General features: G+C 33.2%; 4 protein-coding genes and 1 pseudogene across 6 annotated transcripts; 3 read left to right on the top strand and 2 right to left on the bottom strand.

The window, feature by feature from the left end:
• Nucleotides 1–17,568: 17,568 nt before the first annotated feature.
• On the bottom strand, nt 17,569–19,967 carry LOC114383309 (transcription initiation factor TFIID subunit 7-like). 2 transcript variants are annotated; one of them, XM_028342956.1, is made up of 5 exons: nt 19,819–19,967; nt 18,546–18,799; nt 18,342–18,461; nt 18,164–18,233; nt 17,569–17,941 (listed from the first exon to the last, which is right to left on the bottom strand). In XM_028342956.1, exons 2-5 carry the CDS (start codon nt 18,795–18,797, stop codon nt 17,781–17,783), a joined length of 603 nt encoding a protein of 200 aa, XP_028198757.1. In that variant the 5' UTR covers nt 18,798–18,799; nt 19,819–19,967; the 3' UTR covers nt 17,569–17,780. The 2 variants fall into 2 exon arrangements, with proteins under 2 accessions (XP_028198757.1, XP_028198758.1); XM_028342957.1 differs by lacking the exon at nt 19,819–19,967 and adding an exon at nt 19,734–19,793.
• Nucleotides 19,968–28,441: 8,474 nt separating this feature from the next.
• On the top strand, nt 28,442–29,234 carry LOC114383888 (ras-related protein RABC2b-like). Its single transcript, XM_028343601.1, has 3 exons — nt 28,442–28,643; nt 28,847–28,863; nt 29,103–29,234. The coding sequence occupies exons 1-3, from the start codon at nt 28,442–28,444 to the stop codon at nt 29,232–29,234; spliced, it is 351 nt and encodes a 116-aa protein (XP_028199402.1).
• A 68-nt stretch (nt 29,235–29,302) lies between these two features.
• Nucleotides 29,303–31,170, top strand: LOC114383889 (protein MAIN-LIKE 1-like). The gene is made up of 4 exons (XM_028343602.1): nt 29,303–29,413; nt 29,578–30,237; nt 30,387–30,965; nt 31,048–31,170. The coding sequence occupies exons 1-4, from the start codon at nt 29,303–29,305 to the stop codon at nt 31,168–31,170; spliced, it is 1,473 nt and encodes a 490-aa protein (XP_028199403.1).
• A 6,090-nt stretch (nt 31,171–37,260) lies between these two features.
• Nucleotides 37,261–46,829, bottom strand: LOC114383890 (annotated as a pseudogene).
• A 1,184-nt stretch (nt 46,830–48,013) lies between these two features.
• Nucleotides 48,014–54,096, top strand: LOC114385037 (probable E3 ubiquitin-protein ligase RZFP34). 2 transcript variants are annotated; one of them, XM_028344971.1, is made up of 12 exons: nt 48,014–49,899; nt 49,997–50,608; nt 50,693–50,780; nt 51,231–51,290; nt 51,416–51,448; nt 51,878–51,955; nt 52,181–52,224; nt 52,625–52,665; nt 52,797–52,879; nt 52,976–53,067; nt 53,154–53,265; nt 53,577–54,096. In XM_028344971.1, exons 2-12 carry the CDS (start codon nt 50,418–50,420, stop codon nt 53,679–53,681), a joined length of 927 nt encoding a protein of 308 aa, XP_028200772.1. In that variant the 5' UTR covers nt 48,014–49,899; nt 49,997–50,417; the 3' UTR covers nt 53,682–54,096. The 2 variants fall into 2 exon arrangements, with proteins under 2 accessions (XP_028200772.1, XP_028200773.1); XM_028344972.1 differs by having other exon boundaries at nt 48,014–48,195; nt 50,355–50,608.
• The last annotated feature ends 17,993 nt before the right edge of the window (nt 54,097–72,089 follow it).

A 72,089-nucleotide genomic window follows, 5' to 3' on the forward strand; every position in this document is an offset into this window, starting at 1 on the left:
GATATAATATATTTTTAACTTTATTTTGATTGTTTTTTTTTTAAATTGATATGATTTGTTATAATGGGCCTCCATGCATCTCGTCAGTTGGACTAGTGGTTCCTTCATTGCACGCATCTCGCTGCTGGCAAAACCTACATCATGCATGCTGGATGGATGACGCATGGATGGCATATGGATGCATGGGAAGCAAAAGTATCTCGCCAGTGGTATTGCGAAAGCCTTTGGGTGGCTACAAGTGAGTCTCGCCGACGGGAATGACAGAATAAGGGGGAATAAGGGTTTCGCCAATAGGAATGGCGAAACACTTTTAAAAAACAAACACCCCGGGAAATTGTTTGAAAACAGACCCCCTTAGATAGATTATTTGTAAAAGTGACTCCTTTGCGTCATTTTGTCCACCATAGTAAGAAAGAACACACAAAGAGGGAAAAACACCCCTCACCCAATCTCCTTGCTATCGCACCATAGCCTGAAGCCCTGAATGAGGACAGAATATTCTGAGCTCTGAGTCTTCCACAGTACTTATAAGAAACAAAATAGTGGAAATAAAAGAGTGTGGTTTCTATGCATAAGGATGAGTTTAAGGGAGGCAAAGTGTTGTTGCAGCTTAGCGGCAAGTGCGAGCGAAACAAGGTTGATGAGGGATCGAGACTCGCTGGACCAGGGGAGGGTGTCGAGAAGGACGAGGTGAGGATGGAGACAGATCTGAGAAGAGAAATTATGTTTGGTGGGGATCTGGCATTGGGATTGGGAGGATGATGATTGAGGAATAATAAGAGATAACGATGCTATTGCTACAACAAACACCGTCAATAGGGAGGGCTTCATCATTCTCTATCTCTCTCACTTGAAGCTGCTCTGTTCAGTTTGAGTATCACAAGTGTTCGTTGCTATGGCGGTTGAATAAGATGAAGGTTAGGGAAAGTGGGGTTTGAAAATATGTGCCAATTTTTATTTTTATTTTAATTTGTGGGAGTTTTTAACGGGCAGAAATTGTAAGAATAGTAGTAAAAAATTAAGCCAACGAGGAGTGACACATAAGCAAGACATTGACATGGGTATGAACATCTATTGAACTAATTCTTCACCAAAAAATAACATTATAATTTTATGAGGAAGAAAATAGATAAAAAAATTTACATAAATAAAATTCATATTTTGATAATTTTATAAAGACGAAAAATATATTTTAACTTAAAATATTTGATCTTTTAAGTTATTCTTTATTATATGTATTACCTTTTATTAAGTATTTTCTATAAAAAAAAAGTTAAATCGAATCAAATTAAAAATTTAAATTAAATCAATTGAATCAAAACCAAATAATTAAATCGAATAATTTTTATCTTCAAAACTATTCCAACTAATCCACAAATATCCCTATATAATAAAATCATCACATTTTCACAATTCATCATAAGATACTGATCCTGTCTTACATTTGCATTTGCAGAATACAATACTTATTATCACAACACTACAAATTCTTTAACATCAATTAATAATATAAAAATACATCTTATTCACACATAATTAACAATAGACACCAATATACATACTTGCTATATAGATTAATAAAAAAACTAATACGCACTCCTGAACCGTAATTAATTAACTCCAATGTCTCTCCCTATATATATATATATATAATTGAAACAATTCTTCAAAATCCCTAAATGGCACAAAAGGGAACAAATACAAATTCACAATGCGAAAATTAAAAAACCAAAACAGAAATTATCATGCAAGAAAAGGTGTCTACCCTTATTGTGAAAATGCGAAGATGCTACAAAGAGGCACTCATCCCAACTTCGACTCAGTTCCGACGGGAATCCGTATACGTGACAAAGATTCCAAGAATAGAGAAGGAGAAAAGGATTAGGTTTTTACGGAAGAAAATGAGACTCCTATTCTATTTGTTAAGAGTTAAGCTTATCTTAATGAATGTTAAGAAAAAGAAATCCACAAACACCAAAACTCACTTAAACATGCTCAAGACCCCCCCCCCCCCCCCCCTCCTCTCTCTCTCTCTCTCTATATATAACATATATTCGTTTTTTAATAATAAATTAAATTAATATTTATTTAATTAAGAAAACATTTTCGCAATACATAATATATTTATTTAATAAATCTATATACTATCTAATAAAAAAGAAGTACTTGGAAAAATTAAAAATGTCTCTATCTAAGGTTGCGACACATGGTAATTTTGCAGGTTTTTTTTGTCATTATGCCCTTGCTTAATTTGTTGACACATGGCAGTTTTGTTGACGTGTGGCAGCGAGATTTTTCCTCTTTCTTCTTCATCTCTGTAGGAGGGTTCCAGGAACGTGTTCTTCCTTCTCCAAAATCGAAATGGAACTTCTCTCTCTAAAAAATGCAGTTTCAACTTTCTCTCTCATCGCTTCGCCAGAATCTCGCCACCTCCATCGCCGGAAAGGTAAGACTCGGAGCTCGCAAGTCGTGACACCGACTCGAGGTTACTACTCTGTTCTTTTTCGTTTTGTTTTTTATTATCAAAGTGGTGAACCCTTTGCATTGTTAAATTATCTGGAACTTCTCTCTCTAAAAAATGCAGTTTCAACTTTCTCTCTCATTGCTTCGCTGGAATCTTGCCACCGCCGTCGCCGGAAAGGTGAGACTCAGAGCTTGCAAGTCGTGACGCTGACTCGAGGTTACTACTTTGTTCTTTTTTGTTTTGTTTTTCATTATCAAAGTGGTGAACCCTTTGCATGGTTAAATTATCTAGACTTCAAACTGTCAAATTTTATAAGGGTTTTGTTAACTAGAAGAATTTTGATTTGGTAAGAGTTTACAGTGGAGAAAAAAAAGTGGTTCATAGGGTGGAGTTGGTTATCAACGATTCAGCGTGCCTCATGTTTTGCCCTCCAATCTGATGAATGCTACTCTGACTGAAGTTTGGTGATTTGGTCTTTTATTGGTAGTTTGATTTTGAAATGCCTCCTAACTCCTTTTGGTTCATACATTGAACCTGCCTTTACCGGGCAAAATTAGGTTTTCATTTTTCATTTCAATATTACTTCATTTCATTGCATGCTCCTTTTTATTTTTATTGTTGTTATTATTATTATTACTATTACTCACTTTAATTAATATCCAGCAGGCAAGATTTTGTTTTTTGCTTTGTTGTTATGCATGTTTGCTTCCTTTTGGTAGTAACATTGATCCTCTTTTCTTCGTTATTTTGTTGGTTTTGTTGTTCCAAGTTAAAGCAGTTTTCGTTGCTCCGTGGTTTTGCAACGTCACCCGTAAGGAAGTAGCCAATATATTGACATTGACTCATATTTCTGCACAACAACAAAAGTTTGTAACTTTCAAACTTTATGGGTACTTGAGATTCAACATTTTTACCCCTAAAGTTTCTATTTTTTTTGCAACGAGCAAAGAAAAAAACTGAAATAGAAAAATTTTATTATTTCGCAAGGAAGAAAAAATTCCATAACTACAGACCAACAATTTTCGCAACATTTTCACGTTTTTCATCATGGGTGTGTGTTGAGTTCAGCTAATTTATGCTGATTCGGCTGTGAAATTGGCCAATCAGTAATGGGCTTATGTTGTTTCCAATTAATTTTTGTTAAAAACTATTATAGAGAATGTGAGGAATTCAGGTTGGTCACAACCTGATTTGATCATGGAGGTTATGATGATAGTGATTAGGAAGTGTTGGTTGTTATAAGCTTTGAATGATGCCTAAATAGTGGTGTGTGGTGGGGGAGATGGTATTTTTCCTCTGTTTGTAGTTGTGTGTTAATGATTTTGGGTTTTGACTTGTGAGAGCTGTTGTTTTGTGCCTGATGAGTCTTGAACTTATGGAAATGTGGAGATTGTGTTGCTGAATTTATGACTTTATGTTGTCTTTTGTGGTGATAGGAATCAACAATAGGGGCAGCGTTCTTTTCACAAGTACTGGCAGTAAATGACGCGACGGTAAAGTTTGAGATTTGGGACACATCAGGACAAGAGAGGTAACATAGCTTGGCTCCGATGTATTACAGAGGTGTTACTGCTGCTATCATTGTCTATGACATCACTAGCTCGGTATGATATCTTTGCATTTGGATATTGTTGAATACCTATTTAAATGGACAATATTTGGTGTACAAATGACCATAGTAGTCAATAGTTTGCTATAGTTAAGTGGAGCTTCCTTGAACCGCTATAAGATTCGAATGGTTGAGCATTTTTCAATAGCAGCCATTGTATCTGTAGTAATGGCTTTTCACATGTTGTAGCGGTGCTATGATTATATCAGCTTCAGAAAACAATTTTTGCCCCTGAAACATTGTTGTTTGAGTTTTTTTTGGGGGGTAAAATATTCCAACAAAAGTTAACTTTGTTTTGACCTCTGCTTCTTCACACTTTACAGGACTTTTTTTTTTTTGTTCTATTCTTCTTTCTCAAACATTGATTCATATTTCTAGACAGCAGCAAAGATTTGTAACTTTCAATATTCATGGGTACTTGGGATTCAACATTTTACCCCTAAAGTTTCAATTTTTTTGGCAACGAGCAGAGAAAAAAAAAGTGAAATAGATTCATAGGTACTTGAGATCCAAAGTTTTTACCCCTAAATCTCAATTTTTTTTAAAAGTTAGTGCAAAAAATAAATTGTTGCTTTGTTCAGTGGGGCAAAAAAATAAGTTTTGAAACCTCTTTATACTCTCTCTTAATTTGTGTTATTTTGTTGTTTTGTTTGGTTATTATTATTATTATTATTATTATTATTATTATTATTATTATTATTATTATTATTATTATTATTATTATTATTATTATTATGCTGATGTAGGCATGTATGTTTGCTTCCTTAAAAAAATCAAGTTTTGAACAAGCACAAATCTTTTTCTACTCTCTCTTAATTTGTTTTATTTTTGGATTTTATTTAATTATTGTTATTATTATTATTATTATTATTATTATTATTATGTGGGCGGTAGCTTAAGGCCTTTTTTATGTTGTGATGACAGGAGTTAACGTTGACATTTCCTATCTCTTAACTTTTTGCTGTTATCCATGTTTGTTTCGTTACTAATTGTTTCCATTTGCAAGGTCATCCAGGAAGAAGCATGCAACAGCCAAGGTTTTTCTTTTGTTTGAACACAAGTCTTCTTTATACTCTCTTTTAATTTGTGTTATTTTTTTAGTTTAATTATTGTTGTTGTTGTTATTATTATTATTATTATTATTATTATTATTATTATTATTATTATTATTATTATTATTATTATTATTATTATTATTATTATTATTATTATTATTATTATGCCGGCTCTAGTTGAAGCCCCTTTTTGATTATGTAGATATCCAGCAGGCAAGATTCTTCTTTTGTTTGCTGGTATGCATGTTTGTTTCCTCAAAAAAATGAAGTTTTGAAGGCCCTTTTTTACATTGCGGTGACGGGAGTTAACGTTAATATTTCCTATCTCTTAATTGCTTGTCTCGATTTGTTTTTCCCTTTAATGTTATTATATTCTATGGTATGAAATTTTGGGTATTCTTAGTTTACTTTCTTATCTATTGTGATTCTTTTCATCGGAGTTCATGATGTTTGAAGTTAGAAAATTCTTAAAAGATACCAGTGTTTCAATCCTGATGATAAAAACTGCTAGAAAACCACCTAGTTATTTACCTATACTAATTAAATTCATATTGTATTCTATGTAGGTTTGCTTTATTCCGCAGTTCTACGGATCAGAATCAAAAGATGATTACTTCAGTCTACGAAATGGTTTCAAAAGATGCATGATTTAGTTGTCAAGTTGTGTAAATTTATTTTTAATAATGTGTATATTTAAAAATTTATATTGTAAGTATAATAATAGATAAATGAAATATTTAATGTTTTGGATAATTTTTTATTATATATTTTATTATTTATTTAGAGTTGAAAATTGATCCAATTCAAATCCAATTATTAGATTAGCTTAAAATTTGAAAATTTTATTATATTATTATTATTCAATTTTAGACAAACAGGGTAAGTAGTAGATAACCATAATTCAAGTACTTTATGTGTTGCACAATGTTGTTTAGGAAGTTGGCAATGAAGTATTTATCAAAGGAGAATGTGACTAACATATATTGTTTGCCTCAGTTGAAAGTAGCAGATTTCTCATTTAGCTTTTAAGCTGTTAGCATACCCAGATACTTCAAGTATATTCCAAGGTACTTCTATATCATTGGAATAAGTTGCATTCTACTCCTACACTATATTTAGTGAACATATACTATGTCTTCTATACAATGTGGTATGTATTGGTTTTACTATGTCTTCTATAATAAATCTTTGCTTCTCTTCATTTTCAGGTCTTACCTTTCAAATAGGTTATTTTTTATATACAAACTTTTTATGTTAATTCCTATAATAACAATTACTTGATTTGAATTTAATTATTATTACCCTTCTATTGACTAGCTAATTCCAATTAGTGTGAACTCCTATATAGATTGTATTAATTGATCTCAATCTGAATTACCCTATGACAAAGGTTGTTTTGGAAATGTTGGCTTAGGAGAAAAAGATGATGACATGCAAGTGTTTTACTGCTTTGGTAAGTCAAAAAATAATCCTCTTGTGCTTTGGCTAACTGGTGATCCTGCATGCCCTTCATTTTCAGGTCTTGCCTTTCAACTAGGGAATTTTTTAGATACAAACTTTGTATGTTAATTCCTATAATAAATCCTCGCTGCTCTAAATTTTCAGGTCTTGCCTTTAAAATAGTTGATTTTTTAGATACACACTTTCTATGTTAAATCCTATAATAACAATAACTAGATTTGGATTGTGTTACTATTACCCTTCTATTTGACCAACTAATTCCAACACGTGTAAACTCCTATATAGATTGTATTACTCGATCTGAATCCGATATGAATCACTAAAAAAGCAGTTTTGGGAAATAGTTTTATAAAAAAAAAAACTCTTAACTGTGGCCTCAAAAATTCCTTCCCAAACTAAATTTTGTGGACTTAAATATAATTATAAATTGATAAGTGCAATTTATATCCTGATATGAATCTAGAGGGAGTAGTGTAAAAATTCTTGAGGGTTTCCTAGACTATCAATTATAGAAAACCAACAGGATCTTGAAATTTATGGTTCTCACAAACAATCAATAAAGAATAATAGATAATGATGTGTACCTTTCTCCATAGGAACTTCTTTCTGGTGCACTTTGATTTCCTTGAAAATGAGAGAAATAGGATTTCACTTCCTTTGGCCTTTCTTTTCTGTCTCTCTCCATTCGTGATGGCTATGGGTGAGAAAAGAGCACTTTCTGGTCAGGAAGGAGACCTTATTTCACGTTAGTGGGTATTAAGCCCCTTTTATAACCACTACTCCCATCAAGTAGCAGTTAACCTAGAAACTTCTCCTATTAAGCCCAATTACAATTTAGCCCTTAATCGTTAATTATTTATTTATTAGTCCCTACTAAGTCATATGCCTCTCACATGAGACATTAATTCTAACATTCTCCCACTTGGCTCATGTGACATTAATAAACATTATGGACTAAATAAATAAATAGATTAACTAACATAATGCGCATTAAAAATTGACTAAATTGTTTTATACATTGGGTACATCATAATTTCATGATTAAGAATAGGAACCAATTCGAGTCATGGCGGTTGTACATCATCTAATCGACATAGTCCCTTCTATGTACTACAAATTAGTCTTCTCCTTAATATGACCATTAGTTAGGAGTACATAATTGGTCCAACATAATGTCTTCATTCAAGACAAAACCTGTTAACATTACTTTAACACAAAAATGCATGCAAACATAGAGAACAGGTAATCAAAAACATATCATAATTGAGCTCAGAGTGTCAGCAAAATTACATAAGGTAAATTACACTTAATGATCATCAATAACAATAATGCCCATACTTTCAACATGTTCTATAAATGTCTTGGGCGGTAATCCCTTTGTCAAAGGGTCAGCTATCATAAGCTTTGTGCTAATATGTTCTATTGACACTCTTTATTTCTGAACTTCTTCTTTCACGGCAAAGTACTTCAATTCCATATGCTTAGCACCCGTAGAGTACTTGTCGTTCTTAGAAAAGAATATTGCTGCGGAGTTATCACAATACATTTTCAGCGGCCTAGCAATACTGTCGACAATTCCAAGCCCTGAAATAAAGTTCTGCAACCAATTAGCCTAAATTGTAGCCTCAAAACATGCTACAAATTCAGCTTCCATGGTGGATGCAGCAACAACTGATTGTTTTGCACTCTTCCATGATATTTCTCCTCCGGCTAAGAGAAATACAAAGCCAAGAGTGGATTTTCTTGTATCCACACATCCAGCAAAGTCTGAGTCTGAATATCCAATCACCTCTAGGTGATCAGACCTCTTATATGTAAGCATGTGGTCTTTTGTTCCCTGTAAGTATCTCAGAACTTTCTTTGCAGCTTTCCAATGTTCCATTCCTGGATTACTTTGATATCTTCCCAACATTCCGGTTGCAAAGCTTATATCTGGTCGAGTGCAGGTCTGAGCATACATAATACTCCCAACAACTGATGCATACGGAATTGCTTCCATTTGCTTCCGTTCCAGATCATTTTTAGGACATTGTGCGAGACTAAATTTGTCTCCTTTCTGAATTGGAACGGGAGATGCTGAACACTTTTCCATCCTAAATCTCTCTAGTACTTCATTGATATATGCTTTTTGAGACAAGCCTAACAATCCTTGTGATCTATTTCGGAATATTTCTATCCCTATCACATAGCTTGCCTCACCCATATCCTTCATTTCAAAGTTACTAGAAAGAAACTTCTTAGTCTCATGAAGAAGACCAAGATCATTAGTTGCAAGCAATACATCATCAACATACAGGACTAGAAACATAACCTTACTCCCACTGACCTTCAGATATACACACCGATCAACAGTGTTTTCCTTAAATCCAAAGGAAACAATGGTATCATTAAATTTCAAATACCATTGGCGGGAAGCTTGCTTAAGACCGTATATTGATTTCATTAATTTGCACACCATGTGTTCCTTCCCTTCAACTGAGAATCCCATTGGTTGGTCCATATAAACATCCTCCTCTAAATCTCCATTCAAAAAGGTAGTTTTCACATCCATCTGATGTAGCTCTAAGTCATAATGGGCTACTAATGCCATGATAATCCTGAAAGAATCCTTTCGTGAGACTGGTGAAAACTTCTCTTTATAATCAATGTCATCTTTCTGAGTAAATCCCTTAGCAACAAGTGTAGCCTTGTAACGTTCAAGGTTGCCATGAGAGTCACGTTTAGTCTTGAAGACCCACTTACAACCAACTCTCTTACAACCCTTTGGTAATTCTACAAAGTCCCAAACACCATTATGTTCCATGGAATCTATCTCTTCTTTCATGGCATTTAACCACTTCTCAGAATTATCACAACTTACAGCTTGTGAAAATAAAACTGGATCATTATCATTAATGCTTAAGTTTGTTTCTGTTTCATGTAAGTATACCACATAATCATTCGAAATAGTTGGTCTTCTTTCTCTTTGAGACTTCCTTAATGCTACTTCATGTGGTTCTTCCACAATGGGTTCATTATGTATCATGGGCTCATCATTGTGTTGTACTTCTTCATTACTGTTTGTAGCAATAGCTGAAGTAGTAATCACCTTACTACTAGAGGCAAAAGCTAAAGGGACTTGCACTCTAACTTCTTTAATTTTCACTTCTCGTGGAACTGTACTCCCACTGATTTCACCGTTTTCAATGAACCTTGCATTTCCAGTTTCGACAATTCTCATACTATGATTAGGACAATAAAACATATACCCCTTTGACTTTTCTGGATAACCAATGAAATATCCACTGATTGTTCTTGAATCCAATTTTCTTTCTTGCGGATTGTAAATTCTTATTTCTGCCTGGCAACCCCAAACGTGCAGGTGCCTCATACTAGGTGTCCTATTTGTCCACAGTTCAAAAGGTGTCTTTGGAACTGCCTTACTAGGAACCCTATTTAACAAATACTTGGCAGTTTTCAAAGCATACATCCACAAAGATACGGGCAAGGTTGAATTGATTAACATACTCCTAACCATATCCATTAAAGTTCTGTTACGCCTTTCTGATACACCATTTTGTTGTAGCGTACTAGGCATTGTGTATTGCGCACAAATGCCTCGTTTCTAAAGGAGCTTAGCAAATGGACCTGAGTGTTGCCCAGTTTCATCATATCTTCTGTAATACTCACCATCTCTATCAGATCTAATAATTTTCACATTTCTGTCTAATTGTCTTTCTACTTCATTCAAGTAAATTTCCAAAGCATTCACTGCCTGAGATTTCTCATGCAGTAAGTAGACATAACCATAACGTGAATAATCATCAATAAAGGTGATAAAGTATCTTTCCCTTCCGAAAGAACTAACATCAAAAGGTCCACAAATATCTGTATGCACAATTTCAAGAAGCTGAGGGCTTCTTGTGGCTCCTTTCTTTGTGTGTTTTGTTTGTTTTCCCTTAATACAATCCACACAAATATTTAGATCCGTAAAATCTAGATCAGGAAGAATTTCATTCTTTATTAATCTTTCTATCCTTTCTCTAGAAATGTGACCTAAACGTTTATGCCACAAGAAAGCAGATCGTTCATTCACTAAACTACGTTTAGTGCCAACATTATGATGCAGAGTTAAAACGGTTTCAACATACAAACCATCCAATTTCAATTTATATAAACCATCACAAAGAACACCAGTACCAATGAGATGATTATACTTAAATAAACTGAAACATCCATTACCAAAATTAAAAGAGTATCCAGTAATATCAAGTTTAGATAATGAAACCAAATTCCTAGATAAACTAGGTACATAAAGAGTTTCCAGTAAATCTAAATGATGTCCAGTGTCGAGTTTTAAACGATAAGTCCCGACCGCTTCCACTGGAGCTTTCACTCTATTCCCCATGAAAACAAACTTCTTATTTGGGCTTATGGTCTGGATTGTAAGGAATCCCTGCATAGTATTAGAAACATGAGTTGTACATCCAGAATCAATCCACCATGTATTATGGGGAACTTCAGTTAAGTTTGATTCAAAACATACAAGAGCATTGAGCTCACCTTTCTTTTCGAACCAAGACTTACGCTTTGGGCAATCTTTCTGGAAGTGTCCAGATTTTCCACAAAAATGACAATTATTGTTCTTTGATGCTTTCTTCTGGATTTGCACAGGACCGTCCTTGATCTTTAATGGTCCTTTGCCTTTATCATGTTTCTTTACAAATTTTTTTCCAGCTCCTTGATTCCCTCGGTGGCTTACATAATGGATTGAGTGACTTCCTTGATTCTTAAGCCTCGTTTCTTCCTGAACTAACATACTGTGCAATTCATGCACATTCCATTTATCTTTCATGGTATTATAACTCATTTGAAATGGGCCATACTCAGATGGTAATGAGTTTAGAATAAACTGAACAAGGAAGTTCTCATTCACAGCCATTCCCAAGGTCTTAAGTCTTGCTGCAATGTTTGTCATCTCAATGACATGTTCATGCATAGTACGCGAACCATCAAACTTCATGGTGGTTAGTGTACTCATTAATGTCCCAGCAAGAGACTTATCAGCTGTTTGAGAGCGCTCTCCTACTAACCCCATAAACTCTTTAGCACTATCGGTTTTAGGGAGAGTTGTCTTAATACTGTCTGCAACAGTCATTCTCATGAACATTAGGCTGAGTCTGTTAGATCTTTCCCAAGCTTTATAATGAGCTTTCTGTTCATTGCTACTAGCATTAGTAATAGTAGCAGGCTTCTCTTCCAATATAGCAAGGTCAAGATCCAAAACACCGAGATGAAATTGGACTTGCTCATTCCAATCAGAGAAGTTAAGCCCATTAAAAATTGGTACAGATGATACATGAGAATTCAATGAGTTGGGAACAGGTACTGCATAATAAAACTTCACATAAGCATTTTGTTACATGAAACACAAGTCATACATATAATTTACTCAGATAACAATCAATGTATATTGATGTTCTCCTTTGGGTGACACACCAACACACAACATACAAACATGATGATGCTGATAAAATTTTAACATTATTTTGACAATTAAATATGCACCAATTAGTAGTATCTATTTCCTTTGGGTATATAAATAAAACTAATGATACACACAAATCGCCTACAATAATATTCATTAATTATAAGAACAACTAATCAACCTTTGGGCGATCCATAAATGCCTTATAACAATGAATTTCAATTACCCATAAGCCAACAATCATATAATTTAGCATCCATTATTCTATGAGTAATTGAAATAATTATTAATTTGGAATTAAATAACCTTACAAATTTGGTCACTTTGGTGACTAACAAATTTAACATACATTTAATTCCAACCAAATATATATGGCCTGCACATACTTATTGCTATTAACAATTCATAGTCATTCCATTAATTTCATTCTAGGCCATAAAATAATATTTGCATTTATTTGTGTTTTTACATTCTAACACGTTCAAGCAAATATGTAGTATATACATATATTTACTGCTACCAATAATTGCAAAACATTCACATTAATTTAATTATAGAACATAAACTTTCAATCCTTTAATCATGTTTAATGATCATTTTCGAGGAAAAAAAATAGGCAAGTGGGATTGGAAATAGCAGAAAGGGGTTTGCAAATAGAAATTCGAAAAGGAATCCTTCCCTGCACCCAACGTACATGGCAGTGCTTTTCACAAAATTGAAATTAGCACGTACCTACGTGCAACTTTTGAAAAAAGGATAATATTTGCATTTTCCAAAACGTAATTGGAATTAAAACTTTCTATAAAGTGGTACGTAATTGCCCAATTTTATTATTATTATAATATATGATTGTCATCTTTGATCTTAAACAAAAGGCATGAATTTGCAGTTCGACTAAAGCGTCACTTTTCGCTTTCTTTCCCAAAATGTAATTTCCAAAAATTCTACCGCTTTCATGGCTTTCCTTCTCATGAAATTTTATATATCTAGAATTTCATACTTTGCAGCGAAAAATATAATTAACACGAAAGGCACGTTATCAAAACATGTAATTGAAAATACATGTAACATAAATTAAAAATCCCTAAATTTCATAATTAGGGTTTATGCATAATTGGGAGAAATTAAATCATTCTTGGAGAATCATAAATTTCATAACACATGCTCTGATACCACATGTAAAAATTCTTGAGGGTTTCCTAGACTATCAATTATAGAAAACCAAAAGGATCTTGAAATTTATGGTTCTCACAAACAATCAATAAAGGATAATAGATAATGATGTGTACCTTTCTCCATAGGAACTTCTCTCTGGTGCACTTTGATTTCCTTGAAAATGAGAGAAATAGGATTTCACTTCCTTTGGCCTTTCTTTTCTGTCTCTCTCCGTTCGTGATGGCTATGGGTGAGAAAAGAGCACTTTCTGGTCAGGAAGGGGACCTTATTTCACGTTAGTGGGTATTAAACCCTTTTTATAACCACTACTCCCATCAAGTAGCAGTTAACCTAAAAACTTCTCCTATTAAGCCCAATTACAATTTAGCCCTTAATCGTTAATTATTTATTTATTAGTCCCTACTAAGTCATATGTCTCTCACATGAGACATTAATTCTAACAAGTAGTACTTCTATACATTTTTATCTGTCCACATTGGAAGATACGACACAAATTAAATTGAGAAGTGCAATTTATATTATGATATGACTTCCAAGTCCACTGTCATTTCTCTCTCATTTGTGAAGTCCAAAATATTTAAGAATTACAATAATGTCATAATTGAAAAGATAGTAATTAGTAATTTATATTTTGTTGAGCTTTAAAACCGAAAGATTAAATAGGAACTATTTTATTAAATTTAATTTATGTAAATTTTCTCCTTAGTAGTACATGTTAGACAAACTTAGCCTTCATTTATTTTATTTTCTTTATCCATCTTTCCTTTACTTAGCTTTGGAGTGTTTTTGGTGTGCTGAGAGGTTAGCTTAGTGTGTCTCTGTCCATCTATATTTTACGTGTGTTTATCGTAACAATATGTAGTTTTGACCGTTTTAAAGAGGCAAAAGAGAGGTAAGAATGAAAAATCAATTGATGTGCTTTAAAAGTTTATACCATTTCCAGTTAAAATATTAAGTTTGATGTTACACATGAAAGGTGTGCTTCAGTTTCTTTCAAGACAAAGCATAGGTAAGAAGTCTACATGTTACTTGGAAAGAAACTTTGATAAGTAGATCTAACTCTAAACTCACATGGAAGGTATTCATGTTTTCTTAATTCTTTTATATTTTTCCTATTTATTTATCCTCTACTGACACTAGCATGTTCTCTGCTCATATATTATTTCTGTAATTTCTAATTCTAATTTTTGCTTCCCAATATAATATAAAATTTCATGATGTGCTAAATTGAAGATTACCTTACTGTTGCAGCCCTATGGAAGAAGCTTGAAGGCTCACCCTTTCCTTCATTGAAATCCCAATATAATATGTATCTTTTGGCATTCATTGGAAGAGATAAGGACCCTAACTTCTACTCCAAGGAGGCAACAATCAACGAGTGCACAAAGATAACCCTTTTTTTATTATTATAATTTGTAATACACTATTGTTCATGCATAACCAAAAGAATCATATGATGCTGTTAAAAATTTGAGGCTAATTAATTTTTGTTTTTGATCAACAAATAAAAGGGCTATATTGATATAGAGTATGTTGCAAGGGGTACCATCCCATTTACATCAATTCTGAATTTTGCTAACTATTATCTAAACTTCATTTTAACGTCTAGTGTTGCTCAATTAGCTGATCATTTTAATTTTGTTTTTAGCAAGGTCAACAACAAAAAAGAATCCAGCAAACACTGTATTATTCTATTACCCATTTTTTCTTCCTTAATAATTTCCTTTAATTTGTTTTGTTCTTTTTCAGTAAGGACATTTCTCCATCGACATCTAGAAAGCTTTGTCTACACCATCAACCTCAAAGAGTACAATTTTGACCTCTGATACAATATTCTTCTTGCTATTCAAAATGTTTTTCTCTTGATTATTTTATTGTTGTTATTATTGTTCATTGAAACTTTTTGACATGTTTTCTCGCCATTGAAAATGTGTTTCGATGGATAGTTACTGGCATGAGTTTGGACCATGACTTGGAAATTGTTTCATAATGGACTGTTGATTTTGTTCGACATGATATTGTCTTTTTGAAAAGGATATCTATTTGGAGTTTTCATGTGGTTTGATTATGGATTTTTAACAACTGCTTTTGATATGCCTACTTTTACTATGAATTTCCTGTCATGGATACAGATACGCTTGATTAGATCCTCAATAAATATGGCTCCCATAGATGAAACATAAAGGTCTATCTCAGATAATGATAAAAAAATAATTATATGTTGCTTTTAAGCTTGATCTAGCCTGCTCTTTAGAGTGTCCAATTTTTCTGCTTTTCCTTTTTGGCCTATAAAGAGGTCCAAGAAGTAGCATGCAAGAGGATACTAAAATTCAATATCAGCTATGATAAAGTGGTGGCAATGATGTTTTACTTATCCACTTGGCGGACAAAAATTAGTTTCTCCCTTGACTTCGTTCCAGTTCAGGTTGTTTAATCTTTTTGACATGTTTAGTCAATATTTCAACACTCATTGTCATACATAAATATTATAGTTATGTTCATCTGATTTTTTTTTGTTTCCAATTTGTTTCTTAATATATGATGTAGGCATCCTGCAAGGTCCATTTTCCACTCTCTGATTCCAATGATCCTCCCTACTACGAGCCTGTAAGTGAAAAGTTTTATGTTTCAATTTTAGGTTCATAATTGTGGGCACTATCGCATGTTCAAGCTGCACCAATGCTAACTTTTAATCGGACTCAAAAGTTACTTCGTATTTTACGCAGCAATCCCTACCTCTACGGACACCTCAAGGATTCAGTTTCCATATTTCACCTGTTCAACTTTCATCCAACAAATTAGCAAAACAATATACACGGTCTAAGGGGCCTGCTTTTGCATTGTATGTCTGCCTATGCTTCATAAAAGCTTACCATATTTCGTGTCTTATGAATGTAGGATATATGTATTACTCCTTGTTCTATATGTGAATTAGTATGTCACTGTTATGCAATTTAAGTTGTACATAGGATGGGTTGTCATGTTAATTATAGAACTTCATAGAAATGTATTGATGGTGTGTGAATCTTTATATTATCAATTAATAAACAAATAGATATTTTGCATTGTACATGCGCAAATATAATCAACAAATTGTATTGTGTTTCAAACCCATTTAAGTTAATACAATTTTAAATAAATAAATTTAAAGGCCATTTTTTATCGTAAACATCATTTAGGTCTTTGTCATCTTGAAGACTGCATACAATGTTTCAAAAGAAAGATTACCACAAGCTCCTGAAAAATAACATTATATGCTTATTTATATATTAAATTTTTACAATCAAATGATAAATTATCCGCGGTATAAAATCGTTCAATAAAAAACATAAATATATATATATAAATATATATATATATATATATATATATATATATATATATATATATATATATATATTGTGACATAGGGAATGAAAAATAAAATTAAGCACGCAAACAGAGTGAGAATTTTTTTTTTTACCAATGTCATCTTTTTTATTTTTAAAAAATTTAGATATCATTTTATCTTGACTATTTTATTTTAAAAAACTTATTTTAATGACAAATTCAATATTGATAAAGTGTACAATGAAAAAATATAATCAATAAATTAAATCCTATTTGCGAATTTATTGTAAATGAAAAACCATATTTGTGGATGCCACTTGCAAAAAAAAATCTCAAAAAAAAAATCGCATGCTTGCTAAATAAATAATCAACGAAATCAATATACTGCACTCTATAAAACTCTTTAGTATCAATGTTAACCTTTTTTTCTTTTTTTTTTATAATATTTTCTTTTAATTCTTGCATTAAAAATCAATTGACAAACGATACAGAGTTACCGACTAGTAAATATATAACACAAATTTCAAGATATTACAACTCTTCCCTCCGTTTTTATATTATAAACTATTTAATTATTATTAATTTATTAATATGAATTTTACAACAGGCCAGGTGACGTTCAACCACGGTTAAATCAATGAACGTTGAACCAATACATTAATCAATTCAATGATCGATCCAATTTTAAAAACATTGATATCAAAAGTGATTTATGATTAAATGATAATATAAAATTATTTATACTATCATTGTATCATCAATAAATTATGAAAATATTGTATACAAGGTATTTTAAAACATAAAATATATTTACTCTTTAAAAAATATTATCTTTTTTCACGTTAATTTTTTATATTAAAAAAAAACCCAGACAACTCCGAGTAAGGACACTAGTAAGGTAAAAAAGCAAAATGGCTTTAATTAAACACATGCTTACCCTTACTCATATATCCGGGGGAAAATTAGGGCTCAAAGGTTAACTATCAAAAATGTATACCACAAATCATTAGACAAGAAAATGCACGATTTGTAAAAGATAGCGAGAAAATGCACGATTTGTAAAATACAAAACAGTGTATACAGATCACCTACAATGGAAAATCTACTGTAGGTGAGATTTTAAGGCTGGATGGAATTCAAATTTAACTGCGAAAGTTATACTATACAGGCTTTCATTTCATCATTGTGATATAAATATTCTTTTGGTAGTTGATTTGGTCAGACTGAGTCATCAGATTCCTCAGAATCACTCCTGTCAGCTTCTCCTGCATTAGTAAGATTCTCTGGAATATCATGTTTTGGTGCAGGCTTAGGTGCAGATTTTTTATTAGCACCTCGGGCATTCTCATCCCCTTCTTCTTGCTCAGCTGTTTCCACATGTGAATTTCGGTCAAGGAAATAACCAAAGTTAAGCTTGTTTCCACTATCAGGTGGGCAACTGGGAGGAAAGGAATAAGTAAAAGGGGAAGAAATAAGCAACAGCAATGATCACAATAACTACTCATTTTAAAGAGAACAATTCAAAGTAGAGTCAAATTTGTGTTTAAGGATTGAAAATTTTGCTAAATTGCTATTTGAGACAAACAAAGATGTAAGGATATCAAGATTGTCCGCTGTTCCTCCAGCCATGATTTTGAGAAGATCTTTCTCAACACGGGAGACAAGCTCAGGCTGAAAAATGGGAAAAAGAATAAAAAAAAGTATTTATGAGAGCATATATATATATATATTAGGCAGAGAGGCATGTTAATGTGTATGTTATGTGAATGAAAACTATACATTAAGATCAGGCTCCCTGCGAAATCTACGCTTGCGAGCATCTCTCATGGGTGGAGTGAGGCCATGTCTGTACTCAATTACATCTGGAGCAGCATCACCAGATTCCCTCACCATAATCATCTGTTAGTTGGATGCAGTAACCAGTTAGAACGTTATATGAATCAAAGAGTATGATTAAGAATGAAAGAATTATTTGAATCTGACCTGACCAATATCGGCAGTCTTAATCAAAGAGTTATCATCATAAGTCTTATAGGATTCAACAACGCAAGGAAGATCCAATAGAGAAGCTGGGAATTGTTCATTCCCAATCATAAACGTACCACTTCTTCCATCCTCTCTAAATGACAAATCTAGTGACTTGTCTTCAGATGAAGAAGCATTGTTTTCATTCAGAAGACGCTCTATCCGCTCTGCCACATTAGGTGGAACTCTAAGTATGAATTGCTCCTCCATAACTATAACCATTAGGACATATTTGGAAACATTAAAATGCTAAATGATTTGATTTAGAAAACACATAATAGAAATGAACTGAAATGATTTAGAAGTCGGTAATTCAGAGATATCATTCTCAAAGTTATCATAGCAAGGAAGAAACATTCTCTATCACTTAACAAATTGAACATGGAAAAAAAATAGTTTTGTTGTAAAAAACTTAATAATAATAATGTGCAACACAACATTCATTGTCGTACACTAATAGATAAAAGCAAACTATCATAAGAACATAATATAACAAAAAGTAAGAATCTGTGTAAAAAGAAGAAATGAGAAATCCAATTTAATAGCTCAAATAACAATCGAATATTGTTATTTTGATTCAATAAAAGTGACTGATGATCATGTCCATTCAGTAATTTGCTATACAAACTAGAAGTTGCATTTAAGTTGTAGGATCGTCCTGCAGCAGCAACCTGACTTTCTAAAACCCTCAATCATAAATTTCAGACCCATCATCATTTCTCAACCCTATTTCATTTTTTATTTATGAAAAAGAAGTATAACTTACAAAACAGGAAAAGAAACGAGAAAATATTAGTATAATGTGAAAATCTCTTACAAATGAAAAATAATATTTTACCCAAAAAAAATTCTGTCGCCAAATGCCAATTTCCAAGAGAACTTTACAACCATCTGGCAAAGTCTTTTCGAATTGGCATAGAACAAAAACCCAAAGACAATATTAAGTGCACACCCCTGACGGAATAGCCAACATGTGCGTGAACTCAGTGAGAACGAAAATTTCATATAAAAAATAACTACCGTGTGAACCCAAGCACTAAAATCTGCCCATTAATCAGATGCAGCACTCAACAACGAAGTGATCCATGTTTAATAGAATTGCAAAGATATAATAGAAGAAATAAGATTAGATCTTCGATCCCTTACAATTTTGCTGGAACAGCAATTGGTATGAAAAAAGATTGGGAACAATAACGCTTGGATCGAAGAAAAGGAGACTTGGAAACTATACCTCCAAAGACGCGAGAAAGAGAGGTCTGTGAGCTGATTAGGGTTTGTAATTGTAGCGAATATTAGAGCTCTGCTTGTCACCTTCAAATGAATGTTTCTCCCAATTTCAGAAATCGGGATTGGCTGCGTGAATAGTGAAAACAAGACTAAAAGAAAAATCAAACAATAAAAAATAAATGGGCCATGATAATCTTGTCCAGTTTTTGAATGGGGATTGCTATTGGCCCATCTACATTTGTTATTCGCCCTAAGTGACACTTTTTTTTCACAAATATCCTTTTCACGAATATATGATTCCATTGTTTATTGATGAGGGTGCGAATAATGAAAATATAATTTCGTTGTATAGTATGTAACAAAATCATGTTTTTTGAAGGGGTGAAAAAAAAAATAAAAACACAATTTTGTTGCACATTATACAAAGAAATTGTGTTTCTGTTGTTTTTTGAAAGGGTGAAAAAAATGAACAAGAGAATCACGATTTTATTGTTTAATTTTTTTCGACCCAAAAATAGAACTACACTTTTGTTGCCCGTTTCCCTCTTCTTCTTCCTCTACAAGAACAAATCTAATGATGGTGGGGCACGCGAACCAAGGCAAAGAGTTGTGATGGTGCTATGGTGTTTGGACACAGTGGTGAGGATGTGCAGTGGTGGCTGGGACGATGAGGGGTCACGTGCTAGCAAATCTGAAGTTGGGAACAGCGCACGACACTAATAGTGGTGTTGCATTTAGATTTAACCGATGAGGGGGTCGCACAATGAGGTGGTGGCGCAATGAGGGGATTTGTTTAAGGTGGTGATGCAGTAAGGTCAATGTTGCACGACGAGGTGGTGGTGTGTGACCTTGGTGTTGGGATAAGAGGGAGGGTTAAAAAAGTATTTACTCACGTTTTTAAGGGCCAATAGCAAATCAATTGGAGTCAATAACAACTCTTTTTTTAAAATCTGGTGTGAATCTATTTTTTAAATGGTCCTAGGTATGCAATAACATCTAGGAGATTCAACCTTTACTTCCTACAGTCCATTTTTTGCTTTTGGCACCTCCAAAAAGACTCCAATAGATATCCCTCACTCAGGCACCTCCTATTACAAAATGGTAATTCCAAAAAAGTATTTCAAAATAGCTATTTCGAAATACGAAAATCATATTATGAAATAGTTACTCTAGAATAGGATAGCAAATTTTCCTACACCCCTTCAATTCTTCTTTTATTCACTTATTCATTTAGACTTGTCTTTGGATTAAGGAGAAGCCCGAAGAAAACCTCTCCCTCTTCAATGTTGATGTTAGGGTCCATGTTAGAGAACAAGTGGTGGTCATCAAGGAAGTTGATTGGCGAGGAGGCCTTGACGCCTAAAGGAGTGTGCAGACTCGAAGAATGGCACGACATGGATGCGCTAATGGTAGAGTCAACCTTGCAAGTAAAGTCCATCGATGCCTTCATGAATAACGTCGCGTTAAGAGGAGGTCGGAGAGGGCGAAAGCAATGGTCATGCTTAACGAAAAATTTGAGATACTGTCTCCACCAACACCACCATAGGTTCAGAGTTGAGGTGCAAGGAAAGGGAAGGGTTGCGTTAAATCACGAAGGAGAAGGAAAGGGAGCTAGGGTCAAGGACATATTTGTCCATTCACTTTTCTTATGGGGTGTAGGAACTAATTATTTTTCTCTTTTTACCTCTACTTTTATTTTGGTATTTTGGAAATTGGTTTTGGACCTTTTTTCAATAATTTTTTAAATTTAAAGAAACAAAAAATGGAAATTATTTTTGAACCTTTTTTAATAATTTTTTAAATGTAAAGAAATGGAAAATGTAAAAAGAAAAAATAACTAAGAGTACAAATAAAATTATCTTTTTAAGAATATTTTAATGTTGAAATTTAATTTGGGTTCTTATTTCACTTTTTGTGGTCCTTGGTTGCCATGTAGGATTTAAGAAATTTTTGAAGTAGTAAAACTAATTCTTAACTTACTCTTATGAAACATTTAGTACAAGAAAATTTTTGTTTCCCAAAGACTTAAAGTTAAGAAACTTTGTTTTTTGAGTTTGATTTATTTTTTAAAAAATGACATATATAGGGGGACAATGTTTCTTGAGTGTGTTTTTTAGTTATGTTTTTCACAAAATTATTTCCATGTGAAGGTGGAAACTAAATATCACATTGTTCTTCTAGTAGATCATTTAATATGATCAATAATTAATGTTTTTGATAAAAAAAAAAAAAACTAGTATGGTACCCGTGCATTCGCACGGGTAACTCGACTTGCTGCAGCCTACAATCGATTGTTTTTGTTATATTTATAGAGAAATAAAGTACTTTAAAATTTGAAATGATGAATTTTACTGGCAATTAAGAGTACCAAAGTATCAAAAAGACATGCAAATAATTGAAATGTTGAATATTGTTATACTTTCATGTTTTGTAAAGAAGTACTTGTCAATTCCTTAAGTAATCAGGTTGGAAAAAAAATGACTACATATTAGGACATGCTAGAAGGCCTATATACAAAAATCCCTCATAATAGCCTCCTCTGTTGTGTTCACATATGCCATATTAGCCTTCATTAAAATCTAATGATACATTGGTGCAAATGCACATATATCACTACTGCTACTGTCAAATTGACACCTATAAGACACTCAATTAAAAAGCACATGAATCCTAGCTCTTGATACAAAAGACCTAGCTAGAATTTTGTACATCGCCCTCTTCAAACATAATCCAATAGCCATTGTGACTGCAAATAAAAGAACAAATCACATTTGAACTATGGTTTAATTATGTAGACAATAAACAATGCAATGATTTGCATTTTAAAAATTAAATCATTTGCTTATAAGAATCAATTTGTTTAAAGCAATGGTACGAATAAGAGAATAATAAAATTTGTATTCTATATCAGAAAGTCTTGTATTGTGCAGCCACAGGAGCAACCTCGTAGCTATTTGGTTATAAAGAATCATTTGCTTATAAGAACCAATTTGCTTATAAAAAATCAAATCATTCTTTTTGAGCAGAATCTAATTGAAACCTTGTGATAAGAGCAATTAGCATAGTTTGTTGTTGCACTAAAAGTTATGAATGATAAAGCAATGGTAACGAATAAGAGCTTAATAAAATGTGTATACCATATCAAAAACCTTGTATTGTGCAACCATATGGGTAAACAATTACTTACTACTAGGGTTGAAGCATTGGAGTAGATAATCAAAACATAGGGCCATGGCCTTTTTGTTAGACCTCTTATGATGAATACAAACATATATATTCATTACTTTGTCATTGGTCCTTGATACAAAGTAAGAATAAATACACTCTTAGACAAAATAAAATATAGGGAGTATAATGCAAAAGTGTACCTCCATTTGAAGTCATTGTTACTATAGGCAATCATTGAAAACTCACAATTCAACTCACAAAATAGAGAAAGAGAATAGGAAGGAATCTTCTAGCCTTAGCCTTTTGAAGGTGTGTAAATCAATAGAGCATCACAGACTTTATATAGGCAAGGCAAGGGACACATTCATAAAATTGAGAATGTAACTGTCCCTTTAATTTGGTTCCTCCATTAAAAGTCAATAATTCAAAAAATAAAACGTGTAACAATTACATTAAATTCCTATTATGGCCACATTGATGTTTATATTCTAACATTCTCCCACTTGACTAATATATATTAATAATCTTTATTTTGACAATAAAATATGGTCATGTCTTGTCAACTTAAACTTGATATTGTCACTAAAAGTAATTATAGATGAATCATGGTGGCTATATTTAGATTAAACATTTCCTTTCATGTATTACAATATGTAACCTTTTCTTAGTGAAATATAGGATCCTAATTTTATTGATTCAATTTGAATCCTTTCATGACTAACTTAATGTGCACAATGTCATATAAAAAAACACAAATATTATTATAAACTAATAAGACCCATATGAATTACATGATTCTGAAACACTTTAGTCGACAATCCTTTTGTTAATGTATCATTAATCATGGATTCAATGTCTATGTACTTTATAGAGACTAATTCTCTCTTAATGTCTTTTCAACAACTAGAAACTTAATATCTATATGCCTACTTTGACTTCCACTCTTATTATTCTTTAAGAAGAAAATTGCAGCCGAATTATCACAAAATATTTTCAATCGTCTTTCAACAAAATTTACAACTTTAAGACCAAAAACAAAGTTCTTCAACCATTTAGCCTGTGATGTAGCTTTGTAGCAACCAATGAATTCTACTTCCATAGCGGATGATGCAACAATTGTTTGCTTTTTGCTTCTCCAAGAGATAGTAGCACCTTTGGCTAAAAAGAACATATAGCCTAAAGTGGACCTTTTAGAGTCTATTCATCCAACAAAATCTGAATTTATGTATCCTTTTATTTCTAAAACATTAGAATGCTTGTATACCAACTTATAATCCTTGGTTCCTTCAAGGTATCTCATAACCCTTTTTGTTGCTTTCCAATGTTCAAAGTTTGGATTACTTTGATATCTCCCTAGTATTCCTACTGCAAAGGCAATATTAGGGCTATTGCTAACTTGAACATGCATGAGACTTCCTATTACTAAAGCATAAGGAATACTTTTCGTCTCTTTTTGTTATAATCTTGTTTGGGAACCTTGATTGAGACTAAATTTTTTCCCTTTAACTATAGTTGTAGCAATTGATGACAATTCTGCATATTAAATCTTTTCAAAACTTTTTCTATGTAAGCCTTTTGAGATAATCTCGATGTTCTTAGAGATCTATCTCTATGAATTTCTATTCTAATGACATAGAAGGCTTCACCCATATCCTTCATATCAAAGTTTTGTGAGAGGAAATTTTTGGTATCATGCAAAAGACCCAAGTCACTACTTGCAAGTAAAATATCATATACATATAGGACTAAGAAAATAAACTTACTCCCACACACTTTAAGATACATGCATTGGCTTACAACATTTTCCTCCAATCCATATTTGGAGACCACATTATGAAACTTTATATACCATTGGCGGCATGCTTGTTTTAGCCCATATATAGATCTTCTAAGCTTGCAAGCTAAGTGGCTTCCCTTTTTGGCTTTCAAATCCCATAGGTTGAGACATGTACACTTCTTCCTCAAGATCCTCATTTAAGAATGTTGTTTTCACATCCATTTGATATAGAAACTAGAATTTGCATTAGTTGCAGGGTTTTCCATACCAAATAATTTGTTGTATTCAATTATTTGTTAATATCACAATTAAAGTCTTTAAGGTGTGTATGTCTTTTTCTCCACAACAAAATTTGAAAACCCAACCAAAATGCCAATTAATCAGAGGAAAAATAGAGAAAAGCAACCAAAACAACAATCGTTCTTCGAAATAGGAAAACAAATAATTTCAACAAAAAAGGGAAACGAAACGGCATAGGCAACAAAATTGTTAAGAAATTATGCAATTTGGGGGTAAAGGTTACAAATAGAAACCCCAAACTAAATCGAAACAGTGTTTCCTGCGTTGCTCCTCACGACGATGATGAATGAAGAACGTTAGAACAAAACAAATTTACTTTTGGTTGTAGTTGACCTATAAAATTTTGATAGGTTTATGTATTTTTGCAGTACCGATAACAGAAAGTAAGGCCAAAAACAAGAAGTGGGATATGCTTCTTTTTTAATGTTAGGGGACATTGGGTGTTGTCATTTTATTTCACGTTATATTTAACTTTGCCTGTTAGGATTTTATATTTTTGTTTTATGATTATGATGAAATAAATATCATAAAATAAATTATAATAAAAATTAAATAATAATAAAATAATTAAGTAAAACTAGAAATACTATATTTGGATAGTAATATTGATCTTAATGAATGAATGTCTAGGTTTGGATTTGAAATTCGCTCAATTTTTCTCTTGTTCATACCCAATTTACTAATGTATTTTATCTTAACTCCCACATGATCGCAGATTCTAAACTACTTGTTCGATACCCAGTTCCTTGAACATACTGACATAAGCAATCAATATTAATAGTCAAGAATTAGGGAGACTTAACTAAGATTATTCTATCCCTAGAGATAATCTCAACTAAGTACTTGATTCATGTTCGGGTTTCTACAAGATTTGTCAAAGCGCAACTTAATTCCAAAATTCATCTATAAGATGGTCAATCAATTAAAACATTAAGTACAAAAACAAATAAAGAACTCAAGATGAAATATTGAATTTATAGAATTAAAGCGAAACAATGTTCATCCCTTCCTCTCCTATGTGGGAGGAATTGTACTCATAAAAATAATACTATAAAACCTAGAGTATCTAATGGAATAATGGAGACGTCTAGAGGGTAGAAGTCTAAAATATAATTCTAAAAATGTTTGGGACTTCTACACCGTTACAATGAATAGATAGTCTCATATTTATAGAATTGTAACTAAGTTTAATCAAGGAGATAATCACAAGAAATTACAAATAAATAATATCTCTAATTAATTCAAGTAATTATCTTCTTTTTCAGCTGATTTATCCTTGAAAAATATCTTACTCTTGATTTTCCGTGCTTTTATCTTCAATTTTCACAATTTCTCCTTCCTAAACTTTCTACTAATTCCGGACCTCCAGAGCTTTGGCCAGAATGACTTGTTTTTGCTGAAAAACTATAAAATAATTCATTAAAAATAACTAGAACATAAAATTCTACTTAAGACAAAGTATAATTTGAATTTAAATCTAATTTGATTTAAAACAATGCCTAAAGTTAATTAAAATGTCAAATAAACATAACAAAATGCATATAAAAATCTGATAAATTTGACATTTATCATTGGGTAAGGAAGAAGTTTGTTTATGTTTTGAAATCATGATTGAATATGTTTCTTGGAAATGAATAAATTTTGTTTGGTTGATCATTAAGAATCTTTAAATAAGTTTCCAACGAATCAAAGAGTGACACCATATTTTTACTTATTATTTTAGTTATTTATCATATTATATAATTTAATAAAGAATATCAGAATATTAAAAGAAAACTAAGATTCTTATCTTCCTGAAAAAATTTCATGAGAAACTAGTTAAAATACATTTCTAAGAAACATCATTTCTCAATAATTTTATTTTTTAAAAATGAATATCAAACATGAAAAACTAAGTTTCCTAACCTATGATTTTAAAAAAACAAAAAATTTCTCTTCTACGAGACGCTCCTTAAAGAAAGTAGTGGGATGTGAGGCTTTTTAGCCAATGTGAGGACTTTTTTATTTAAAAAAAAACTAATAACAAATGACTTTTTATTGGTAGGTATAAAATTCAAATTTTAATTGTTCTATCTTTAGTTCAGTCTTGTATTTATATACATACCACATGTATCTTCTACATTTGAAGTATTCAAGATGTTGCATAAAACTAGTAAACCGTAAAGTTCTCTCTATATTTAACCCATACAGAAGACTCCAACTTAGACATTTAATTTATTTAAACTTTCATCTTAGTCCCATTAAAATCCAATAATATGTAGGATAAGATGCGACTAATTCAATTTATTTTAATAATATTTCAACATTAATATTATATAATAAATATAAATATAAAATTTAAATTAAGATATGCTAATAAATTATAGTGTTATATATAGCGACATTAATTATTTTATAACATAATTAGTTTATTAGCTCAGTTGGTTAGAATATCGTGCTAATAACACAAAAGTCACAGGTTCGATTCCTGCATACGAATTGGGAAATCCATAAGCCTCATACAGATTGGGCCAATCTGTACGAGGCTTACAAATTGACCAATTTATAAGAGACTTACAAATAGGACCATCCGTATCAGCTTTACAAAAGGGCAAAATTGGAATTACCCTGTTCTACTGGGTGTACCAGCAATTGTGTTGGGTGCACAAAGCAATGCCCCAAACCATTTTGTTTTATCATGGGTTTAACTGCTTGTCCGCCGAGGTGGTTGAGGTTTTCCTGTGCAGAATCGATATTCAGTGGGCCAGATAGGGAATTATCCACCGAGTGTTGCTAGGTGCACCCAACATTTTTGATGGTGCACCCAGCACTTGTAGTGAAAAGGCCGTAATACCCTTGACTTATTTTTTAAGAAATTAACGCGAGACTCTCTCTCTCCCGCCCCGCCTGCGTTTCCGCTTCTTCTTCCTGCGGTTTTCTTCTGTTCTTCCTCACAGCCTTTCTGCTTCTTCTTCTTGCATTAACGTGAGACTCTCTCACGTCACCGGCGTTGCCATTTTCGTTTTCTGCTTCTTCGTTGTCGTTAAGAGGAGGTTGCGAGAAAAGGTTCTTCTTCTTCTTTGTTGAGGAGCTTGCCACCATTGTTGCCGTGAATAGGAGGTTGTCGTGGTGCATTGAGGAGGCTTCCGTGAAGAGCAACGCCGTCGTCCATCGTCGAGGGAGCTTCGTCACCATCCACCATCGAGGTAAGCGTCGTGACCATTAAAAAAAAAAAGTGCATAAGAAAGAAAGAGGACATTTGTCCTAACCATTGTCAATAGGTTTTCTTTCCTAGACCAAACTCTCAACCGCTTGGACTACCTGCCAACTTCACCTCCTTGTCTCACCTTCTCTTCTCTTTTTTTTTTTGTTACTCAATTCTTGAAAGTGAGAGATAATCATCATGGTGGAGTTATTCTTGGTCATTTTGGAAGCTACAAAAAGAAAGAAAGAAAACATGGGTTCTGCTTCAAGAGTTGAAAGTAGCAACTACGATTACTACTTTAAGGTTTTGTTGATTGGTGATTCTGGTTTTGGCAAGAGCAGTCTTCTTCTCAGCTTCATCTCCAACTCTAACTCCATCAATGACCTCTCCCCCACCATTGGTACTTTCTTTCTTTCTTGCTTAGGAAAATGGAACTAGGTGGCATAGGATCATATATACCACGTTCTTGCAAATTCAAGAACTGTTCCTCTCAAAGGAAACCCTAGGAACTGAGCCACTACCAATTGTATGAGGAATGACATATATTCTGCTTGGTAAATATGGTGCATACCTCTAATACATGCAGTATTATAAATGTACCAGGAATGGCATATATTCTGGTTGGTTTGATAGATTTTTAATAGTCTAAAATTTCTAAAAAATACACATTTAAACTAAACTTTTCAAATACATAAATGTAATGCTGACAACTTTGCAAATAAATAATAGACTGAATGACAGCCCTACAGTCAATGAAATCCTGACAACTTGTGTGACTTTGAGTCGATGAAATTTGCGTTAGACCAATGAAATTTGAGTGAATGAAATTAGTGATGGAATTTGTGGTACTGATTTGCAGATCATGGTTAGGACCAGAGGATTAGATCGTGCCTTAGGTCACGTTACTAGTAGAGGAGATCATGATGATTCCGATGATGCTCCGCTGCATCGACGGCCTACCACATCCGCACAAGGCAGCGAGTACCTGTGACTGTGGCGCACGATGAGCCAGTGCTCCCTACGCCAAATGTAGAGGCTGACGTATTTCCGGATGACCCGATGGCACCAGCTAATGTAGAGGACATTGGGCCAAATATTCCTGATGACACAGGCGCCCAGGCTGCAGAGGATGAGGATGAGGGATTTCTGGGGGGTCCGAGCGACCCATCCGTGTAGACCCAGTATGCGAATCACATTGCTTGCAGCGTATGGATGAGAGAGGTATTTATAATATTTATTTTTAGTTACTTGTTAGTTATACTTAATGATTGAAATTAGTTTTCCTTTAAATGATGATTTTAACGAATTTTGCGTTCCTTTATACTTCAATTCAGGAGCGTCCTAAGTTGAAGTTATCCTCTCACGGGAGGAAGGTCCATAGTTTAGGCAGACCTGTCCCTACCATTGAGGGACTAGTTGCTGGGACAGGACTAAGTCCTCTGATCACGTGTTCGGTAGACACTGGCGATCGGGGACTTTTGTCCTCGTTTGTCGAGCGGTGGCACCGGGAGACGTCTTGTTTCCATCTCCCCGTGGGAGAGGTGACGATCACGCTGGACGACTTCTTGTCGCTTCTGCATTTGTCCGTGGTTGGTGACTTGCACGCCTTTCAGCCCTTGCACGTGGATGATGCGGTTCAAATGCTGGTGGACTTATTGATGGTCTCTGCAGAGGCTGCCAGGGCTGAGACAGGGCAGTGTTGTGGACCGTACGTACGGCTGCAATGGGTACGTGATATCTATGAGCGCCGATGCCAGGCAGGTCATTGGACAGTTGCGGCTCGCGCATATCTTCTTCATCTTTTGGGTTGCATTCTGTTTGCTAACAAGAGTGCAAGCAATGTTCATGTTGTGTATTTGGAGGCCCTTCGTGACCTCAGTCAGACCGGGAGGTACGCCTGGGGAGTAGCTGCACTGGTGCATATGTACGACCAGTTGAACGATGCTTCTATCAGTAGCAGCCGACAGCTTGGCGGTTACATCACACTGCTGCAGGTAACGAACATGTTTTTCATTTGTTGAGGTTCGACAATATTTAACTTTAAATTATTTTAGACTTATTAATGTTTATCATTTTGATGTTACCTTTGTAGTGTTGGATATACGAGCATTTTCCCTCAGTCGGGGAATCCACTGCTGATTAGGACTACGATGAGGATTCATCGCGTGCCTGTAGGTGGATTGCTATGAAGAAGATCGTGAAGAGCATACGTACACCGGCATACATGGAGTGCCTGGACCGACTCCGGATTCCGGATGTCTGTTGGATCCCATATAGGGAGCACCGACCGGTCCGGGACTTCCATATGATTTCATGCTATTCCGATCTCTTGCGCTGGGGGCCCGTTGCTATGTATTACTGGCCAGAGAGGGTCATGCGGCAATTTGGATACATCCAGACCATTCCTGCTCCGCCTATCGATTCAAGGATGTCGTATGATGATATACACAATAGGTGGATGCACTATTCGGATCATATGATTCTAGCAGGTGAGGTGTGCGTTGTGTCAGGTCAGTGTGTCAACGACTACATGGACTGGTTCTTCCGCATCTCGCATCCTTTCATGACACCAGGCCAGGCATCAGATCCTCTGCCAGATGGTCATGCTCCGCAGGCTCGAGTCATCCCTCAGGCCTCAAAGACAGATATCCCTCACGTGCTGGAGCCAAGAGCACCATCGACATCTGCGAGGCTTGCTGTGGAGGAGCCTAGACATGCAGTGGTAAGTAATACTAATAATTTATGCCATTTACATCAATATTTTCATAATAATTTGTGTAATCTGTTTGTTTTGTATTTAACAGGAAGTTTGTCATGGGATTGCTGAGAGGTTGGAGCGCCATCTGAGCCTAGGGGTGGTTATGTCAGGCTCATCGACACATGAGGTGATTGAAGAATGCCTCAGGATGACCAGAAGTGTCACATAGCACCAGCTAGTATATGTTAGGTCTCGACGCAGGCAGCGCACGGATCAGGCGTAGTTTATTTACATATTTTATATTGACATTCGATGTATATACAGATATTGTACTTGAACTCATTTCATTAGTAATGTTGGTTTTATTTATTTCCATTAGTAATGTTAGTTTTATTTATTTCCATTGATCGTGTATTCCCTTTGCCTAATCTAGCTTATAAAATTTTATAATTTTATTCTATCAAATTAAAAAAATGTTTATTTTTAATTTCTCTCCTGAGATAAAAATCCGTATTTATATTTTATAATTTTATAATTAGGTGTAACATTTATATTTTATTTTAAGAGACTAAAAAATAAAACCTTATAATTAGACATATATAATACTAAAACACTACTAACTTTTATAGGTAATAATATATATATTTTAAGCAAAAAAAAAATTAAAGGTAATAATATATAATTAAGTCATACACTAGTAAGTCTTTTACAACAAGAAAAAAATGTATTTTACTAGTTGTACTTGTATATTGCATCATATTATGGAGGAGGCTATTAAAGAACACTAGATTCTTGAAACCAAAAGCTAAATTCATAAACGAAATAAGAAAAATCAAAGAAGAAAATTGGTCAAAATTGTGAAAGATTGATGGGGTTCCCGTTCCATCATAAATTAGAGCAAACAAATTTAGTGTATTTTCATCACAATCATATATAAACATTGGATTCAATCCTTGATTCTGTGGGCAAAGTCAAAAAATAAAATATAACCGAATCAGTAAGCACCTTCTACCAAATCCGTTTTAAAGTCTGTCATAAATCTTGTTAATTTGTTAGATAAAATAGAGAGAGAAAAATGAAAATGACTTTAACCAATTGCCTCCTTTTCTCTTTTTTTTTATTAGGTGTCAAATATATTTATGATTTACACAAATTACGTTTGTATGGTAAAAATTAGTGATCACAAATACCAAATCGATGAATCTTATATTTTGTCGAAAAAAAAAAACAAATACCGAATCAAATGTGTAGATTAATTAGTGTAAACCGTAAAATTGCTTCAGTTAAATTAATAATTTTGAGTTTAAATCTGGAATTTAAATATATAATTATATTAAATACTTGAATGAAAATTTTTACTATTTATAAAAGTTCTATCTAACTTAAATATATTTATAAAAGTTATATCTAACTTAAATATATTTACAAAAGTTATATCTAACTTAAATATATTCAATGGATGAAAACTCATGGTCTAAATGCAATATTTAACTTTGAAGGGAGCTGGTATCATAGGGTTAGTGAAACACAATTAGAACTTTCATAATGTTATTCATCACATGTTAAGGGAGAGAGCATGACTAGCAAATCCACATCCAACTACTCAAACAGTACATTAACTTCAACATAGTCGAACGAAATTAAATTTGCATCAAATACTACAACTAACTCATGCTAATTTTGCGACAAGGACAACTCGTCTTCTATTTCCGGTACAAGTTTACTGAAAACAACTAAAATTTCTATTGGCCCAATCTTTTTCCAGTAGTTAGACTTAATCAACACCTTCATCACGTCATCGTTGGTTTTGAGTTAAATTATTTCGAATTTGATAACTTTTTCTAAATACTCACGGTGACTTGGTTTCCGAAAAAACAATCACCTTACCATTTGTGTTTCATCAATACCATAAGGGGGAATCCCAGTAGGCGCAACTTGCTTGATCAAATCCTTCAATTCATCCATGGTACATCCGGTGGGAATGTCAAACTTTTTGGGATTTTTTCTTGTGAACGAGTAACCAACAAACTCATTTTGGCGTGACATGTTCCACCTCCCATTGTAATATAGCAGGGCATCATGAGTAGGGGTCATAGTAGCTTGAAGTAAGTTTAAAATACCATCTGGGGTTCTAGCAATGTTACATAATAACTCAATCAGACCAACAAACAAAAATTCATGATTACACATTAAAATTGTGTTAACACCAGCATCATCTTTCAGTTGCATACATTGAAACCGAAATTGATTACCTGCATATGTGAAAGGCTGCCGGTAGTAAATTTCATCCAAAAATTGCTTGTCGGTTAGCTTAAGGGTATTGTGTATTCTGGTTTTTAACGTTTGAAAATCACACCCGTTAGGTACTCGAATGGGAACTGGAGTGGAAATTTGAAAGGAAACACCACTGTCGTTGTGAACAATGGATCCATTTGGAAAAATAAAACCTAATGTGGAGTTCACAACTGTCTGACTGCTTGTCCCTCCCAAGAATGTCATAGTTTTTTTTGTAAGAGTTGGATTACGACTGAAACTTGTGATTTTTTACAGTGTTAGGCTGTGTCATATATATAGATGAGTTTTAATATTAGTGCTGCATTTTTTAAAGATTAAAAATACGCATGCACATACTTTCTATATGTATTGTCAACTACACCAATGATGTGACATGCTTTAGCTTGCATCAGATCTGCATGTGTAGTCATGCTATGCAAGATCCTTTCACGCGTTTTATATTAATGCAGACAACAATTTATCATACATGTTTTTTCACAATGTGTTGTCAACTCAGACAACGATATATCATACATGCTTTTTTAGAATTAAGTAATAATTTTGTTGTGGACGTAACAAATAAATGTGAATATCCAATTCAAAACGATTAGTCATTATAAATTACATGTTCAATCATCATTTATGTCAACATAGTCTCTCTTGAACATCACGAAGCTCTTGTAATGCTGCATTATGCTAATATATGGATTTGGCCACGGCTTCGCCTGAGGATGACAATTGCTAGACCATAACAATGCTATAGGCGGCAAGGGACAACGTTCTTTTAAATAAACCTGTTGTACATGCGAAAAAAGTGTTAACTCAATCCTACAAAACTCATTTCATAAATATAAAAAAACACTTCATATCTACAATGTACCTCAACAAAATGATTGTCATACACATGACCGATACAAATTATACGATGCAATGAAGAATTTGCCAGCGGTTGACTTCTAAGAGGAAAGAATGTCGTGCTTTGTTGTTTAGACAAGGATACAATGATTACTTTATACCTTGATACAATGACATGTCCCATGTTCGTTATATCCATCCACTTATCCGTAGTCACCTAAATGAAACAAATATACATGTCAAACTTAATTTCAAAGTTAAGTCTTAAAAATCAAATACATAAATTACATACCTTGGTTAACCCATCAACAAGTAATGACATCCTTAATTCCTCAAATTTCTCCGTGCCACCAAAGAGCTTGATATAATCTTCTAAGAATTTGGCAAGTTCTTTAAGCTGATGGTTGCGGATATCCATAGTTACCATCAGCTTTGACATCAACAATCTTATCAATGAAGTCGTGCATAAATGGTTGAAACTGATCCAACATGGGCATCACCGTTCTTCGATTCGGTTGCTCAGAGGATGATGCAGTACGCCTCACCGACGAATTGCTATTTTGCATAGATTCAAAGGCATCTACATACTCCCAGTAAGATGGATCGCACTTTGTTGACCTTGGGTTCCTGTTCATAGCTTTCTTCGGTACCCCCTTTGTGTTAACCTTTGCTGGAGGAGGACACATCGAATTCTGATCAGGGTATGCAATTTCCCAAAGTTTAGTCTTCAGAGTAAACTTGCCACAAACATCAAGTTCTTCGAATCTTTTGGATATTGTTTCCATTACTTCCTTGATGTTGACCTCGGGCTCAAATAACCCTTGGTCTAAAAAACTGAGTCTCCTCCAGAACATATGGATTGAATCCAGTGGGATGCAACCACCAACATATTTGGATAGCTCACAAGCACAAGGAAGACCAAGTGTGGTTCTCACCATGCAACCACAACTTGAGGGATTCTTGCCAGCATAGTCAACATGCTCTAATTCAGCAACAATCTGATTTAAAGGATACCTTGAAACCATTCCAAGAAGCCTCCTGTATAAGGTTTTTTTGAACACATGTCCAATGACATATGTACTTGTTTCAAATGATGCTTTAATCTCTGTGTGCTGTAACGTAATCATGTTGTTCATGGCATCCCACACACTGCATAAGTCTCCAAGGCTATTTTGTAACAATCCTTTTAAAGACGAGTGAGCAGATTCAACCCTACATTTCAAATACACAAATAAAAATAAACATATATAATAATACAATTCCATCAATTCATCAACGTTAATAGAAATAGTTGAACAGTTTCATACCTGTTTGTTGTTGTGTTTCCTAAGTGCATCACCTTATTAGTCCAAACAGAAACAAAATTTTCCTTGTGTGGTATTATCCATGTTTCCTTGACATAGTCAACAAACATTGACCAAGGTGTGCAAGCCATTTCGAACTTCTTCAGGCATTCATCAAACTCCTGTTCTGAAGGACAATCAGTCAGACATCCCCAGCAATCCATGACATAATCCCAAACATTTTTTTGCACAATTAGTGATTTACATTTGGCCTTCACATTCTTGTTTATGTGAAAGCTGCACAACAAATTTGTACATTCAGGGAATATAACCTTCACTGCATTCATCAATGTTTGGTCTCTGTCAGTAACACTAACTCCAGGGAGGGCATCACACTTTAAAAAAAAGGCCTCGGAAGCGTTGTCAAGCCTAGACCAAATTATTAACGCGTTCACCCTCCACATATGCAAAACCGATAGAGAATGTCATCCCAGTCGGTGTCACCCCAACAAAATCGAACAGTGGGAGTCTGTACCGGTTTGTTTTGTAGGTGTTGTCTATCAAAAACACCAAATTACATGCGTTGACTAACTTCACTGCATCAGGGTGACACCAAAAGATACCACAAACCACGTCTTCATCCTTTATTCTGTGCCAATGAATATACTAATCACATTCAAGAAGTTTCATCAGATGTTGCATTTCAAGATCGCTTCCTCTTATGGAAGAACGAAATACACTTCTTGCATTGTATATCTATTTAATGGTCGTATAGCTATTGGCATTGTGTTCCTTCAGAGTTAGCAGAATGTTTCTTAGGTTCACCATGGACTTCGTCATATCAGCAATAAGTGTTTTTTTAGCTTTAGTCAATCGCCTCGCATGTGGATGTCCAACTAATGACTTGGCCAATTCATGATTATGCACTCCACAAATCAACTTCACCATTCAGCCTTCTCCTCCAACCACTGGCTTGCAACGAAGCTTGAAGGGACACCCACATTTCCTAGTCTCAGTGTCTCTTCAGATAAATTCTTTTTTCCTACATCTATACTCGCCACTCCTTTCACAGCCAATTAACACAAACGTAGTCCTTCCTCTACTACCTATGTTTGTATCCGACCTTAAAATCACCGTCACAAATCTGTTTTCATGAGCAACGAATCGAGCCCACCGCAAAACATCTTCTCGGCACTCAAACACCTACAAAGCAATCCACATAATTTAAGTTTTTTACCAGTATTCATTTTATTAAATCTGTGACAAACATTAACATTATAACCTGAGAAGTATTGAACGCATTAGAACAATCAACATATGGTTCATTCGCACCACATGCTTCTTCATTTTCATAATCCATATCTGCTTGTTCAGACATTATTTCATACATCCACTCATCTTCGTTCATCTAACCAACTCAAACAAAAATTGGCCATACAAACAAATTAATAATTTTAAAAAAATGAAAACTAAATTCGAAAAACATCAAATTTTAAAAATAGTTACTCTTGCGGATCAAGTTGATCCGTAAGTAATCCGTACGTTCGCGACACAGCCACCACCTTCTGTGTACCTCGTTTGCCGCCGCTGACCACCGCAACGCACCTTCACCTTCACCGCACCTAACCGTTCACAATGAACCAACGAACCCGAGACAATGCCGCATGAAAACCACAAAAATAGAGAAAAACAGCGAACAAAAATGACAGTTGTGTGAAGCGCAAGAAAAAAAAGCTTTTATAATGAAAAAAAAGGCCAGGGGCATTTTTGCCATTTATAAATTTTACTAGGAGCACCAGCAAAAATGCTGGGTGCACCTAACAACACTCTTATGCACCATGCCAAATACCTATCCGGTATACATATTAAACCCTTGAAACATCATGTATACAAATTCAAAACAGAATGTGAAAATCTGTTCCTGCTTGAAAGAAACAAATAAGGGTACATTCAGACAGTAAAAGTCATAGTACACTTCAACAATCCAACATTCAATATATGAGGAGACGTCACAACTTCATTCCTTGACCAAATTCTTCAATAGTTTTGGTGGCTAGTGTCAGGACATCTACAAAAGCACTAAATGATGCCCGAAGAAATCTGGCTTCTGTTGCCTCAAAGTGCCTGAATAAGAAGGATTGAAAGGAGAGAGGAGGTAAGGTTCACACATTCGGCATGCCCTTGAAGCTAAATTAACTAATGACAGCAGCAAATGAATCCTTTTAGATAAAAGTCAGCGTAAAATTAATGACCAACAGAAAGTGCTCACATAGCAGATATATTTAAAATTGTAGTCATTATCATAATGTCTTGATGAAAAAAACAATTGCAATTAACCCTAACATGATGCAGATACTCGGGTATCTATAGATAGCAGCATTTCATACACAATTGATGGCTAAAAATTGATTACAATAAAAACTTCACTTGAGTTATCAAAACCATGTGTTTTATATCCTAATATCCTAATTTACTCCAAAGAACAAAATAACATTTAACCAGCAAATGATGCACTATTAAACCGACCATAAACTCATTTACAAAATCTTTCAACTATTAATACCAAAGAGGATACTCACACTTATAGCTTTCCATCAGACACTGTCATTAGTCGTTTTACTTTATCAGGTTGCAACTGCACAAGGCACAAAATTATATTAAAACTAGTTGAAAACGATTGGTAAAGCATTGGAAAGCTCATGTCTTCAGACAATCACCTCTTTGTCAACTGCTAAGGCAGCATACACAATGGAAGCATTCTCCTCCGATCCAAAGTCCATTTCCATGTCACTGTAATTGTCATTCCATTTTTTATAACAGGCATTTCTTAGTATTAATTTCAGTAAACAAGGAAAACCTCAGAATTTTTAAAGCAAGCTTTTTTCATGGTAGTGAATCTTTCAAGTTCAAAAGAATTTGCACATAATTGATGTACATATATTCACCAGATCAGATGATTCTTAAAAATAAATTGTTAATTTTATACAGAGTTCCAGGCCTAAACAAGACTTGGACAAATTGTTGAATACAGGTCAATTGGATAAGAAAGCTTATGATTTAGGTAATTCATTTCAAAAGGTAACAAAAGGGAGTAAGGGAGGGCAATTTCTAATGCTCACTAGACAGATTGGTTAGGAAGCTAACAGGAATATAGTGAGGAGTGTCTGACAAGCATGCTTGGGTAATCAGTTTGTTGACAGGGGTTAGTTTTTTCTGAGAAGCCTAGGGCTCTGTTTTTTTTTTTTTTGTAAGAACTTTGACCCGGTACCTTATTGGAATTGAATAACACTTATACTAGTTCTTGTTCCTGGTGTTTAATCAGTTACAGAATCCTAATTCTATAATTTCATTAGTAGTCCAAGAACTAGGGCACAAAGTCAAATGCAACAGCAAAAAAAAAAAAAAAGAAACTGAGAAATGCCAAGGGCCTAAGCAAATTCAAAACCGCTCTAACATTCAATTATTATATTATAATTTAAGCTAAAATATGTTTTTCGTCCTCATAAATATAGAAATATTTGGAATTTATCCCTACCAAATTTTTGGTATATTTTTCATCCTTCCAAAATTTAAATGTTACTTTTTAGTCTGGATGTAGGTTCAAGTAACATTTGAGCCTACTGTATGCTAGTGTAGATAATGTCAATTTTTTTTAAAACTTTTTTACATTGTTTATAATTATAATCAATGTAGAAAACGCTATTCTACATTGACTATAATTATAACCGATATAATAATTCCTCAATTCCTTAATTCTCCTTGCCGCTGCCTCAGGCATAGCACCAAACCCGGCACCATATGCGTGTCTCTGTTAGCACTACCAAAAACCTTACATCTTAATGCCAAAGCTATTACTCACAAACCCAGCACCACAAGTGCGTTTAGTTTCCCCAATACCTCTCAATTGATTCTCGAAGCATGAAAGAAGATAACAAAGAGTAATATTGTATGTGTAGTGTAGTGAATTGAAAAAAGGAAAATATAAGAGGTATCACACTTTTCAATCATCAATCACATTACACAAGAATCACACACTCTGATCAAGACATGATAAAACATCAATTTAATAATAAATAATTAGCAAGCGCATGAGACAGTTATGCTAAGACTCAAGCCTATATGCAATGTGGTACCATGTTAGTGAAAAACCACCCTGGGGCGCTTAGGTGTACATAACAAGACGCACCACACAATGGGTTTGTCAGGTCACTCTTACTAAGTAAAATCATAGGGAGACCAGTCAGGGTCACGATGTTTTGCGAGAATGCTTCAACCATATGGGATCAGCATAGGCTTAAAGGAGCACTCAAACCTGGTGACCCCCAAGGCCTACACTCTGAAGAGTCCGTCAGGGCCTCTCCCTCCTAATTCAAGTCCAACCCCTAAAATCATTTTAGCACACAGACTCTATCTATGAACTGTACAAAACACACGACTCCTCAATTGTTCTCAAAATAGTTTTAACTCGTCGCCCTTTAAAGGTCTTAGCATTAACTTGTCGCCCTTAAAGGGACTTAACATTAACTCGTTGCCCTAAAAGGGACTTAACATTAACTCGTCACCCTAAAAGGGACTTATAGTCGTGTGATTGTACAATTCATAGTTCATAACTCAATGCACACAACATCTCAATCACGTACATACTCAGTTTATCACATACACTTGATCTGAATCACAATGGTATAATCTCAATAACAATACTATAATCTCAAAGCATCATGTTATTCCACAATTCATCACATATTTCATTCATAGACACTTCTCCTGAATTATACAATACCCACGATCTCACACTCGTGTTTTCAAACATGTTTAACACATTGCGCTACAATTTAACACTGGTTCCTAAATAAGAAACCTACAATTTCTCTTTAACACTGCACATCAACACTTTTTTTTAATATTAAACACTGGTTGGGTTATTGTACAATTCACAGCTCACAATGTAATCATTGTCACATAAGTGTTAAACACACACTTATTTACAACCAAATATTATTCCCACAATTTAACATCTCATAACTCATATACACATCACACAATAATCATATTTACATGACACAAAACATATATATATATATATATATATATATATATATATATATATATATATATATATATAGTAAATCTAGCTACATTATTTTTAATAAAAAGAGTTTTTATAATAATTAATTTAATGTTACATCAAAAGAAATTACCACTAGGCATTAGCCTTACAATTTTATTTAATTTATTATTTTAGTATTACAATAAATATATACACACAACATGTTGATCATCATCATGGAAAAATATAGAATAAGACAATAATTCATATAAAATAAGTCATTAAAATAACACTATTTAGAATATAATTCATGTTAATAAAAAGAGTTCAATTTTTTTTAAGGGTTACACTCAACACAAGAAAACATTAATTTCACGACAATTTCTCATTGGATATCAAATGGTTCATCAAACATATATAATTCATATATAATTCACAGTTAAAATTATAAGGACAAAATAAAAATTGCAGAAACACCCAAAAACCCATTCCAATTGATACTTTAAGGATCCTTATACATGTTCTCACTAATCCCCAATTGTGAATAACTCATCATTTACCTCTAAGCGGGCTCACGTGTCTTCTGACACCAATAGCGGCATCTCTAGTGGTTCCCGATTCCTTCAATTTTTCCTCCGACTGCTCTGATAGAGTTCCCAACATCAGCGAGACAGAGAAGGGATTGAAGCCTCCACTTATACTGTCTTCGTGAGAGTCCTTTTTCTCTCTCCTTGGATATTTTCTCACCAATCCCAACGGTGAAGGTGTGTGGAATTGAATCACGAACCATGTATCAAAATTTCATGAAAATCCAACGGTTTACGAAACTGGGATCATAGTTTTACTGAGACTGTTCTGGGTTTTTGCGGGAAAAGAAAAAGTTACGGTGCGAAGGATATTTCTCTTAGCTCCAACATGTTTTTGCAATTCCCAACGGTGAGAATGCCCAGAATTGGGTTTCTAACGTGTTTCTAAAATTTCACAATGATCCAACGGGGAATGAGTCCGAGATCGTCATTTTTTTGAGACAGGTTTGGTGGGCTATGAGAAAAAGAAAGAGTTTTAAGAGGAGAAAAGAGAAAAACGAAAATGAGGCAAAGAGGAGGCACCTGACTTAACATAGTTATTTATACCTAGGGTACTCAGCCTATTATTTTCTCTATATTTATTTATTTATTTTTACTAAAAAGTTTTTTAAATTAGTTTACGAAAATTGGGATGTTACAAACAACATGTAAAATACACGAAAAACTTGGGTCAAAGAGAGACACAACCTGATCAATCACACACAAGAATCTTTACTTGAGTGAATGAGTCTCTTCTTGATCTCGCAGGTAATCACAACTCACTTTTTACCATGAAAGCTTCAGAAAAACCAAAGTCTAGAAGTTTTGAGTCGCACACTTATTCTAAGCACTTTCTTTTCTATCTTTTTCCTTCAAAAGTGAGAACACGAGGTGGTTATTTATAGAGAAAATGGTTATAACCTCTTATAATCGATTAAATATCCAATGTGATCAATTATTTTAAAGAAGTAATCAATTATATTATCATTTCAATCGATTAAAGTATTCTTCCCAACATCTGAAAAACTTTCAAGAACAGTGTAATCGATTTGATTATTGATGTAATTGATTAAAGTGTTCTTGATAACTTCTGGGAACACCTTTAAGAATGAAGTAATCGATTACGATCATCTGGTAATCGATTAAAGTAGAGACTCGTGAAAAATCAGACATGGTCTCAACTAAACTATATAATTGATTAAACCGAAACTAGAATTTCTCTGCAAGCTACAAATACTTGTGTAATCGATTACGATAAGCCTTGTAATCGATTCAAACAGAGTTTTATGCACTGAAGAAGTTTCTAACTTTAGAAACAACCTTCGTACCTCTATATGATGATGCATGATATACATATGAAGAGATAAAGACTAAGATGTAACAATCAATAGAAATGCCACTCAAAGAGTTCGACATGTAAAAAGACAAACTTCTTCAAGCTTCAAAGCTTAGTCTTCATGTTGCTCTCCTTATCTCTAACAGACAACAACAACAAGCTCAGATGAATAGAATGTCAAAGATGGAAGATACTTTAACTCAGTTTATGCAAATGTCCATCATAAACCAGAAGAACACTGAGGCTTTCATAAAAATCTTGAAATTCAGGTTGGACAACTTGCAACACAACTCTCTGAGCATGGAAGTGGATCTTTCTCAGTGAACACACAAGTTAACCCAAAGGAACAATGTAATTCAATTACAACAAGGTGGGGGATTGTGGTTGATTTGAAGGATAATGGTGAGAAAAAGAATAAAGGAGTTGAAAAAGAAAAAGTGAAAAATGTAATTCATAAACCAGAAGAACACTGAGGCTTTCATAAAAATCTTGAAATTCAGGTTGGACAACTTGCAACACAACTCTCTGAGCATGGAAGTGGATCTTTCTCAGTGAACACACAAGTTAAAAATGATGAAGTGGTGACTAGTGAAAAAATGGAAGAGAAAGTGGTAAGTGAAAAAGAGAAGCAGAAATCAAAGAAACAAGCCACTAACAAAGGTAAAGATGTAGTAAATCATCCACCAGTTGAGCATATTCCTTATCTGCATGCTCCACCAAAAAAAGATAGGAAAAGGCAGTACAAGCGTTTCTTATACATTTTAACGACTACAAATTAACATTCTTTTTTCTGAGGCGTAGGAGCATATGCCAATATATGCTAAATTCATGAAGGATTTGCTTACAATGAAGAGAAGAATTATGGATGATGAAATAGTGGAGTCTGAGCCATAACAAGGACGTCCAACTTAAAATACGTTAAAGAAGCACTCCTGGGAGGCAACCGAGTGTTTCTAAACTTTGTCTTAATGTGTGTTACTTTAACCTTATGTCTTATATTTTGGAACTTTACTTTTGAGTCTTTATTCGCGAATTATGTTTTTGAATGTATAATTCTTTTTGTTAGAGCTATCATTGCATGGCCTGGGGACAAGCATATTTTTCAGGAGGAGGAATAGCAGATGAGGATGAAGACATGGAAGATCCTATTGACTATTTTATTGTAGGAAACTGAGCTCCTTAGCCATGATCTTCAAAAATTCATGACTTGTCTTTATGTTTATTTATCACTTTGTATTAGATTTTAGTGCTTTATTACCTTATTTACTATTTTGGATTTTTGTTGGAAACTTACGCAAGTTTGTGTTTTTGACTGATTTATGCATGCTTTGATATATTTTGTTCTGTTAGTGTAGTTGTAGATTATACATAACTCTTTTTGGGGCTTAAACAAATTTTTTTTCTTAGACATAACTTACTTTGGAAAGAATCAACAACCGATGTTTTTGAAACTTACTTTTGATAGGATCAAAACACAACAAAGTGATTTTTTTTTAAACATTGAGAATGAAAAACAATGAATGGTTTTCCCAAATACCAAATGATTTTAGATGTTTTTGCATGGACTTTATAAAAGAACAACTTTCAAAACTGATTTGATTTGAACATGGAAACAGTCCTTAAGCTTTAGTCACTGTGTGCAACCACAAATTTTACATTGAGTGTCCTCATTGATATGTTCTACTATTGATTTTGCATGAATTTCTAATTATTCTAACATATGATGGATATGATTTAGGCATTTTTTCTTTCTGTAGATTTTAAGCCATTGGCCAAAAAGCTATCCCAATGTATATTGTTTTACCATTTGCAAGCCTTTTGAGCCAAACATTTCATATTTTGTTGGAATACTAACCTAAGATAAAAGTTTCCTACCTTACCTTAGGTTAGGAGAGCAAAGGTGTTTTGTTGGGGATTTCTATCATTAGGTGGCTAATGTGATGTAAATACTCTGTTTTTAAATATATGTATTAAGGTAAATTAAATATTTAACATAAAAGAAAGAAAAGAAGAAAAAGAAAAAGAAAAGGGAAATAAGTTTTTTGTGAATAAATAAATGTCTGAATTATGTACATTATGTTATAAACCGTACAAAGTTGTTGTAAATTTTATAAGTTGGGATTTTGGAATAAGATGTAGTGATAACTTGGTAAAAAAGAGAAAGGATAGGAAGTGATGATTCATTTGAGTTGTTAGCTTGTTGTTTTTTTCTTTCTTTGCTCTCTTATTCTGAAGGTATGTTCGAATATAAAAAAAAAAAGATTTCCTTCAAGCCAGGCCTAACCCTAAAAGCCCTAATGATCCATGATGATTATGTACTTTATCTTTGATTTGTGGGAAATGAATTACAAAATTGATTTATGACATATCAGTGATTGGAATTGAGATGAAACATTTGCTTGTGTGAGAATTATACACCTTTGAGAGGTTTTCCTATGTTTAAATGAATCAAGTATTTTCTCTTATGTTCTTTAGAAACAAAATTCAAATTGATCTTAATCTCATTTGGTTCTCTGAATTTCATCTTTATGCTTTCATTTCTCATTGTTGCATTTTGAAAAAGTTGTCCTAATTAGTTTGGAGGTTGATTCTTTACAAAGCATGTTCATAGTTTTTGTAAGGAATATTTAAGCATTTTTATACTTATACTATTGTTATTCGTAGTTTTCTTTCTATACTTTGCCTGAGGACAAACAAGATTCTAAGTTGGAGGGAGTTGATAAGTGTCATATTTTAGTTATTTTGGAGATTAAATTGTTAGCACTTATCTTTTGATTGTAATAGTTTTCTTATAAACTTCCCTTAAATGTAGTTGTTTTTATATATTGTACATTTATTAATGTTTTTATTCAAATATGGAAGATTCATCCATGCATTCCTTATGTTTTGATGGTTGTTTGTTAGATCTAGAAATCAAGCCAAAGATGAAGGACAAAAGGGTCATTTTCTCAATATTTCAAAATACCATTCGCCCAGGCTAGCTACCAACTCGCTTGGACTAGTGAAGTTTCTTCAGACCTAAGCAAACAACTCACCTGGGCAAGTGAATGCCTTAAGTTATAAGCAACTAACTCACCTGGGTGAGTACAGCTCTCCTAAGCGAGTTGGTCTAACACCTCTTGGCTCATTTTCTATAAATAGCCATGCAAAACAAAGGAAAGAAGTAGTGGAAGAAGCACGCAACCAGGGGAGAGAAAGGAGAAAGGAAGTGACATTGAGTTGTAGATTCGTAATCGTGGATCGCTTCCTTCATCATTTCTTCTGACTAGTGATGGGGTCATATCTATGTCTGTTACTTCCTTCTTGTGCAAAAGTATGTTGTGATTATTTCTTTCTATTTGACCTAGAATATTGCCTATTTTGCATTGTTTTGAAAATTGGACTGAACTGACTACATGATTCAACCAAGAATCAGTTTGGTACTCGATCTAAAATCTCCAAAATATTAGGGCAGTTCATAGATGGCGAAAATCGGTAAAAAAAAATGGTGCAAATTGGTGCAGAGAATTGATTTGAATCAATCTTTTTCAAACCTTTTTATTTTATTTTCTTTACAATTTTTTTTATTTTTTAATTTAATATAAAACATTTTAAGATTAATAAAAATGCACATTTAAATATTTCACATAAATATCAATAATGATGTCAATTATTATTAATTTTTATCTTATAAAACATATAATTTATTCATTTATATTAACATAATTTTTTAATCCTGATTTAGCAATAAAATAATAAAAAATTATAAAAAAAAATCAGTTCAACCAAGATTCAACACCATTAAATCATACCTTCATCCGTTCAACTATCGATCTGATTTTAAAAAGATTAGCTTAAACTATATATGTTTGTCATAAGATTCCACTATATAGGAATGAAGCCTGATATTCTACCACCACCATTGAAAAGTCGTCCTCAAAAAGAGGATTAATCCAGGTTCCAACATTGTTCAATTAAGTGCCCCAATCCAATGTCCCTGGGTGAACACGTGCTTGGCACCATTCAAGATCAATGTCCCATCCAATGTCATAATAGTTATTTTCAAGATCAATGAGCTTCATTCCTTCATTAGGATTCTACATCTTAAGCCTTAACTAGCCTTGTTTTCAAGAAATGAACACCCATTCTTTCCCACCAACAACTTTACAATTACAACATATGCCTCCAACAAGGTTCATAGATCCATTTCCTTCCATTCTTCACGTGTCAGACGCACTATGTGCTCCGCAGTCCACACTATGTTCCCCTATCATCTTCCATCTTCCGAAATTCCTCATTATTGCTGTCATGCATTACATACTCATCTGATTCAGCTTTTCATATGGTCTTCCATGGATCCCAATATTAATGCATATATACTTAATACGCTCTTACATGAAATTATCTTTCTAGCCATCTTTGTTCCCGTCACAGTGGAGAACAATTCTTTTGTTCGAAACTCAAGTTGCCCACTCATACCCTTCCTTAATTAATTACACACCTGGCTTGTTTCTGATATGTGTTCTCTAGTGACCCTACCCCACCCATCTTTGCTTTCTTCGTGATCTTATCTTGCTGCTGCCTTGTTCACATAAATTATAGTATCTTGAACAATTATTGAGTTTGATTTTATAGTTTAATACTATAACTATAATTGAAAGTTTGAAACCTATCAAAAGGTTGGTAGGGGATAAAGACAACTTTATCAAATATGATAACATTCTTTGCCTTAATATTTTTTTTACTTAAAAATTATCTTAATGTTAAAACTTAAAATAAAAAAATAAAGAAATAGATATTTTTTAATTTTTATTTCCTTTTAACATAAATATGATCATTTGAGAGAGAATAATGATGCATTTTAGATACACTGAGGAGAGAAGTAGAAAGAGCAAGAGAAAAAAGAGCAGTAAATATAAAAAAATTAAGTTAATTTAATTTTTCTAAAAGCCAATCCGTTATTTAAATGACTACTTTTTTATTTTATAAATACTAAGTTGCATAATTTTTTAAAAGCTTTTTAAAAAATTATTATCATGAAAAATTATTATTATATTCTCGTCTAGAATAGAAGAAAAACCAAAAAGAAAAAAAAAAAAAAACTGTTCAAATCCTCCCTTAGTTTCATGCTTCATATTTTTTTGAGTGATGAATGCTCTGACACTTTTTAATTTTTTATCTAGACGCTAGTATTTAAAATTTTTAGTATTTTGATTGACAATCCTCGTTTTATTAAATTTTATCAAAATAAAAAAAATATTTTTGTCGCTTAAAATAAAAAAATCCTTGCCATGTCGATTTACTAAATCACATATTTAAAAAAATTGTCACCGTAAGTTATAAATTTCAGTAAGATTTCAAGGTATTTTACAAATTTCAACATTTTAAATTTATTATAAAATTAATCCTTTAAATAAATCTCTCTATCTTATTATTTGATAATCAAATTAAAGTTCTCTCTTATAAATTAAGTATATGATAACTAAGTTCTGTTAAAAACCTAGTCATTTTTAACAGATTTTTTTTTTCTTAATTATATTTTTTTGACATAAAACAAATGTAAAATCTTACTTAAATAAATCAAATTTAATGCCACTCACTGGTAGATGAATTATAATTAATTTAATTACCCTTAAACATAAAGACGAAAACGGGCTCTGTCACAACTCACCAGCAAGGGATGATGATTAAGCCGCAGTCCCTTTCAAATTTATATATAAATATCATAAATTTTTCGTTTCCGTGCAGAGAGGGTCAATTTCGAAGCCTCTCGAATCCAAACTCAGAACATTCATTTCCCTATAAACTCGACGTCGTTTCATTCCCCTCTCCAAGAAAACATCTAGCTGAAGATTCCAATCGGAGCTCAGAAAAAAGAAACCTAATCGCCGATCGCGTCGCCGTCGCGCCGAAAGTTCGTTGTTGTTCTGTGAAATTGCCGGTTTTAATTTTTCGTTTTGTGATAATTCTGAGAATTAGTAACAATTATTGTGGTTTTTTTTTCTGTTAGGTAACGTTGCTGTGGTTCTTTTTTTTTCTTTTTTCTTTTTTATAATTTCGTTGCCGTTTTGTAGGTGAAGATAGTCGTTTTGGTTGCTGCTGTGTTTTTTGTTTTCTGGTGTTCGAATTGTGTGCAATTTTGAATTCTACTTGTTAGTTGTGTAATTTGTTTGTTTTCTATCACTTTTGTGTTCTGGAGTTAAAATGTTTTCTAATGAGTTAAGAAGCGTTTGCTTTTGTGGTACGTAGCTGTACAATACGATGCCGTGAATTCCAAGGTTTCGGTTTGGTTTAGTTTAATTTACGAAAACCTTGGGTTTCTGGCATGAATTGTTGTCTTTATTGGATGATCTACGGTGGCATTATGTAGGTCGTAATATCATAAAAATTGAGTAAGAAGCGAAGCCTTGATTCAAACGGTGGCATGAGGGTTCGCTTAGTTCGAAATGAACTGCACAAGGTGCAGTTCTTCTATCCTGTGTTCCGTATTTAATTTTTGGATTTTGTAATTGAAATTATGATTATGCTAATTCTTTATGGTTCAGTTCAGATTATGACATTCCACATCCTCATATTATGTTGGAAAAGCTTAAACTAACTTTGTCTATTGGTCTGTTATTTGCAATGTCTTAAAAATCCGTGTTCAATCAGACAAACTGTGAACCCGTTCAATTATATTTCAACTCCTGTTGAATCATCAGTTTAACTCGTTTTGAATTATGATCCAAACCCCTGTTCAGTCTCTGTTCGGTTTTTGAAACATTGGTTTTCTGTGCATTGTGCGAACCACAGACCTTTAGTGGCTTATGATAACAATCTAAGCGAAAAATAAGGCACAAGCTAGTTTGCGATTAAAGTAATAAGATAGTGGGACACTTGGATGGATAGGAAGGATCTGTATAGGTCTCTGCAAGAAAATGTTAGGAGACTCGAGGCAGGTGAATGACTATATAGTTTAGGTTGTACATAGAAATCTCTTGCAGGAAAATGCAATTTGCATCCAAAGGGGACTACCCAGTTGCAGAAAGCTCCTGCTGCATGGATACTATTACTCTTTTGAAGGGAAGAATGGCCAAACGACATATCTCTGCCTTACCCATCTCAATTTGTCTTTGTTCATCCTCTACTGTGGGAAAATGCTTTGGAACCAGTTTTGATGTTGTTAAAGCTTAATGTGGGATATCCCTTTTGTATTATTCACAGGAAATATCCATTTGTTTCTTTGCCAGTTTATGTTCAGTGAAAAGGCTGGCTTGATGCCACTCCCATTGGTAGATGTCACATGAATACTCAGTACTATCAGTGCCAACATTTCCATCTTTCTTCTTCCAGCCTTTGCTTTGTCTTGGTTGGTATAGAAGTGACAATCCAGCCGCACTCTTAACGTGGATAATGATTTCATTTTTGAATATTGATAACCTAGTCCCCTGGAGTAGTGTTAATATTCTTTTTGGCAGTGAACACACAGTCCACTGTCAAGTTACCTAGTTAATGAAGTGAAGGGTTATAATTTGATCCAAAGGAATCTGCCAAGGTGCAGATGATGTGGAGTTTTTATGTTCTTCCTTTTGGTAAGTTTCAGTTCTTGGAGGAGTCAAATGCTGAACTGCGTTTTAAGGTAGGCTTGCCCTTCATGGACAAAAAAATCAACACACATACTATATTTATATTATATGGGATGCATTTGATTGAGTGATTTATTGCTTTCACCATAGGTTGGAGTGTCTATTGATTGGATCAGTATAGTTGGATTTGGTTCAGAGAGTTCTTCAAGGATTCAAGTGACCATTCAATGCTATTGGTTTCTATTTACTGCTTGAGGCTGTCAAGTACCCCAGTGCCACCTTATAGTAATATGTGGAATTCTTGTATATACACTAGTTTTGATGTGTTCTCCTCTTGGAGTAGTGCTGATTGGAGCTGCATTAATCGATTTTGTTGTTGCTGATTTCAATTGGTCTGCGGCAGTATAGAAGAAATCAACGATGCATTGGTGTTTACCTGGCTTGATGGGGTGACTGAATATGCCTTTAGAAGTTTTAGGATTATTTCTAAATGTGTTCCTACATGCAGGTCCCTAAAGCTTACTTCCTGCTTCTAGATAGTTGGTAATCTTATCTGAGGGTAGCTAGTACCATGGGAGAAGTGGCAGTAATGCACTCTGAGCCTCTGCAGTTCGAGTGCAATGACATTACTGTGAATATGACTGAGAAGGAAGTGTATCCTCCAGAATCAAATGTGGATCACTTGCCTGGAGAAGAATCGAGTCAATCAACAGACCACAAAAATATCAATTACTTGCAAGAGAAAGGATTTATGGAATATGGGTAACTTCTCGTTCATAAACACTTTTCTGCTATGAAAGTTTTTGTGTTTCCTGTTGTTTTATTAAAATTAAGCCGTCTCTGCAGATGTCAGCATTACCGGAGAAGATGCCGTATTAGGGCCCCCTGTTGCAATGAGATTTTTGATTGCCGCCATTGTCACAATGAGGCAAAAGTAAGTAAATTCACATATTTAATTTATGGTTGTTTTCATAAATAATATAGTCCCATATTATTTTATATTTCTATCCAATTTAGCGTAGACAATTTGTTTAGCACCATCCAGACTAGTCTAATATCATTTTGTATTCAGTGGCTTCCATTTTTTATTTTGGCTGTTTATTTATGGTGTCTTCCATTCAAAAGGAGGCAAGGTTGTGTATATCCTTGTTGAACTAATTTTAGTAGTAGTTGTTAATGAGTGGCCTGAATTAGGAAAAGCAAATATCAGTTTTCTGCTGTTGTTAATGGGGTCTACATGTGCTCTAGGCAAGCCAGACTCATGAGTTATGACTTATAATGTACCAGGAATGGTCTTCTTATGTTTAATTGTTGTGTTGTGTTGTACACTTGTAGTCTTACTTTTATTGGGGAACTTGCTGTTTACTACTATGTTTTTCTACAGAATGATATCAACATTGATCTGAAGCTTAGACATGATATTCCACGACACGAAGTCAAACAGGTATGTTTATTTATTTTGACATTTCCAATTGGAATTTCCACACTTTTCTTTATATACATTTTTACTTTGTTATTTCATGGTCAAGGAATTCCTTAATGCTAATGAAATAATTTTGACATACTCAGGTGATTTGTTCACTTTGTGGGACTGAACAAGAGGTGAGTTTATAATTTCTTCAATGTCTTTCTGTGTGGTTTGTATAGTGGTATACGAATTATAAAGGAGGATCTTGATCTTTAAGCTTTTGAAGGAAAATCTTTAATATTGTCAAATAAAAAAGAGAATCACACTGCATGTGAATGCATGTGTGCATTCACAGGCATAAAGGAGAAAAATTGGTGCATTTGATAAGGGAAATATAAAGTTTATTACTTCTGAAGGTTCTGCCAGACGTTTTGTGGAAACATTATTTTTGTTAGTTTTATCTAATGATATTGAGAAAGCACTAGACAAAAGACTACTTGAAAATACTTCTGTCTTATTTTATTCAACAAAACATCCATTAGGAAAACTGAAATTTTTTATTTGCAATTTGAATTGAATATTTGAAGCTAAAGTTTTCTAGTCCTGATTTTAACTTCTTCCAGGTTCAGCAAAACTGTATAAATTGTGGTGTTTGTATGGGAAAATACTTCTGTGGAACATGCAAGCTTTTTGATGATGATGTAAGTAAATAATTCTGGAACAAATGATCTTTTTTCTTTTTCAGTTATTTTATATTTTTTATTCTATTTTTGATATGATTGCTGGTATAATTATTTGAGTTTAGCATAATAAATGAGTGAAAATTCTGTTTAATTTCTAACTGTACCATGAGATTAATGACGGAATGCAATGATTGCAAGAGAACTATGTATTATTGTGTTATTAACTTCTTTTGTGTGCTACAGATATCTAAGCAGCAGTACCATTGCTGTGGCTGTGGAATTTGCAGGTATGAATTGCTAATCTAGTTACTTTATCTTAAATATCAGCATCTCTGCAGTCTGCACTTTAGGCAGGAACAGTGACATGTTTGAAGGGGGTTCCTTTTCCTTTTGTTTCTCAAACTTTCTTAATAAATGTTAATTTGGCTACCCAATAATAATATTTTCTCACTTGGCCACCATAACTAAGCTAGTGTGTAGCATCTGTGCCCCTGATTTTTAAGAAATTTGTGAAAATGGAAATGAAAGCTATATTTCTTCCTATTTTTACCTTCCCTGTTTTGTGTTGGACTTAAAGATGACTTTTAAGAAGCAAGTATATCTTGAATGTAGTATGCCTTTTCTGATTGACTAGGCTTTGTATAAAATTCAGATTGATTGATTTTGATATCTTTTCACTTGATACAGAACTGGAGGAAGCGAAAATTTCTTCCATTGCTACAAGTGTGGTAAGTAATTATTTTAATTCCTCTTCTTTTTTAATACATCATTCTAATGCACTTTAATAAGTACAGTAGCAATGTGATTATTTTAAAATGTACTACCTGTTTTGTCATTACATTCCTGGTTTTCTGCATAGGTTGTTGCTACTCAACTCTTCTGAAAAACAGTCACCCTTGTGTAGAAGGAGCAATGCATCATGATTGCCCTGTTTGTTTTGAGGCAAGTTCTTACAGCTTTTTATGATTTAAATATCACTCTAACAGCTTTTCGAATTGTTGGAGGCTGATTCAAGCACACTAAATTTGATGATTGCAGTATTTGTTTGAATCAAGAAACGATGTCACTGTTATGCCATGTGGACATACGATCCATAAGAGCTGCCTGAATGAAATGAGAGAACATTTCCAGTGAGTATCACAAGGTTCCTCATCTCCCTACTTCTCCCTTTATACCTGAAAAATTATCCTGATCCTTGAATTTGATTCTATATTAGGTATGCATGCCCTCTCTGCTCAAAGTCAGTCTGTGACATGTCAAAGGTTTGGGAGAAATTTGACCTTGAGATTGCTGCTACACGAATGCCTGAGCAATATCAAAATAAAATGGTCAGTGTTCTTTTTCAACATGATTATGGATACTACATGCTTGTTATTCCTGCTAACTAAAAACCTACACCTTTGATATACAGCGATCAATGGAATTAGTGGTTGTCCTAGGTTAAGAACATGTTTGGTTTGCAGTTGCAAAACTGCATTTGAGACAAAAGTAATGTACCTAACCAATCAGGATCCTTGCTTTTGCGTTCATTTTGCTTTTGTCCTAGGTTAAGCTTTTATCATCTCGATCTGCAATCTGCACGGATTTACTTGCATTTCAAATCAAATATCATATTGCCTAATGGTGCTGCTCTCAACAGGTTTGGATCCTGTGCAATGACTGTGGTAAAACTTCTCACGTTCAGTTCCATTTTGTGGCTCAAAAGTGTCCGAACTGCAAATCCTACAACACACGACAAACATGAGGCGGAGCAGGTGGCCACGATTATTCATTGGCTTCATCAAAAGCCTTCACTCGAGAGCTCTCTTGATGTTGTCGTGACTTGTGAAGGCAGTGAAAATAGATGTGCATCCATTGGGTACGTGGATGTGCACGTGTGGGAATTTGGAGTGCATGATGAGCCACATTCAGAGGGATAAAATAATGGTTCTTATGTTGATTTGGAGTGGGGTGGTTTAATTTGTTGGGGCTCCCCTAGTAGTTGGAATAGTCCAGAGTGTTAGAGTTCTTGTATTATATTTGTTTTAGCCCTATCGATAAGTATTCTAGTTAAATTACTCTTTAAGTGAAATTCATTCTTCCAATTATTTTTATTTTTCTATACAACTAATCCAGATTATCACTTATGACAATAATAATGTAACTACATTTTCATCGTCCGGTAAACGATCTTCCCATCATTGAGCTAAGATAGAGAAACTTTACCAACGAAGAGATTATCATAATTGGCTTCAAAGTTCTAACATTTCTCTCTACGACGATATCCACTACTTAAGAATGAAACATACTCATGAACGTGATGTTAGTGACATGAGACTGGAAGCGGATGAAGAGATTAGAGATTTACGAATTACTAAAAGAAGATAAAATATTAGAAAAGATAATTGAAATTTAATTTTTTGGAATTAAAATTAAAAATAAATTGATATTACATAATTTTTTCTACAAATTTAATTTTTATTATTCAATTTTGTTATTTTAGTTTATTCAATAATTTATTATCTAATATTTAATAGACATGTTGATGTGATACTGACACATCAAATTTTCAGAAAAAAATAGAAGGACGAAATTCATCAAAATAACAAAGAAGACCAAACATACATTTTTGACTTAAATATATTTTTTTATCTCTAATAAATATTTGATTGTGTATTTATTTTTTAATAAATTTTTGTTTTGCGATGAATTTCTAATAAAATAATAATTTTATTTTTTATCATTGACACTTATTTTTAGTCTTTGATAAATTAGCATATTTTGTGTTTACTCCATGGTAAATATTTCTCATTTGTTATTAACTCATACTAAAACAAAATTTGTTAATTTATTAGAAAGTAAACCCAAAATTTTCTAATTTATAAGGGACTAAAATAAAATATCAAGGATAAAAAATAAAAGTGTTATTTTATTAGGGACTCAACCTTAAACCAAAATTTATTAGGAATCAAACACAAACATAAAATGTTTATTAGAGATAAAAACATATTTAAGTATATATATATATATATTTTAACAGTAAGACTAAGAATTTGATTCTCACCGTCAACCGTTGCGTACTTAATGTCAAAATCTGTAGCATGATCTTTTCAATGAATAGGCAAAATAAAATTCCAATGCAAGTTTCAAAATTCTAAATTTAATGTTTTTGAGATAAAAATAAAAGTAAACTTAGCCCTTTTTAATTTATTACTTCTATTCCCCTTAATCATGCTTGCATAACTTAGATAGCTACAAGCCTGCCTACAAATACTAAATTAGCAAGAAACTTGTATCCATTAAGAAAACAAAGTACCAACCAATAAAAGTGGGCAAACAAATGTAGCTTTCGTGTAAAGAAAATCAAATACAAGCTAGCAATTTGTTCGTCCGAAATTAATTGTTTGAAACAAATTGTGTGACAAATAATGGTATACTAGTTTGACGAGACGAGAAGATCATTGTATTAATTAATTGATTTTTTTTTTTTTTTGCCATGTACCAATTGATGTGAAATATGTAAATATATAAATTATATGTATAAATATATAGATATACTAAGTATATAAGGTGTAATTTTTTCCAAACATGAGATAAGTTGTCAATTTGTCTAATGCGTGTTCAAGTACGTTAATCAAATTTTATTTAAAAAATTCTTTCATTGTATTTTGAAAATTATATAGTTATATAATAATATAATGTAATATAATCTAATAATTATATAATTATAACAAATATTGCATGTATCCTCCTATGTTTATGGATTATTGTATTTGTTTTACATTGAATTGTATGACTTTTGGAGTGTCAAATGTTGATTCTTGTATATTTTTATGAAATATCACAGATATTTGTGTGAATTTTTCTTTCTATAAAAGGGGAACAAACAAAACAACATAAGCAAAACTAGCTACATCTGATGTTAGAAACACCTAAAGCTGGACACACATTCCAAACAGTAATAGGGGAACTATTCTGGTTTCCCTTTTTTGCCAAAGATCAGCACAAAAATTACTTTCCCTGAAGCAATGAGAAAAACTGATATGACCTTGCAAAGAGAAGAAGGATCGGATTTGCTCCACCAAAAGGTAGTAAGGGTGAAAAACCGAGACCGCATTATTAATGAGATCAACTAGGACTTTAGAATTTGAGTGACACAATAGATTATGCCAACCGTGATCCTAAGCCATGATATCTTGAAGGATCGCTTGAAGCTTGGCATTCAAAATAGTAGTAACACCACAGAAACCAGAAGCCAGTTGCATTGGTCATTTCTGAAGATGCCCCACAGAAACATCAGTATGCAGCCTTTTCAAAATTTTGTTAGCTTTTGGGCAATGAAGTAAAAGATGGAAAATGTTTTCAACAAGTCCACACCTATAACAAGAAGAATCTAAGGACAAGTGACGGTTAGTGCGAAAATAATTTGTGGGAAGGCTTTGGTGATCAATAGGCCAGAGGAAAAATTTGATGTTTTCTTGTAATTGGAGAGACCAAACCAAGGCTCCATTCCTCAAGATAGCGATAGTAGGGGATCGGGTTCTAGTCAACCAATGGTAAGCAGATTTAGCAAAGTATTCTTCATTAAAAGCATGATCCCAAATGATAATATCCTCAATAAGCTCATTTATTGCAACACTTTGAAGTTCATGTTGAAGCTAATCTGCGATTGGGATTGCCAACAGGCTCAAATTACAACCACCAGATATAAACATGGAATCTTAAATGTGAACATAGTGCAGCAAAAGACCAACCACACCTCTCGAAGACCACTTGTCATACCAGAGAGACATTCCCTTGGCCCAAACGAATTCTAAAATCAGGATTTAAAATAGAGGCAACTTGTTTAATAGAGGCCCAAGTATTTAGGAACAATTTTTGTACTCCTTATCACATAACACCAAATCACCTTTCAAGTATTTAGATGACAAAATTTGAACCCACAAGTTATTGGGATCATGGCCCTCCTAATACCAAGACCATCATTCACTACTACAAAAAAGAATTTTTACATCGGTTATTGGATGCTTTTTACAACGGTTTTCAACCGTCTTTGTAGCTGTTGTCATGAAAAGTGTTAAGACTTTTCACGTCAATTTTCAAATCGTCTTAAAAATTTGGTTTCTACATTGGTTTGCATAAAAACTGTCTTAGAATATTTTTTTATTAAAAAAAATTAAGAATTCTATGACGATTTTCTGAACAATTTAAAAGTACAAAAATTTAGAAGTAGACCTTCTAAGAAGGTTTTTTAAAAAATTGTCTTTTTAAAAAAAATTGAGGATTCTAAAACAATTTTCCCAAACATCATCTTACAATATATACTTTTTAAGACGGTTTTTTGAAATTGACGTTGTTTTATTTTTTTCTTTTTTTTAATGTTTATTTATCACATAATTAAAAGTTGTTCATTTTTATAATAATTATTTTAAAGAATGAAAATAGAATTTAATTAAAATATTATACCAATAAATTGTAAATAGGAGGATTTCACATTTTGAACATCATCAACATAAGAATTTTGCACGAAATTCTCATGGCCATTACATGAAAGCCTCTTTCCATTGGCATTGTAATTTAGTGGATAAATGTTCTTCGAAAAGCCCTCAGGTCTTCCAGGGAAGGCTTTTTCATTCCTTATTGGAGGAGTGTTTTAAATTACGTCTTCATCTTCAAACCAATCCAAAGATAAATTCCTCATTATTACTTTACAACTTCTTATTCTTTGGCTCAACTTCAAGGTTCTAGAACTACTTGTACTATTTCTTGTCATGCACACTGAAATTTCTTTTGGAGAGGGAAAAACAAAATCTTGGTACATATGGTTCAATCTTTTGTCTTCCTTTGACAGAGAAGAACTCAAATCTACTACTTTTTCCTTGTCTCTACTATCAACTACAACCAATCTTAAGATAGTTGTGTTTGCACTAGGAGATGATGCATTAGAATCAATGTATGTATTTGATCTTAAATCAACTGGGTTTGAGTCTTTATGCATGTTTGTAATTATGTCTTCTAACTCAATGCACCTAACTTTCTTACAATTGTCCTCTTCAATGCTTTTCTGATCTAAATCATTCGGTGCAACATCAATCCATTTGACTGGCAACCCTTGGGGAGAACTTCTGACCAGAAGATTCTTTTCAAGGTCGGGGAGTTGGAATAAGTTATCATCAAAAGTAAAACTATGTCCATCTGAATATTGAGATGCATCAAAAGACCTAACACTCTTTTCACCATCAAGACTTAATACATTTGGCTCTACTCTTTGATTTTCAAAGTTCCATGAATTTCTCATATGTAAATTTGGATATTGAGGATTCATACTTTCCTGCAGATTTGACAGGAAAATTGGTTAGATATTTTTAAAAGAAGTCATATCAGTTACAACTTTCATTTCTTAAAGGCAGGCAAATATACTCACCAGTTCTATTGTAGCCACATCTTCTCCATGCACTTTGGTTTAAAATTTGTCCTATTTGATTTATTGAGAAATGTAGTATGATCTCTGGTAAAATAATAAAATAGGAGCAATGTTCATCAATATTGTTTTTAATACCTTTTATTTATATATGTGAGCCAAATAAAATCATAACAATACAAGAAACATTAATAAACCTTATACAACCAAAGCATACAACCAGATCATTCAGAGTATCTCAGTCTCAAGTAGCTCCACATCTAATATTTTCAAGGTTATTACACCAAGTAAGAAAGGAAAGAGATTTGCTCAAATGAAAAGAGAACCATGCCCAAGATTTAATCATAATCAAATTCAGTAGTCCTAAAAGATCATATGGATGATTTCTAAATACCACCACATTACTTAAAAATCAGAGATAGACCAAATAATTTGGATACCGAAATAAAGTCCCAACATATATATTTAGCCTTTTTTTTCCTCTTGCTACAAGTACTATTGCTGTTCTTGAATAAAGGCTGATATATAGAATAGAATAAAACTCAAGGCAAGCATGAACTTTACTGCAGACCAAGTGGAAACATTAATTAAGGGAAAAAAATACCTAGATCATTGTTTCTTTTAAAAAATTTGGGTAAATGTCTTCTTAAGTCTTAACCATATTAAAACATGATATCAGAGAAATTGCATAACATATTTGATAAGGGATGAGTAAACTAAAACTATTAGTTTGATTTAACACTATACTTGGCATCCAAACACAATATTCATAATTGGTTTTAGTGTGTCTATACAAATGGAATTTTATTTCTCATAGTAGCTTAGAAATGAGCTAGGGAAAAGGAGAGGCATGAGAAAATGAAAATCAAATGATGAGAAGAAAAAAAAGGAACATTACCCGGTAATCAAATTAGTTTCCTGCTAAATGTTTTTCTTTTCTCACGATTAAAAGAAAAGAAAAATGTATGTGAAATGTGAATTATTGAATAAAACAAGATATAAATAAAAAGAAAGCTCCTTAAAAAAAATTATGTAAGGAATGTGAGGAAAAATAGGTGCTAATTGGAAAATCAAAATCCTAATTTTATCATTCAAATAATACTGTGTATTATGATCCAACAATATATCCTTAATACTAGCTCCAACACAAACTAGCCAATATCTCAACTCCATGCCTATTCCTATATTTATTAATCCAGGAATTAAGAAAAAGCAATCAGGAAGCCAGGATTACCACATAGATATTATTTCCACGCCAAAACCTTCCAACAATCTTCCCATAAACAAAAGCGATGTGTCCTAGAAAAGGAGTAAACAAAGCCGATTCAAAACAAGAAAAGAAAAGGAGTAAAAAATATAATTAACATGTCATTAATTAGAAAGTAATTAAGAAACTTGTATGACAACAACATTAATTTGAGATTGGAAATCCATTGATATGCTTGACCCTTTTTCTGGTACCTCTTTGTCAACTTTGTTTACATAGAATTTATTAGACAGTCTATGGCCTCTAATTAAATTAAAAACTTGTCTTTTTTGAAAACTCTAACTTAGTGTACATGTAACTAGAAAAAAAGGCAAACTTCTTTAAAAACAGGTTATCACTTGACCTAAAAAAAGGTTGACCTCTCTTTGTATTTAAGGGGGAGAAAGTGAAAGAGACAAATGTGTTAAAACTCCTCTTAAAAAAAAACCGTTAAGAACATAAAGAGGAAAAAAATCTCAAACATAGAATATTATGCTAAGAAAAAGATATCTCAGATAAGTTAGTAGTCCCTTCCTTGCATAACAGACAGTGTGGCTTAAGGGGGAAAACTGTGAGGATACTCCTAGAAGCTCAATATAATCAAACTAAATAAGAATTTTGATCCATTAAACCACAAGGAATCAAGTATTTAAATAAGAAAGAATAGGCAGCAGTCACACAAGAAATTCCCTTGAAAGTACTTCTAATAATGGATAAGCATTGATCAAATGGCATAACAATTTCATATATAAAAAAAAAAGAATTTTGCTGCTTAATCAATGACAACTACTTTGGAGTCCACTTGCTAGAGAAAATAAATCCATCCGTAGAGAAAAGGGGGTTATAAATTTATATTATACAATAAAAAATAATTTAGCATCCTTCATTCAACATTTCTCCAAATCTTCCTTGATTTAAAAGTTGGAACTCTCATTCAAATCTCTAGATTAACTATATTGTGTAATATTGGATAGTAGAAGCATTTCAAATGAAAAAAAGTAGACTTCTTTAAATCTTTCAGAAGGTAGTGATTCCTGTGTCCACAATGCATATTGAGAAACACAATAATAATAATAATAGTTCAGCTTTCATTTTCAAGGTGAAAAATATATAATAAAATTAAGTTTAAGCAACTTACTGTGTATATACCAATAGTTATATATGTTAATGCTAGTTCATAATTTCACTGATTAAGAGTGACAAGAACTACATTCTTTCAAAGTGTTGACATCTTGCCCAATAGACATGAACATAGCATATTACATATTTGGCCAATCATATAGAGAAACACAAAAACCTAAATTATGAAAAATGAGATTGCACACAAATTTTGAAAGTTATCTAAAAAAATAAAAAAAGGGAATTTATCCTATCTAGTATGCACAACTCTTTTTATTACTCCACTTCATGCTAAACAACAAAAAGGACAAAAAAGATAATTTTAGGCTGATTGAGATGCAAATTCCATGCATACCTCTAATCCACGTAATGCACCAAAAATAGTATTTTCCTACAATAAATAAAATCACAAAAAATTCTTCATGTGGGGTTTAAGTTGTTGGAATTGTAGGGGATCCTTATAAAATACCAATAACCAACAAGAACACATTATGTTATATTATCAAGAAAAGTTTTAGGAATACCTGGATTCATAATGATTGATCAAACAAACGCAGTGAAATCTAAATCCGTGGGTGATTTCTGATCTATGCACTCTTCTTAAGATCTGTTACGAAATATTATAGAGACAACGAATAACCAAGTAATAGCATAACCAGTAGCCTCACAACTCTTCCTCAACCGGAACCCTTTTATTCCTCAATAGGACTTTCGTAACTCTTCAGATGGTGAGAAGAGAAACTATGTGTGATGGCTAGGTATATTGGGGACCATAACTTTCTTATAGCGTGTTAACCTAATAGTGTTCCCATTATCCCTTAATGAGCCAACACTGACATCTGCTCATTTAAGTCCATATCATCTGATTTATTTGTCTAACGAGCTCACTTAATTTGATCACATAAAATAAAATTCGCTAATGATAAAAAGCTAATATAATAGCCCACATTAATTATTGGAATAGAAAATTCCAAAAATCTCCCACTTGGGCTACATATTGTAACGATTATATCAAAATCCTTAAGTGTGCATCCGTACGCTATTTATCTTTAGACTTTCACCTTAACAACTTGGTCTATCTCATGTATCAATAATGAAATCATTGTAGCTTTCGTCACTACAACAAATGTAACTAGACCCCAATGACCACCACATCAATACACTCAATGGCATAGGTCAATATGGATAAGTAGCATGAAAATTACATGCAATGTCATCTCAGTCATACTTATTTCTAATTGGTCCAAACTTTATTCTTTATAGAGATCAATCCAAACACAACATAATTATTTCAAACAAAACAAGTTTATAATGAAATGATAAACTTCAACTTTATTTCTGCAAAAAATCCAAACAACAAATGTTTGTAAACCATAAGATATAGAACATAAGCAAGACTCCCTCTAAACTAAGGTATTATCAGGAATTACACCCATATGAGCAATGTGCTCATGAAAAAACTTTAAGTGTCAGACCTTTAGTAAGTGGATCAACCAACATGGAATGAGTTCCTATATGTTCTATACATATCTGTATTTTCTGAATTCTTTATTTAATAACCAAATACTTTATGTCAACAAACTTTTACTTGGTTGAATCCTTAATAAGACCGTTAAGATATTGTCCCAATAAACACCCAATGGCTTCTTAATGTTAGTAACAACAAGCAAGCTAGTTACAATAATTTAGCAGTCATAAATTCTAGTATGATGTCTCATAGAAAAAAAAATATTAACTCCACCAATATGGTTAAATGTGAATACTTATGTGGAGTGATTGCTATTAAGATATTCCGTAAAAATCAAAGTCAGAATACTCAATGATCTTTAAACTTCTAGACTTTCGATATGAAAACATGTAGTTTCTTGTTCTCTTCAATTAGCACATTATGCGCTTTACTACTTTCTAGTGTTGCATACCAAGATTACTCATATATCACCTTAGGACTCCCACTAAAAATTATTTTAGGACAATAAAAAAATAAACTTAAGCATAAATGATAAATTGCAATATAACTGTTTTGTAACAATAAAACGTATGATGATAGTAGGATGTCATCTGCATATAACACCAAAATAATAAATTTACTCCCACTGAACTTTTAGCATACGCAATCATCAACCAAATTAACCTCAACACCATAAGAGATAATCTTAATGAATTTTGTATTACCATAGACGAAAGACTTATTTAAAAGCACAAATTGATTTCTTTAGTTTGCATACCATAGACTTTGGATCATCTTAAACAAGGTTTTCTGGTTGCATCGTATAAATTGTTTCATCAATGTTTCCATTTAGAAACATAATCTTTACATCCATATATGCAAAGTAATCATCAAAATGATCTACAATGTCATTATAGTCCTAAGAGAGTCTTTCTAAGAAATAAAAAATAAAGTCTTTTTGTGATCAATGTCTTTCTTCTTGTAAAACTTTTGGCGACAAGATAAACTTTATATATCTCAATATTACCCATTGAATCTCTTTCGACTATAGATATTTATCTCCAACTTATGGGTTTCACACTTTCAGGCAATTTGACAATATCCCAAATGTCATGTTCAACCATCGATTTTATTACATCATCTATGGCATCAATCCACTTGAAAGTTAGAGCACAACATGACTTCACTAAAGTCAATTAGACATTCTCAGTCAACCTAATGTCATTCATGTTCTTAAAGAAATATAACATAATCATATCAAATTACATTTTTCCTTTCTCTAGAGGATATTCTTAATGACACTTCTTGAGGTTATTGAGTTTGAATTTTAGGTGGTGCTTGAGAGAAACTCTTAGTGTTGTCTTGTCTTTTAATAATGTTAGGAGTAACATCATTATTTAATTATCATATTTGTTTCTTGAACAATGGTAAGTACAAAAACTTATTTATTGTCAATAAGAAGTTATTCTTTTAAAGACAACACTCTTTATGTTTCCTTCCCCTCCAAACTCAATTTCATCAAGGAGTCTTGCACGTCTCATACATGATATTAAAGTAGGATTGCAAAAATTATACATGTGAGAGCTTTAAATGTAACAAAAAAAATTGTAACTAATTATCTTTAAGTCAACTTACCTTCATGCAGCCTATAAGGAACTGCTTCGATTAGACATCCTCAAATGTGCATATGCATAATATTTGGATTTTCCTAACTCACACCTATAGGGGTTATTAGTGACTACTTTAATTGGTACCCTAAAAAGATATAAATTGCATTCTTTAATGTCTTTCCCCAAAACAACTTTGGTAGAGAAGAATCAAGCTTCTTACAATATCTGCACAAATCTAGTTTCATCATTTTGCAACTTTGTTCATGTTAAGTTTGCTTAACATTATATGTTGTAAAACAATTTCACAATTATTGAAGAAAACACATAGGGAACTCCAAACGTTGCACCTTATGTCATATCTACCATAGTATTTCCCACGGTCAGATTTGACAACCTTAATTTTCTTTTCTAATTGAAGTTCAACTTCTGCTTTGAAAGACTAAATGTCTAGAGACCAAAACTTCTCATAATTTAAATAAAGAGAAATCATCTATGGACATAATAAAATATATTTGTCCATTCCATGAATCCATAAGGAATAGAACACTAATATATGTATGTGTTATTTCTAAGACATTCTTAGTTCTTTCAGCACCTGAATTCCATTTTGTTTGTTTATTTTCCCTTTATATACTCAATATAAACTATAAGGTCCAACCAATATAAAGGATCCAGAATTTCCTATAATACAAGCATCCAAATTTTCTGTTAAGAGATATGAGTGTTTATGTTATAAAGTGACAAAATTCTCATTTAATTTTAAGTTTTGTACCACCCAAAATTGTTCGCATTAGGTACACTCAAATATCCATAAAAGAACTCATAGCTTGCAATATTTGAATCACGAGAGACTAACTTTATTATTTCTAATTGAGCAAGAATAACTGAATTTGTCCAAATTAGAAATAAAATTTGGTTTAATAACCAACTAAATGTATGTCTCAACCAAATTCAAATGAAATTGAGCTTTTTAAAACAACATAAAAGTTCTTATAGCTTCAACTGCAACTTTATGTCATCGCCCACATAGATGAATCTTTCATTATCACTTGGCGGATGATGTGAATGCATGAATACATGGTTTTGATGATGCCAAAGAATAATCAAACAAGGTTGCTTTCAAGATTACTTCAACAAACATTCAAAAGTTAAGCATTGCTTCAAGATTAATACAAGGTTGCTTCAACAAACAAGCATTGCTTCAAGATTAATTCAAGATCAAGCTTTTGCCTCAAAACAAGTGTATCCAAGGGATCAAGGCTCTAGTAATCGATTACCAGGTAGTGTAATCGATTACCAGAAGACAATTTTGAAAATTAGCTTTTAAAAAGGTTTTGAATTTGAATTTTGAATCATGTAATCGATTACTAGCAACAACACTTCAGAAAACACTTTGAAAAGTCATGACCCTTCAAAATATAACTGTGTAATTGATTATCAGAAACCTGTAATCGATTACCAATGAAGAATTTCAGAAAAAGCTTTTTGAAAAGACACATCTCTTCAAACCATTTTGAAAAGGCACGAAGGGCCTATATATATGTGAGTCTGACTTTGAAAAGCAAGATAGAGATATTCTAAGAGAACTTAATTGTCAAATGCTCTCTTAACAACTCTTGGGAAAACACTTGCAAATCTATTGAAAATTCATGTACGAACTTCAAATTGTATTATCATCTGTAAAAGAGAGAAATTTCTCTAGGATCTTTAATTTGTGTCATCCACTCTAAAGGAGAAAAATCTCTTTTCATCTCAGAAAGTCAGTTGTAATCAAGAGACTGGTTGTCTCTTGGATTGTGAGAATTGTAATCAAGAGAAGGGTTGTCTCTTGGAGAATCTTGAACACAAGGATGAGGGATTTACAGAGATAGTGAAAATCTCAAGTGGGTTGCTTGAGGACTGGGCGTAGGCACGAGAAGTGGCCGAACTAGTATAAATCGAGTTTGCATTTCTCTTTTCCCTTATCTCATTTATTTTATTGCAATCAATTTTGTCTTGCACGTTTAAAGAACATTATTAAATTGGTTGTTGCTTCTTCTTCTGCATTCCGAACCTATTATTTCAAAGGGGGTTAAAGTTTGTTAGTGAGAAATTTTGAAACTTAATTCACCCCCCTCTTAAATTATTGAAGCCACTTGTCCAACAAATGACTCCATAGGTAGCATCGTATAGACTTGAATATGTGAGTAGTAGAACCAAAATCTACCCACTAACATCCTTCGGTACAAAACTAAATTAACTTTAAAACAAACAAAAATGAGAAGTTTACCATTCTTCGCACACTAAATAGTGTAATTGAGATTTTTTATATATGTCTCATCCTACAAAAGCAACAAGGAAACTCCTTATCTTGTTCTCTTGTTTCTTCTCTAGAAAACAAATAAAAATAAAATATTATGCAATATCCTCAACTCTTAACTGACTCCCTTCAAACTCTAAATTTTATACGTGCAGTTTTGGGATTCAAATAATGAGTAATTTAAACAATAGTAGTAACAACAACAACAATTAAAGAAGAGAACAATAAACATACAAAGCACAACTAATATTTATGGTAAATTTCAAGACCCAAACAAGATATCTAGCGTACCATTAATCCTCAATCTTTGGATTGAAAAGGACTAACTGCAAGTGGTACTCTCAACGCATTGATCAAACATTGGGGATAAGTCCTATCAAACAAAGATTGTCTTTGGACACTCTATTGCTCACATGGAAAACTTATATGATGATTACTCCGGTCAAATAATGATTGTCTTTGGAAATTTCATTATTCACAAGGAAGATCACACTATTTATAATAACCACATGTTTACCATCGCAAGCATGTAATTATTCTGCCAAATTGTGTCTTTCTTTGGGCAAAGCACAATTCGCATGAATAATTCCATGCAACATCTATGTAAATTCAATCAAATCAACTTACACAATAGAGGTTACTTTGACAACACGTTGTTTCAATCAATTTAACAAAAAATCAAGACAATTTAATACAATAAATAGGAGGTCTTAAAATTACACAATTTTCACATATAATTAAGTTATATATATAAGAGAACGTGCAAATATTTTGCATAACAAATTCATCATAAGATACCTAGCACAACATAATTCCTAGTCTTTGGACATAGAGATAAACCTGTAATTGGTACTCTCAATGCAATGATCAAATATTAACAATAAATTCTGTCAAATAATAGTCTTTCTTTGCACCGACTATTATTTACATGAAAACACCTTATATTTGTCACACATTTATCATCGTAGGTACAATATTATTTGGCCAAATTATGCCTTCCTTTTGACTAAACACAATTTGCATAAATAATTTCATACAAAAATCTATGTAATTTTAATCAAATCAATTTTCAAAATAGGGATTACTTTGTCAATCAATTAATTAAAAGAAATACTAGTTATGCAAATAAATGGGGAGGATTTTTTACTACTAAATTAACTTCAGAACAAACAAGAGCAAGAGATTTATCTTTCTTTACACACCATGCAGCTTACCTTGGACACTCTTTCTTCATGCGTCTAGACTTCTTGTAGAAGTAGCAGGTAAATTCTTCATCATTATTTTGTTTCTTTTGTTGAGAGCACCCTTAGTTTTCTTTCTTATTCTGAGAGTTCAAGCTTAAATGAGCACTTTCATATCTGTTTTTCTGCAGCCTCTCTTTCTCTTGCACACGATGAGATATAAGCTCATTAAGAGATCATTTGTCCTTTTGAGTGTTATAGCCCGCTTTGAATGGCCCAAAGTGTACATTCCCATTAGACATTTCCATTATTACTTTCTTCATCAAGCTCTAGCTTAAGTGCTTTCAGTCTTGATTCCAAGTTAGACATTTCCATTATGTACTTTCTTATATTACTTTTTTTTCACCCAAAAAATAAATAAAAAAAACAAAAACTGCATGCATAAAAAACTTCCTTAAATATATATCAGAAGCGATATGAACAGTAGCCATGAAGAGAAGTCGTTCACAAAACCAAATAACGATGCCAAAAAACAAAATACACTTGAATTCAAATCAAATATCCAATATGACTATATCTAAATTTACCGACTATTAATGTGTTGTTCAAAAAACAAATTGGGTTCATATAACCAAAGCAATTAAGGTATAATTAGAATAAAATAACTATAAATCCTAATAATCTAACAGTAATGGTGGCTCTGATACCACTTGTTGGAATTGTAGGGGATCCTTATAAAATACCAATAACCACCAAGAACACATTACATTAGATTATCAAGAAAAGTTTTAGGAATACTTGGATCCATAATGATTAATCAAACAAACGCAGCGGAATCTGAATCCGTGGGTGATTTCTGATCTATGCGCTCTTCTTAGGATCTATTACGAAATATTGTAGAGACAATGAATAATCGAATAACAGTGTAATCGATGACTTCATGGTTCTTCCTCAACTGGAACCTATTTATTTCTCAATAGGACCTTCGTAACTCTCAGATGGGGAGAAGATAAACTATGTGTGATGGCTCGGTATATTGGGGATCATAGCCTTCTTATAATGTGTTAACCTAATAGGGTTTACATTATCCCCTAATGGGCCAACACGGGCTTCTGCTCATTTAAGTCCATATCATCTGATTTAGTTGTCTAACGAGCTCACTTAATTTGATAACATAAAATAAAACCCACTAATGATAAATAACTAATATAATTGTCTTATAATATTAGCCTACATTAATTATTGGAATAGAAAATTCCAACATAAGGTTGTTCAAATCTGACAACCTCACAAGCTTCAAGAAAAAATCTTTGACTTCTTCCTCCAAATATCCGTTTTGCTAGTTTCAAATATTAATTAGAATTTCACTTTAAAAAAATGTTCACAGCTAAAAAAAAATTAAGAAAGTACTAAATATTTCTCCTTCTTACTTGTTAATCCTTGAAGGCACATTTTCAGATGACATAATCACCACTAGTATGTTTCTCAAACATAAAGATTCCTGAAATATAACATAAGAGAGAATACTATTAAGTTTCTAAGCCTGTTGGTTCCAGGTGGAACAAGTGAGCACATAATTTTCATAGATTCTCAAACGATTTTACACTCAAATCAAATCCAACAACTAAAGTAGGACCTTTTGAAAAAGAAAGAAAAATCTTTCCATCACATATTGAACCTACTTTGTTTTTGGGTGGAAAACTAAAAAAGCAAATGGCAAAATTATTCCAGGAGGATTGTTACACTTGATAATGAATTCTGTGGTGGTGAGTAAGGAAACTAAGTCCAACTTGACAACTTTAACTGGCAACATCAAATTTGGAATGAATGCACACTTTCAAAATGGAAAGTTTCTCTAGAGGGGTCTTTGTGAAAAGGGAAAAACAATCTTGGCCATAAAAACTGAGAAGAAAAATGGTGGAGAATAAAATGGATAGTATAAGAGAGATAAGACAAGAATAGAAACCAAAGCAAAGCAATAAGCATACCTTGATTTTCTTAAGCAAGTCATAACTTGTCATGCTAGGCATACAGTAATATGTTATAACCAAATATGAGGAAGAAGACAAGGACGAAGAAGAAACCCAATACAAGGAAGAAGATGAGGACGAAGAAGACGAAGTCATCATGAACCCACTAAACAACCTTCCATACGTGACCCTCTCTTTCATGCAATGGTGGTGGTGGTGTTCGTCGTCGTTGCTCACGGCAGAGGAGCCACCACCAGTCCTCTTAGGTTTACCTTCATGTTGAGACTCCACACTCCTGAGAGTGCAATCTCCAAACCTAGTGGAGATTCTCTTGAAGAAGTCCCTAGAGAAGCTTCTACTACCACACCCAACAAATCTAGATCTCAAAACCTTGCACTCAAAAGAAGAAGCAGAAGTCGTGTTGGGACTGTTAGTGTTATCTTGTTCAACAACAATGTGAGTCTTGAGAGAAGAACCAGATCAACACCTATCTTTAAGCCTAGCAGAACTAGTACTTCCTGATGCTGAGTTAATGGTTGAGATCCTTGGAGTGTTGTTGTCTCTGAAGCTCTTGGAGTTGAGCTTTTGGATGATTTGGAAGAGAGATAGGGAAAAGACCAAAAATATGTTTCTCTTCTTGGGACTAAAACCTCCAATGACCAAATCGTTGTCATTGTTGATCAAGGAGTGGTTTCTTCGCAGCGTGGTGGTGGATTTGCTACACTTGAGAACAATATTATCGAAGGTTGTTGATGGTGCCTTCTTCTTCTTCTTGGCCAAGAGAAAAGGTGTAGAAGCAAGCTTCATGATGAATTAAGATTGATTCAAAGAAGTTTTGATGATGACAAAGGTGATGACAAAAAGCTCAAAGATCAAGAACAATTCATGATAACAAAGATGATGATCTCAAGAATCAAAGAATGAGTTCAAGATTGAATCAAGAACACTTCAAGGTTCAAGAGGAAATTTGATTTCAAGAATCAAGTTTCAAGATTCAAGCTTCCAAGAATTAAGATCAAGATTCATTCAAGAATCAAGAGAAGACTTAATCAAGAGAAGACTTAATCAAGATAAGTATTAAAAAGTTTTTTCAAAAACTGAGTAGCACATGAATTTTTCTCAAAAACCTTTTACCAAAGAGTTTTTACTCTCTAGTAATCGATTACCAGATTATTGTAATTGATTACCAGTAGCAATATGGTTTTCAAAATGCTTTCAAATGAATTTACAACGTTCCAATTGATTTCAAAATGTTGTAATCGATTACAATGTTTTGGTAATCGATTACTAGTGTGTTTGAACGTTGAAATTCAAATTCAAATATGAAGAGTCACATCCTTTCACAAAAAAGCTTTGTGTAATCGATTACACTGATTTGGTAATCTATTACCAGTAATAGTTTCTGAACAAATCAAAAGAAGTAACTCTTCAAATAGTTTTTGACTTTTTCAAATTGGTTTTAAGTTTTTTCTAAAGGTCATAACTCTTCTAATAGTTCTCTTGACCAGACATGAAGAGTCTATATAAGCGAGGCTTTGTTTTGCATTTTAAAAATCGATCAATTTATCTTTTCCAATTCATTCTTTACACAAGCAATTTTTTTTCACATTGATTTCTGAGTCTCTTTGAACTTCTTCTTCTTCTTTCTTTGTCAAAAGCTTTCTAAAGTTTTCTGGTTTTCTAAACCTTGAAAACTTGTGCTATTCATTCTTTTCATCTCTTCTCCCTTTGCCAAAAAGAATTCGCCAAGGACTAACCGCCTGAATTCTTTTTGTGTCTCTCTTCTCCCTTTTCCAAAAGAACAAAGGACTAACCGCCTGTATTCTTTTGTGTCCCTTCTCCCTTGTCAAAGAATTCAAAACGACACAGTCTGAGAATTCTTTTGATTCTTCCCTTTCCCATATACAAAAGATTTCAAAGGACTAACCGTCTGAGAATTCTTTTGTATCTCCATTCACAAAGTTTCAAAGGTTTAACCGCCTGAGAACTTTGTCTTAACACATTGGAGGGTACATCCTTTGTGGTACAAGTAGGGGGTACATTTACTTGGGTTGTTGACTGAGAACAAGAGAGGGTACATCTCTTGTGGATCAGTTCTAGTGGATGGTACATCCACTAGGTTGTTCAAAGAGAACAAGGGAGGGTACATCCCTTGTGGATCTTTGCTTGTAAAAGGATTTTTACAAGGTTGAAAAGAAATCTCAAGGATTGCAGGTCGCTTGGGGACTGGATGTAGGCACAGGTTGTTGCCGAACCAGTATAAAACTCTTGTGTGTTTGTCTCCTTCTTCCCTACTCTTTTAATTTCCGCTGTGCATTTTAATTCCCGCTTTTACTTTTGGTTAAGTTTCTTTTTTGTTCTTCATTTACTTAACAACATAGTAAAAGCCTTAGAAGAGTAAATTTTTAATTAGTAAAGGTTTAGGAATAATTAATTCAACCCCCCCTTCTTAATTATTCTGAGGCCACTCGATCCAACAAAAGGGAGGCACGTTCTACGTGCGTAGTATTCATAACTGGTGTCGTTGTTCTTGGTGAGGGAGGAGGAAGAAGAAAAGTAAGGAGGGGTGTTGAGGTGGTAGCGTTGGTGAAGAAGAGGTTATGGCATCAGATCTAAAAGAAGGGGAAGAAGGAGCACAGATAGAGAGAGGGAAAGAAGAGGAAATAAGCTTGTCGAGCTTTTCTTGGAGGCAAAAGGCGTAGATCCCACTAGGGTTGTTTCTGTAAGGGTGGTCACTACATTGCATTCTGTCAGCCATGTCATGGTCCTCACCTGTGCTAACTCCTCCTCCTTTCATCGCTGGAAACCCTAAAAAATTTGAAATGTATGGGTTATTGTGACAGAATCAAAGAAAAGAGGGAGTCAAAGAGTGAGAAAATA

The sequence above is a fragment of the Glycine soja genome, chromosome 14, assembly GCF_004193775.1.
Source record: "Glycine soja cultivar W05 chromosome 14, ASM419377v2, whole genome shotgun sequence".
NCBI lineage: Eukaryota > Viridiplantae > Streptophyta > Magnoliopsida > Fabales > Fabaceae > Glycine > Glycine soja.

Excerpts from the sequence above, each read along its gene's own strand:
- LOC114383309 (XM_028342956.1), bottom strand. The coding sequence starts at position 18,797 with ATGGAGGAGCAATTCATACTTAGAGTTCCACCTAATGTGGCAGAGCGG. Across the intron at positions 18,462-18,545 it reads AGACTGCCGATATTGGTCAG|ATGATTATGGTGAGGGAATC; the intron begins GTCAGATTCAAA and ends TCCAACTAACAG. Across the intron at positions 17,942-18,163 it reads AGGAACAGCGGACAATCTTG|ATGTGGAAACAGCTGAGCAA; the intron begins ATATCCTTACAT and ends ACCGAAATTCAC.
- LOC114383888 (XM_028343601.1), top strand. The coding sequence starts at position 28,442 with ATGGTGGAGTTATTCTTGGTCATTTTGGAAGCTACAAAAAGAAAGAAA.
- LOC114383889 (XM_028343602.1), top strand. The coding sequence starts at position 29,303 with ATGGCACCAGCTAATGTAGAGGACATTGGGCCAAATATTCCTGATGAC. Across the intron at positions 29,414-29,577 it reads GGGGTCCGAGCGACCCATCC|GAGCGTCCTAAGTTGAAGTT; the intron begins GTGTAGACCCAG and ends ACTTCAATTCAG. Across the intron at positions 30,238-30,386 it reads GTTACATCACACTGCTGCAG|GACTACGATGAGGATTCATC; the intron begins GTAACGAACATG and ends ACTGCTGATTAG.
- LOC114385037 (XM_028344971.1), top strand. The coding sequence starts at position 50,418 with ATGGGAGAAGTGGCAGTAATGCACTCTGAGCCTCTGCAGTTCGAGTGC. Across the intron at positions 52,666-52,796 it reads CTTCCATTGCTACAAGTGTG|GTTGTTGCTACTCAACTCTT; the intron begins GTAAGTAATTAT and ends TTTTCTGCATAG. Across the intron at positions 53,266-53,576 it reads AGCAATATCAAAATAAAATG|GTTTGGATCCTGTGCAATGA; the intron begins GTCAGTGTTCTT and ends TGCTCTCAACAG.